This window comes from Glycine soja, chromosome 6, assembly GCF_004193775.1.
Source record: "Glycine soja cultivar W05 chromosome 6, ASM419377v2, whole genome shotgun sequence".
Lineage (NCBI taxonomy): Eukaryota > Viridiplantae > Streptophyta > Magnoliopsida > Fabales > Fabaceae > Glycine > Glycine soja.
This window is the reverse complement of record NC_041007.1, coordinates 41,911,193-41,974,142: the sequence shown is the minus strand read 5'-3', so window position 1 is coordinate 41,974,142 and position 62,950 is coordinate 41,911,193. Positions and strand designations below refer to the sequence as shown.

The following is a 62,950-nucleotide window of genomic DNA, read 5'->3' as shown; positions in this document are numbered from 1 at the left end:
ATTCATGAAATAAAATTGGAATTTATATATCATATATATGTCTATTTCTTTTTCATTTTACATTTCTTAACTATTTTAATATATAATTTTATCAAATATTTATAATTTAATAAATTAGTTTAATAACTTTCAACTAAGAGATACTAGCTAACTACTTTGTAACCTCGAGCTAGTTTTGTCAAATATAACTAAAATCTTTAATAATGTTTGGAGGATCGATAAATATATTGTTATTCCTTTCTTATTTTTCTACTTTTGTTTTCATGTTAGTTTTCTTATTTAGCTTATAAAAGAGGATAGGACTTTGTATTACAAGCACTTTGAACAATAGATATTCAGTTTCCTCAGTTAGGTTAAATTATATTTTTAGTCCTTTTATTTATTTACAAAATTTAACTTTTCTATTTTTAAAATGTTTAATTTCATCTTCTATTTTTTTTTTAAAAAGATTAATGTTACGATTTCATCTAAATTAGACTAAGGACGTACATACGGATATGTGCAATGTAAGGTTTAAAATTTTTGAAGATAACATTAGCCCAATTAAAAATATAACTAATCGCCTTCCACAATTTTGATTTAATTATATTTAATATATAATGCTAAATTTCTAAAAGATGATAATTTATATATATATATATATTAAAAATTATAAATATAAAAATATATAATTTAAATGAATCCATACATCACATATGAATTTAAAATATATAAGTTGAGATGTAAGTACGGTACTTGGAGAGACAATCAAATGATAAATAAGTGATAAAAAAGATTAGTTTAATTGATTAATCATAGTGCATGAATGTTGAAAATCTTTAATATATTATGTTGAGTTCTTACAAATAAATAATAATAAGTAAATGTGCAACAGTTAAAATGTACTTGCTTGTCAGAATAAATGTAGGCATAATCGGCATGACAATGCCACCGTCTCCAGATTTTTTTTTTTTAAACAATATTAACAAGGAAGAGCATCTATCCTTATCTCTTACTATTAGGTTGATCCCAGTGCCTTTACACCACAATTTTATTGATTTTTAATATATATCCACTACCTATGACCACCCAAACTTTGTTAATAAATAGTACTACCTGTGGGAACCCAAACTTCAAATGTTTCTTTCTCAAATGTGTCAAAAGTCCACTGCCGTAGGCTACACGGACAAGCCACGAGAGTCAGAAGCTGTTGAGAAGTTTCACTACTTCATGATTTGCGCTTGCAAGATATATTAAAATTTATGATAAAATATATTTATAATTTTTAATAAATATTTAAATTTTATATTTATTTTTTAATATACTTTTTTCCTTAATAAAAAACCAAAATTTTCGTTTTTTGTCTTTGGTATTTTTTTAAAATCCTTGGTAAATTAGAAATTGTGTTTACTTTTTCATAAATTTTTTAATTATTTATTATTAGTCTTCCTTAAAGGAACTAATAACTAATGAAATCAACTTATAAAAAACAAACACGAAATTATTAATTTACTAGAAATTAAAAAAATATCAAAAACTAAAAATAAAATTATTTTTTTATTAAAAATTAAATATAAATAAGTTTTTATTAGAAAACAAATAACATATAAGAATATTTGCTAAGGATTGAAAAGATATTTTAGCCTAAAATTTAGTATTGCAATCAAACATTACTCTGCGAGAAGTCTTAGCTTACACGATTTGCATTTATAAGAGAAGTAAAGGTTTACCACTCCAATCATACATTGTGACTCGTCTTTATTCATTCTCAAGCATAGTACTCAATGAAGTTTATTCTTACTCTGACGAGTTTCATACTTTATATACTGTTTGTCTCTTCTCTTGTAGTTTCCATAGCAGCAGACACATCATCCATTTCACAATCCCAATCCCTCAGTTTTGGAAGAACCATAGTTTCTCCAAATGGAGTCTTTGAACTTGGATTCTTCAATCTTGGAAATCCAAACAAAAGCTACCTCGGGATTTGGTTCAAGAATATTCCGTCTCAAAACATTGTTTGGGTTGCAAACGGTGGCAACCCAATTAATGATTCCTTTGCCATCTTGAGCCTAAACAGTTCTGGCCATTTGGTCCTTACACACAACAACACTGTTGTTTGGTCCACAAGTTCTCTAAGAGAAACACAGAATCCAGTGGCAAAGCTCTTGGATTCTGGGAATCTTGTGATAAGGGATGAAAATGAAGTGAATCAAGAGGCATATCTGTGGCAAAGTTTTGATTATCCTTCTAATACAGGGTTATCAGGAATGAAGATTGGATGGTACCTCAAAAGAAATCTCAGTATTCACCTTACAGCTTGGAAGAGTGATGATGATCCAACCCCGGGAGACTTCACTTGGGGTATTGTTCTGCACCCTTATCCTGAAATCTATTTGATGAAGGGAACCAAAAAGTACTACAGAGTCGGACCATGGAATGGTTTGAGTTTCGGTAATGGCAGTCCAGAACTTAACAATTCAATTTACTATCACGAGTTTGTCTCTGACGAGGAAGAAGTTTCTTACACGTGGAACCTGAAGAATGCAAGCTTTTTATCCAAAGTGGTAGTTAACCAAACCACAGAAGAACGTCCTCGTTATGTATGGTCAGAGACAGAGTCATGGATGCTTTATTCAACTAGGCCTGAAGACTATTGTGACCATTATGGGGTTTGTGGAGCCAATGCATATTGCAGCACTACTGCATCACCAATCTGTGAGTGTTTAAAAGGGTACACGCCTAAGTCTCCTGAAAAATGGAAATCAATGGACAGGACCCAAGGATGTGTCCTCAAACATCCATTGAGTTGCAAGTATGATGGTTTTGCCCAGGTTGATGACTTGAAAGTGCCTGATACTAAAAGAACACATGTGGATCAGACTCTTGATATAGAGCAATGCAGAACCAAGTGCTTGAATGATTGTTCCTGTATGGCATATACCAATTCTAATATAAGTGGAGCTGGAAGTGGCTGTGTCATGTGGTTTGGTGATTTATTAGACATCAAATTGTATTCTGTTGCAGAAAGTGGGCGGCGTCTACATATAAGGTTGCCTCCTTCTGAATTAGGTAAATACTTAATTGACTTTTTCCAATTAATGCTTTTATTATTCTTCTCACATAGTTCCAATCTTTGAGAATTTAATCTTGATCCTTCAATGTGGACTTTAACCATTTCTGTTTTCTTTGATCAAATTCAACCGTGAAGAATCTATCAAGAGCAAGAAGAGCTCCAAAATAATTATTGGAACCTCCGTTGCTGCACCTTTAGGAGTTGTACTTGCTATTTGTTTCATCTACAGAAGGAACATTGCCGGTAAAATTATTCTTTTCTTCTATAACATTTCACTAAACATATGGCAGTATAGCATGGCTCTGTTCTGTACTTGCTCTCTGTATTTTTTAAATAAAAATTCTGGTATTTGTTAATTCCCTTAACAAGTGCTGTTATTGGTTTTTTAGAGCATCCATTGAAATCTTGGTTATGTGGCTGTATAGCATGGTTCTGTTCTGTGTCCCTTTAACAGAAATTCATATTTATACTGTTTGATAACGTGTAGGTATAAAAAGAAATTTACATTAAACTTATGTTTTCGATCTTTTCCCAGGGAAGTCACTAAAATTAAAGTGTAAATCCACTAGGATCAACTTAGTAGTAAGAGATTAGGATAGATGCATGAGAATCATCATTGTTACTATGGTAAAAAAAAAATGTCTGTGGATGGTGGCTTTTTAACAAGGCCATGAATCTCATATGGCCGGTTTAGTGACTGGAGTTTCAACTTGCTAATCAGGGCCATAATTTACTATAAGAAGTACTGAGAGAAGGGGGGGGGGGGGTTAGTTACTTAGTTATGCAGAGAGAATAAGGAAGAGGGTAGTGTCAGGGGTATTTGAAGCTATTGAGGACAAGGTTAGGAGAGAGGCACAATATAGTGGTAGATGCATATGTATTGTAGTTGGGAGGTGTGAATATCATTCTAGAGGTTAAGTTGTTGGAGACTTTATGCAAGACTACAAAAATTGGAGAAAGAAGAGGACAAGTTTTCAGGATAATGGTTGCAGTACTGTTACACTTAAGGGGTATTAAGTTCTAGATATAAACCAAACTGCAGCTTCGCAACGAGTAATATGAGACACAGAATGGTTGGTGAGAACACCTTGTCATTGTCAATGATATTTCAACCAGGGTTCTTCCTATAGAGGAGAAGAACTAGAGCATATCCTTCATAAGCATCACTCTTTTTCTATAATAGCAAGGGCCAAGGGACTATCACCTTGTAGATCCAACTATCATGCCATCATCGTGCAACATAATAGTAAACCAATAAGTATTAGACCCTATTGTTGTGCTTACCACCAAAAGGATGGGATTAAGAAGCAAGTAGGAAAGTTGCTGGGGCTCAGGGAGAAATCAGACACAATACAAACTCGTTTTCTATTCTAGTGATACCAGCTAAGGTGTTGAATAAGGTCACTCTATTAGACAAATGACCTATTCCTACCATAAACGAGTTGTTGGATTAGTTGCACGGGTCATCTTTTCTCTAAGATCAATTTAAAATCTGGTTTCCATCAAATAAGCGCGAGAGATGAGGATACTCACAGAACTGCTTTTTGCACACATGGGGGGCATTATAAGTACATTGCCATGCCATTTGGACCTCCAGCTTCTAATCCGCCATGAATTCAATATTTAGGCCATTTTACAGATGCATTGGTTAGTTTTCTTTGACAATATATAGGTCTATTGTCCAACTTGACAGTGCCATGTTCATCATTGATATGAAGTTTTATGCTTTTGACACAACATCAATTTGTAGCATATAAGGTACAATATTCCTTTACATATCCAACAATAGAATATGTTGGTCATATTATCTCAACACATAAGGAGTGGAAATGGTACCAAGGGGATTTAACTCAGTTGATTGAGTCAGATGTGTGAGTTATTATAAATCTCTTAATTTGTTTTCGATTCCTACGAATAAAAATAAGTGGAAATTAATCATTCTAGAGTTCAAGCTTTCCTAGAATGGTCGATTTCTTAGGATGTTAAAGGAGTAAGAAGCTTCCTTTGCTTTAATGGATAAAGACTATGGAAAATTGGCTGGAAGCACCTGCTCCACCAAAGAATTACCACAACTAAACGACAATATTGGTTGTCCAAGCTTTTGAGGCACTAGGTCGAAGTCGTGTATAAACCTGGTCCTGAAAAACAAGATCTCGGGAGTCCTTTCAAGAATGGATTATAAATGATAACTCTGAGGGAAGGTTACTCATTAAAAATTCATCCTAGATCCCTATCTTACTACAAGAGTTTTAGTGGTCTACTCCCACAAGGAGATATTCTGAATTCACAAAAACATGCAAGAGGTTAGTTGGAAGTTACTTTTGGAAGGGGATGCAGAAGAGAATTATGGATTTCATTTGGGGTTGTGATGTGTCAAGGACATAAATACCAAAAATTGTCCTCTGCTTGTTTGTTACAGCCAAATCCTCACTACAACAAATATAATCTTTAACAATATTTTTTTTGTCTAACACTGGTTAAAAATGTTATTAAAATATTTTGACAACATTTAAAAAATATTGTCAAATATTAATAAATGTTACTATCTTTTTGTAACTTTTTTTTTTTTATCAAATGTTGTGTATAGTCCACGTCACTAAAGATTTACAAGGATTTTAGCGACATGAACTACACACTACATTTGATAAAATGTCATGAAAATATGTCAGTAACATTTTTTAAATGCTGCTAAAAAATTTTAACAACATTTTTAATAAGTGTTGGGAAAAAACATGTTACTAAAGGTTACATGTGTTTTAGTGTCTATTCTGGAACAAATATAAATTTTCATGGATTTCATCTAAGATATATATATATATATATATATATGATTTTAATCATAAATTTTAACCATTGTTATCATAAAAAATTTAGGGATTAGACGCTTCATACATCTTTGGTTCCAAAACAAAACGTTAGGGGTTTTGGCTATCTTTGTTGAGTTTTGGTATAATACATTATACCACTCAACAACAGTATATGCAGAAAAAAGTAGATTCCCATTGAAGGCATGTAGCTTATGTAGTTGGAGTTTGGGTTTACATTAGATTAAGGCCAGATAGACAACACTGTTGTTCAAAAGATCAATCCAAAGTTGTCACTTTGCAATTTTTGTCTTTCCAAATTATGGTGCCAATAGGAGATGTGGAAAATAAGGTGGACTATCATATAGTTCTAGAATCATCCGATATTCCATGCTTCTCAACTCAAGCATGCTCTCCAAGATAAATCTGCTGAAACAACCATGCCTCCTAAGATGGAAGTTAAAGGTACTAAACCAGTTGTTCTAGGCAAAGTTTTGGCTTGTAAAGAAGGCAAGCATAATGATAAGATAGTAATTGAATAGCTATCCTTTGGAAGACTCAAACAATGGTAGATGCTATTTGGGAGAAAGCAACTTGTGATGTCATCTCATCACTTAACTGACAACAAAGACTTTTTGTTTTGATATATCATAGACTCCAAATAATAAAAAAATTATTAGGGATCAAAAACAAAAATCGATAATTTATCAGAGACCTTAAACATATTTAAGCTAATTTCTATGAAGTTCACTCGATTTTTTTGTTTGTTTCCTTCTCTAATTGAATATTGCAGATTTATCTATTTAAACCAATTCTGATCCTCCCTTATGTTTCATGATATTATTGAATGTTTCATTCCTTTATTCTGGTTCCAGATAAGTCAAAGACAAAAAAGAGCATTGACAGACAACTACAAGACGTGGATGTGCCATTGTTTGATATGCTAACAATCACTGCTGCCACTGACAATTTTTTATTGAACAATAAAATTGGAGAAGGTGGCTTTGGACCTGTTTATAAGGTAATTCATGTTTTAGAACTAAATAAAAAAAGAACAACTTGAATCCAGAGATGCATCAATGTTATAGAAAGCCACTCCTTAAATGAATGCAATTATGCAGGGAAAATTAGTGGGTGGGCAAGAAATTGCTGTGAAGAGGCTTTCAAGTTTGTCTGGACAAGGAATAACCGAATTCATAACAGAAGTAAAACTGATTGCAAAGCTTCAACACAGAAATCTTGTAAAGCTCCTTGGCTGTTGCATAAAAGGACAAGAAAAATTACTAGTATATGAATACGTGGTTAATGGCAGCCTAAACTCCTTCATATTTGGTATGCAATAAATGAAGAATGCTTAAATTAGGTTCACTTGTGTTCTTTCTTTTCTTTGAGTTATACTTAGCAGCTTATTAATCTTGAATATCTAATATTGAACAATACTTTTTAACTCCTTCAGATCAAATAAAAAGTAAATTATTGGATTGGCCACGACGCTTCAACATAATACTTGGAATTGCAAGGGGGCTATTGTATCTTCATCAAGATTCTCGATTAAGGATTATTCATAGAGATCTCAAAGCAAGTAATGTTCTACTAGATGAAAAGTTAAATCCAAAAATATCAGATTTTGGAATGGCAAGAGCTTTTGGAGGAGACCAAACTGAAGGAAACACAAATAGAGTAGTTGGGACTTAGTGAGTGTCTGTCTAATTATAATATACACCACATTTAGTTATTTATCTATTCATTTATATTTGTGTTAATGTGAATTGTTTGCTCTAATGTTTCTTGTAGTGGATACATGGCCCCGGAGTATGCATTTGATGGGAATTTTTCAATCAAGTCTGATGTTTTCAGCTTTGGTATATTGTTGTTGGAGATTGTATGTGGAATAAAAAATAAATCTCTTTGTCACGAAAACCTAACTCTTAACCTTGTTGGTTACGTAAGTACTCAAATAACTTTTTGTCTATCTATGAGAAAGTTTAAACATCAATAACTAACTTTTTGCTTATTTTATGTTTCAGGCATGGGCACTTTGGAAAGAGCAAAATGCTTTACAGCTGATTGACTCAGGCATAAAGGACTCATGTGTTATCCCAGAAGTACTGCGATGCATCCATGTTAGTCTCTTGTGTGTGCAACAATACCCGGAGGATAGGCCAACCATGACTTCAGTAATTCAAATGTTAGGGAGTGAAATGGATATGGTTGAGCCAAAAGAGCCTGGTTTCTTTCCAAGGAGGATTTTGAAAGAAGGAAATCTAAAGGAAATGACTTCAAATGATGAATTAACCATTAGCTTATTTAGTGGTCGGTGAAAATGTAGAAAATATCTTTAATGGCATTATTAGGATATATATATATATATATATATATATATATTTCGTTGAGGGTGAAAAACGAGTTTTGCCTAATGGGATGTTCTGTTTAACCCACTCTTTTTGGCAAGGAGGATCGGGATTTTCAACCCACCGACCTATTTTGGCTAACCAAAAAACGAGCTCATGATAGGTTGAGGCAAGCCAAAAATTTTTTATTTTTTAAATTATATTAAAAAAAATAGTGTTCTGTTTTATATTTTTTGTATTATTTTGATATGGAAGTAGTGTTTTATTTAAGATATAATATTTAAAGTTTAGAGATATAAATAAAAGTATATCTATCTCGAGCAATTTATGTTGTTATTGCTAGTATTGAAGACAAATAAATTAGCAGAATCAGATGAAATAATATATTAAGAAATTAGCTATGATAGTGAAAAGGATAATAATTATTAATAAATTAAATCTATTTTCTTTAGTAATATTTTTAGTTTTATAATTTTTCACTTGTCCTCGCCCCTGCCAACCTGCCTATAAATGGGACAAGCTACATTTTAACCCGTTTGAGTTGAGCAGACCAGCTCACCATGACCCATATTTTACAGGTGGAAAGTGGAGCGCACCAAAATTGGTTCAACAACCCGTTTTTTCATTCCTACATTTCACACACTATCATGCAACAAGCAGAAATGTCACTAACTCAAGGACCTCTTTCTTCCTTAATTTTTTTATCATTAATTTTATCAATCACTTATTTTTTTCCCTCTCTTTTTATTTCTTTCTTGATGTCCACACCCCTTGTGTCAATAAATTTACAACTAGGAAAATTTAATTTAGTGATGACCTTTAGTGACAGAATATAATTCCTCCCTAGTAAAGACCCATATTGTCACGGGTCGCAAATCATATGACCAACAATAACTTACATTGTCTAGTTAAGGGTTTTGTTTTGGAATAATTCCTTCTCAAAACATATTGTCACAAAATGTGTCAGAAGCCAGGGAATTAGTGATAAATTATTATCCTCTTTAATTACTCTTGTCACTAAACCCATCAAAGATTAAACATAATTACTTTTGTGACAGATATAGTGACAATAGTTATCCCTCTTTATAATATCGATCACAAATTCCATAGCCACTGTGATTTTTTTTTTTTTTTTTTGTAAAGAATGATTCCCTCTCTAAATTTTTCCATGACATAATCCAATAAAATTGCAATAAATTATTAGAGATGAATATATCACTAATAAATTTTGGGGAAGATATTCTTTCAAATCTTTTTTTTGAAAGGTAAATATTTTTAGACATTTAAACTATATATGAATTATTACTTTCATTATTAATTAGAGTATATAAAATTGAGATATATTTATATATCGTTTAGAAAAATAATATTAATTATTAGCAATAAATTATTATAAGAAAATACATAGTATTAATTTCAAAATTGAAAATGAAAAAAAAGAAAAATAAAAATTAAGGACATATATATTGGCTTTGAAGAAAAAACCTTATTAAGAATATATCTATATATTTATAATGAAATAATAATGAGTAAATAAATTTATTATATATGGATTGTATTTTCCTAACTTAGTGGAGATCGCATACAAGGTCGATGAAACAAATTACGATGTGGAAACATTAGTTTAAAGTTGTTATCAAAATAGTTACAAGAAATTTTTTGACGAAAATTAATCATCAATAAAGCTAGTGATACTCTACACCAATATTAAAATAGTTTTATGTTTTAAGAGCAAATTCAGATGTTTTAAATTTTGGGACTCAAAGTTAATTTCGGTAAAAGTATTTTTGGGGCCTTAATTAGGTGTGGAGGGTGATGTGAGTTTAAGGTATGCCCAACTCTTAAAATGTAGACTGCTTTCTTTGTCGTTCACATATCTTGGTATGAAGTCTTACAAGCCAATGATCGATAAATTCAAGAGGAAGTTGTCATGTTGGAAGCACAAAGTGTTATCTTTTGTGCAAGAAATTGTGCTTGATTAACTTAATTTTGACCCATCGGCCTCCTTCTTGCACCAGTCGTGGTTCACATCGTTGACCCTCAACCTCTTGCTCTATCCATCATCGACAACAACATTCGCCACCCACCCGCCACCACATCCACCACCACCACCATGGCTGGCATAGGCTGAGCATGAGTGTTACAACCGTCACGATCGTGGTCGTCAACATTGAAGCCAAACCATTTTAACAAAAGGGTAGTCACTCAGTGAAGAAGAACATAAAGCATAACATTAGATTCCAATTGTAGGAGTCTTCATCAACTAGACCAAAACAGGCCCACAAACAAAGTAACTTTACTCACGTACCTCATAATTTTTTTCTAAACCCATCCCGTCCAACTTGTTTTTATTGCCTAACCTTGAGGGCAAGGTTGGTTTTTCAGTGGTGGGTATTGATAGCAATAGCAGCACCACAGGAGACATAACAACTACCCGATCAATAATGAACCCACTAAGCCCACTTACCATAATGACTACGCATAAGAGAGGACAACATTTGTGCTCACCATTCCATTCTGTTAGGGGACAGCCATAGTGTAAGCCTATAAATATCAAGCAATGAATGAGAAGAAGGCACAAAAGAATTATCAAATATCTATTAGTGTAGTTAGCATAATGTAGCTTAGCCTTTGTCCCTAACAAAGGCTTAGGGGTCTAGAATATAGGAATGTTCAATGTGGCTTTGTTGGGTAAATAGAGATGAGAATTGTGCGGAAAGGTGTTAGAGTCAAAAATATGTGGGGGGGGGGGGGGAGGGAAGGGATTGTTCAGTGAACATGTTGACAAGAGGTTCGTGTGTGATATGTGGCATGCATGAGATCTGGAGTTTGCGAAATTCCTGTCTTTAGTGGAGCTAAATTTAACTTGGTTGAGTTATTCTAACTGGTGTTGTTTACAAGTTGGTGTTGGTTGAAGGAGGGCATGTTAGACTAAACCTTTAACCTGTGATATTACAAACTACAAAAGAAACACAGGTTATTAACAAAATGCGGAAAATAAAATCAAAATCATACCTCCAGCCATTGCCATGAAGAATTTCTTGTTTTGGTTCTTCCAAGCTCTCTCTCTTTCTTTCTCTAGATGGTGTATCAGACTGAATTCGAAAGGGATGAGCTCAGGGACCAAATTCATGTGCTTATATAGGCATTCTACCATCAAGAATGCATTTACTAGCCATTACCACTCATTATTGGCTATTACAATTCATTAGTGGTCATTACCACCCATTAACAGCCATTCAATTTGGCTTCCAAAACTGACGAGCGTTACAGATTTTCAAAATGCTAGGACCAAATTATTACATTCTCCCACTTGGTCCAAACATTTTGACTTAATACTCAATCTTCTTAAGAAATGAATATACGAATCATAGCGATAGTTCCTCTTATAACGATTAATATCATCCATGTATTACAATATACTCAATTTCCCAAGCAATATACTCAAAGTGGTAATAAAACTTAATGAATAAACCCAATGTTTATTCTTGGTCCAAAACATAATTTTTCTCAAATAAATCAATGTGCACCCAAATATGAGAAAATATCATAATATAAAAGTTTCAATTTTAACATATAAGTATACAATCATAAAGTGGAACCAAGTCTCATTCTTTCTACATGATCCTTAAATTTAAACGGTGGCATGCCCTTAGTTAAAGGATCAGTGATCATAAACTCAGTGCTTATATGCTCAATGACCACTTTCTTATCTTTTACTCTTTCTCTAATGGCTAAGTACTTAATGTTGATGTGCTTACTTCGACTTCCACTTTTTTTATTCTTAGCCATAAAGACAACAATTGAGTTATCGCAAAAAATTCTTAAAGGCCTTAAAATAGTATCAACTATCTTTAGCCCAGAAATTAAACTTTTAAGCCATACACCATGTGATGTAGCCTCAAAACAAGAGACAAACTCAGCTTCCATGGTAGAAGTAGCAGTCAAAGACTGCTTAACACTCCTCCATGAAATAGCTCCACTAGCCATCATGAAAATGTACCCAGATGTTGATCTACGAGAGTCAACACAACCAGCAAAGTCTGAGTCTAAATAACCAATCACATCTAGATTGTTTGTCTGTCTATACATAAGCATGTAATCTTTGGTCCCTTGAAGGTACCTCAACACTTTCTTAGCAGCTCTCCAGTGGTCAATACCTGGATTACTCTGATATCTTCCTAACATTCCAACTGCAAAATCAATGTCAGGCCTTGTGCATACTTGAGCATACATGAGGCTTCCAACAACTGAAGCATAAGGAATGTTTTTCATTTGTTCCCTCTCAAAGTCATTCTTTGGACATTGGTTCAAATTAAACCTATCACCCTTCACTATGGGAGCAACACTTGGTGAACAATCTTTCATCCGAAATCTCTCTAGAATTTTGTTAAAATAGGTTTCCTGTGATAGACCCAAAATACCTCGAGATCTATCTCTATGAATCTTAATGCCGATGACATAAGATGCATCACCCATATCCTTCATGTCAAAATTCTTAGAGAGAAATTGTTTCACCTCATGTAGCAAACCCCGATCGTTGGCTGCAAGTAAAATATCATCTACATATAAAATAAGAAAACATATTTTAGTCCCACTGACCTTGTGGTATATGCATTGATCCATGGGGTTTTCATCAAAACCAAATGAAGAAATTATCCCATGAAACTTAAGGTACCACTGACGGGAAGCTTGTTTTAAACCATATATAGATTTATTAAGCTTGCAAACCAAATGCTCACCACTATTAGAGGAGAAACCTTCAGGTTGTTTCATATAAACCTCCTCCTCTAAATCACCATTAAGAAAAGCTGTTTTCACATCCATTTGTTGCAACTCAAGGTCAAAATAAGCAACTAATGCCAAGATTATACGAAGAGAATCTTTCTTAGATACTGGAGAAAAAGTCTCTTTGTAATCTATTCCTTCTTTTTGAGTAAATCCCTTAGCAACAAGTCTTGCCTTGTATCTCTCAATGTTGCTTAATGAATCCCTTTTGGTCTTAAAGACCCATTTACATCCAATGGCCTTTTCCCTATTAGGCAACTCTACAAGGTTCCAAACTTTGTTACTTTGCATGGAATTCATCTCATCCTTCATGGCATCATACCATAAATTTGACTCTTTACAACTCATGGCTTGATCAAAAGTTTCAGGATCATTTTCAGCTCCAATATTATAATCAGATTCTTGCAAATATACAATATAATCACTAGGAATAACTGATTTTCTTACTCTAGTAGACCTCCTTAATGTTGCATCAACATTTTCTTGGGGATCATGTTGTTCAACTGGTTGTTCATCATTTTCATAAATTTGATGATCAACTTGATCTACTGGATTATCAACAACAGTTTGTGGAATGCCAATCATGTGTTGTTCATCATCCCTTTGAACTTGAGGGGTATGAATTACAACCAATCTTTCATTTGATGTGGAAGGTTGAGATTCTATATAATCAATTTCAAAACCTAAGTCCCTCAATTGATCACTCCCACTGATCAAATAATCATTTTCAATAAATTTGGCATTTCTTGATTCCACAATCCTAGTAATATGATGTGGACAATAAAACCTATAACCTTTAGACCTTTCAGCATATCCAATGAAATATCCACTAATGGTCCTCGGGTCAAGTTTCTTCTCTTGTGGGTTATATATTCTCACCTCAGACGGATAACCCCAAATGTGCATATGTTTCAAACTCGGTTTCCAACCTTTAAACAACTCAAAAGGTGTCTTTGGGACAACCTTGGTTGTTACATGATTTAATATATACACTGCCATCTTTAGTGCTTCAGCCCACAATGATTTAGGAAGATTGGAGTTGCTAAGCATACTCCGCACCATGTCCAATAATGTCTGGTTCCTTCTTTCTGCCACACCATTCTGATTTGGAGAACCAGACATAGTGTATTGGGCAACAATCCCATGTTCTTGAAGAAACTTTGCAAAGGGACCAGGTGCTTGTCCATTCTCAGTATATCTGCCATAGTATTCTTCACCTCTATCTTATCTCACTATTTTTATTTGCTTGCCACATTGGTTCTCAACTTCAGCCTTAAAGACTTTGAAGGCATCCAATGCTTCATATTTGTTATGAAGCAAATAAACATTCATATATCGTGAATAATCATCTATAAAGGTGATAAAATATTTCTGACCACGTGCATCCATATCTGGACAACAAATATTAGTATGAATTATTTCTAATATGCTTGAACTCCTGTTAGCACCTTTCTTAGACATGTTGGTCTGCTTACCCTTAATGCAGTCCACACAAGTCTTAAAGTCAGCAAAATCTAGAGTATTAAGTACGCCATCTTTCACTAACCTTTTAATCCTTTCAATGGAGATATGTCATAATCTCCGGTGCCATAACATAGAGGAATTCTCATTAATATTACACCTTTTAATACCAGTTTGAACATGCATAGAACTATAAGTGGCACTATTTTGTAAACCAAGAAGATAAAGACCATCACACAAGATACCATTCCCAACACATTCAGAATTATAAAAAAATTCAAATGATGTGTCTTTGAAATTAAAGGAATATCCAAACGGTACAAGTCTTGAAATAGAAATCAAGTTTCGGGAAAAACTTGGTATATAAAAGGTCCTTTCTAATTTTAAAATAAAGCCACTACTTAAAGTCAAAATGCAAGTTCGAATGGCTTCCACATGTGAGCCTAGCTTATTGCCTGATAAAATGCTTTGCTCACTTCCCACTGGTTTCCTTAGGTTTTGCATACTCTGTAAAGAATTTGCAATATGAATAGTAGATCCAGAATCAATCCACCAGGTGTTAATATTAACACTAACCATATTAGATTCATAACATACTAATGAGATTGATTTATCTTTCTTCTCAAGCCATTTCTGAAACCCGGGGCAATTCTTCTTCATGTGTCCCTTCTTCTTGCAAAAGAAACACTTTGTCACCTTCTGAATATTAGCTTGAGGTGGTATTTTACCATTCCCCTTTTGATTAGCTTGAGACTTAATTGATTTGTTCTTCCCATAAGCAGTAGTCAGCAATGCACTCTCACCCATCTCCATTACAAGCCTTTCTTCTTCCTGAACACACATGGTCATTAATTCATTGATAGACCATTTATCTTTATGTGTGTTGTAGGAAATCTTAAATGGCCCATATTCATGAGGAAGGGTGTTCAAAATGAAATGCACTAGGAAGGACTCAGACATATCAACCTCTAGTTTCTTAAGTTGAGCTGAAATATCTCGTATTTTCATGATGTACTCACGCACACCTTTCACACTGGTGAGCCGAAGAGAAGAGAACTTCATGATCAAGGTGCTTGCTAAAGTCTTATCTAAAGTGATGAACTGGTCATCAATGGCCTTAAGCAAGTCTTGGACCTTTTCATGCTGGTCAACAAAACCACGTATCCCAGCCGAGATTTTGGTCTTAATGAACATTACGCTGAGCCGGATGGATCACTCCCACCGCTCATATAGCGCAACGTCAGCTGGGCTACTTTCATCAGTGATTGCAGGTGGTTCGTCTTTCCTTATAGCATAGTCTATGTCCATCCACCCCAATTATAGAAGAATTCTCTCCTTCCATATCTTATAGTTATCTCCTTTGAGTTCGGGAACATCACATTAAATATCAGAAAAACTAATAGTTTGAGAAGCTGCAAAATCCAAAGGCTTATGTCAAAATTTGAGGCATACTAATCTTAATTGTATCTTTTACCAATGTAAACATACCATAAAATTGAATCTTGTGACATAAAAATTGCTTGTGGGCTAAATCTTTAATTCAATAAGAAACAATTAAACCTTATGATAGAATAATCAAATTACTTGCTCAATATTCATGCTTTACGGGTACAACATGAAAATAATTTAATTTCTATCGTAAATATTTACTGTATGATAAAATCGACAAATTATACATACATCATGATGCCTGTGGGTAAATCATGAAAAATAATACGTCATTTTATCCCAATTAATTATACAGATATAATAAAAATTCCTGTGAGATAAAATTCATTATATAAGTATAATTAATTACAATATTATGTCTAATTCCTTATATGATCTTTAACCAACTTAATATATAATTTTAATCAAATATAGATGTTGTGGCTAATCCATAATTCATCAAAATTATAAAGATCACTTAGACATAAAAATTTATTATATAAGAATAAATGGTATTTTGCATTTCGAAATCAAGATACAATATAATTATGAATAAGATTCTAATTTAATTTTATAATTGAAACATAATATTATGCATTTGATTTCATATATATATATATATATGCATAGAATAAAATTTTTCAGAATATATTCATGCATAAATTAAATCAAAATTCCAAAAACTGTATAGCAGAATGAGTATATAACGTATTAAAAATGACTACATATCAGAAAAACTTCACTAGTTTAGTGGTCTGCACATACTATAGCCTTCTTGGAGTCAAGGGTTTGACACCCAACTAGCACAAAACGTAGGAGTTTTTGTTTTTTTTTTTAAAAAAAAACACTATTCATCATCTTCAACCTTTAGCGGGTCAAACCCGACCCATACGCAGACCTGGTCATTTTTAAGTCATTTGGACACCATTTTTCATGATTCAAAAGCCAAAATTAAGGAAATCAAACAAAATACAAATTTATAATCTTATTTTTAAAAAAACAAGGCCCTTCATACCATAAACAAAATCAAATCGGAAAAATACCGAAAACCGAAAATGGATAAGGCAGAGGCAATTGTAGCTCTGATACCAAATGTTAGACTAAACTTTTAACCTGTGATATTACAAACTACAAAAGAAACACAGGTTATTAACAAAATGCGGAAAATAAAATCAAAATCATACCTCCAGCCATTGCCATGAAGAATTTCTTGTTTTGGTTCTTCCAAGTTCTCTCTCTTTCTTTCTCTAGATGGTGTATCAGACTGAATTCGAAAGGGATGAGCTCAGGGACCAAATTCATGTGCTTATATAGGCATTCTACCATCAAGAATGCATTTACTAGCCATTACCACTCATTATTGGCTATTACAATTCATTAGTGGCCATTACAACCCATTAACAGCCATTCAATTTGGCTTCCAAAACTGACGAGCGTTATAGATTTTCAAAATGCTAGGACCAAATTATTACAAGGCACACAAAACTCCAATCACCCTTTCTCTCTCTGGTCCATGAATACTAGTGTTTGCTAGGAATGTTAATTATGATTTTTCTAGCTCTCTGGAGGGTTCAATCGTGGGACGTTCTGAAGATGAGAGAAATGTGTGGCTATTAGAGTGTATTTTTTCAAGTGATTATGGTATTTTTGGTCTAAAATACCCCTTTCTTCCTAATGGGGGTTATCCATTAACAAGAGCAGCAAGCATGATTATTATCCCGAAATTTATGAGGTCGAATCAAATAAAAATTTATGGAAACACCAACCCAAACATACCATGAAAAACCAACGTCGAATCAAATGGGATCATCATTGCACAGACCAGTTACAACCTCACAATGGTTCTTAGAGAAATTTAGACAGAAAAGAAAACAAATTGGAAAAAAGTATAAAAAAATTGAAAACAAGGAAAATGGCACTACCTTTAACATTGATCCATCTAGTGATACAAATAAATACGCACCTCACAACCCAGTGAATAAGGAAATTTGAAAAACAAGAAAAGGCCTCGACAATTTCTACCTCCAGCTTCCAGTCTTCACAACACCGTTCAACAAAAAAAATTACAAACTTGTTTCCAAGTCATAGAAAACACGACTAGATTCAAAAGAGAGAAATAATAAATAAATAGAAAAAGGTTTAGGAAACCTAAGATTGAAAGAGCAACAAAGACCTAGAATCGGAACAAGGTCAAAAAGCACACAGATCTTAGGGAAAGAACAACAAATTCGAGAAGGATTAATCCAAACTCGGCAGTCATCGCACCACAACACCACCGCTGCGACTTCCAACCGCTACTGTTCTTTCAAGTTCAAAGTTAGGAACATTCTAGAGGGGTTAAGGATTTTCAGAAACTAAATAGGCAATTTAGTCCCTGACTTTGTACCCCTTTTGCATATTAGTCCCTAACTTAATGTTAAATTCAAAATAGTCCCTATCTATGCATAACTTTTGCAAAATAGTCCTACCGTTAAATTTTAAAGTAACGCTGTTAGTGAGGTCAATTTTAGTGCCACGTGGACTATCCAACGTGGCACTAAAGGATGACATGGCATAGCACGTGGACGTGTCTCTTAAAAGATGACACGTCATTTGATGATAACAAAACGAGTAAATAGGCAACTTAGTCCCTGACATTGTACCCATTTTGCATATTAGTCCCTATCTTTGCATAAGTGTTGCAAAATAGTCCTTAAGTTAAATTTTAAAGTAACGCTGTTAGTGAGATCAATTTTAGTGCCATGCCATTTGATGATGATAGAATGAGTGACTTCTTCAAATCTGATGGTTCTAAACCAATTGAGACACATATAAGAAAAAGAACCCACACACACTTGCACAAATAAAAAAAACCAAAAATCCACAACAACAATCTTATCTCTACTGTCGTCAACACTAATGGGTCACACATAAAACTTGAATTAGAGATATTGTTTACGAAAATCGAACATATTATCACTTGAATAAATGACTTGTTAATTAATAATTTATAAGTTAAGATTGATAAATTAATTTTAATTTATAAGTAAGTTTTGATTTATTTTTTTGATATTTTCTTTTAATTTATTTTTTAATTTAATTTAGTCCTTTTATTATTTTAAGGTTCTATTAAGTATTGTATTTTTCTTAAAAAATAATTTGATTAGATCCTTTATTTTTAAAACCTTTAATTAGGTTTTTTTTTTAAAATGAGTTCAATTTGATCATATTTAAAATAAACTTTGATCTTATTTTGTTAACAATTTTGGAGCAAATACATAAAATAGGACCAAATGAATTCATTTAAAAGAATAAAGGATTTAATTAAATATTTTAAAAATAAAGTACCTGAAGAAATTTTAAGAAACACAAAACCTAGACGAATCTTAAAATAATAAAAAATCAGATTAAACCTAAAAAAGTTAAAGGAAAAAACCTAATTTTCCAAAAAAATTATCTAAAGTGGGATTTTCTCAATAGATGTACAACCACGTACACACCGACATTGGTTTTTGTCTTTGTGGTACATTATTTTTACACACCAAAATTGACGCAACTATTTTCTTCATGGACTTGATGAATTTAGTTAGCGATTATTAGTTTCATTTTCTGTCGGTCTCTTCTAGGACTTTGAACTTCCTCAGGACCAGCTCAAATGGTGAAACCATGAAATTGACTTTGGTGCAAATAATCATTGTACGTAGTGTTCGAAATCCGAATTCTACGGCAGGCCCATATGAATTGTGACACTACTTGTTTATTGTTGACTATACTATTTAATTTTGCAGATTTTTTCCACGTGCAGATAGATGCAACACTATCCTATCCTTAATTAGCTAGCTACTTGGATCTACGCAATTACTTTGACCCGTTGTATTCGAATATAGTACGTATACTATTAAAAAAAGGTCTTTAACTTCATCATTTTAACATCAATTCTATAAAAATTAATATTAAAAATATCACACTTATAAATAATTTAAGTGTGTTAATATCGATTTTTTTTTTAAAAAAAATGGATGTTGTGTGTTAGTATTGATGAGAAAATCACATGGTTGGTTCAAAGTGGATCTTCTAGGGTGGAATTCACGCACCAAGAACAACAATCCAGAACGAGTTTTTAATTTCGTTCGAATCTCAGTCTACAGAATTCGGATTTGAGTGATTCCAAAACCAAGAAAAAGATGACGCTCTGAACTGCAATTTAGGCTCAAGAAACACTAAAAATAGATTCGTAAAACGTGCAAAATGAACCTAAGAAAATTTGAACTAAAGACCCATCAATGAAGGCTTTTAAAATGACCATCCTTAAGTTGATGGGTACCACAATAGTTTTTACAATGACCATCGTTAAACACAATATACCATGATGGTTTTTAAAGAACCGTCGTTGCCTACATCCATTTATTTATAAAATTGCCACCACATTTTCGTTAATGATGATTTTCTAAAAATTGTCGTTGATGGAGTGTTATTGAAGCCAATTTTTGCAGTAGTGGCCCCAAACCCTTACCCCCAAAGTAAGAAGCAGTACTGAGAAGTATAAGGTACATGTAGACATATACAGACAAATACACAAATATTTGTAAAGCAATGGAATTATGCAACCAACCAATGCCATAGATCCAAATCTAGAAGAAACATGAAACAAACAAGAGGGTGCAATCATTGCTCAAGAACACTCCCACTTTGCCGAATTTGCTCATTCATAACTTTTTCTTCTTCAAATATATAGTGCTTTTTGAGCACTAGGTGCGTAGGCAATATATATAAATATATAGCACTGACAAACAAACCATTCTATTAGTATATGATATACAATGCTTAAATAAATAATTAAATGCTACACACACACATTATATGTGTGTGTGTGTGTGTTAGTCAACACTAAACTTACATATGTAGCATTTGTAGAAATAAAAACACTATCTATTTTCTAGTTACATACAATGTTTGTTTGAAGAAGCGCTATCTATGTATATAAATATTTTTTTTAATAATTTAATTTGGTTCATTTTCATTTTTTGCAAACCCATACACACAATCCAAGCCATCCATACACAAAGACATTTCAAAAAGAGCTTATTTCATTTTGAAATTAACTTATACACAAATAGTTCAAGCTATGCTTTTTATTTGCAAACTTTCATGGTCAGTATAAAACAATGGTTGAATTGCTATACAGTGAAAAAGATGGCTCCTAATTAATCCCAAATAAAGTGGAAAGTATAATCTTTTCTTACATTTTCCACAAGGTATGCTTCCAACATGCCTAACATCCTCCGTAGCTTTGAGAATTGCTCTAACTTGATTGGCTTGGTCATTATATCAACAACTTGAGTCTGTGAGCTACAGTAGCTTAACTTGATCATTCTTTCTTTCACTAAGTCTCTTAAAAAATGAAATTTAATGTTTATATGTTTGCTCCTCCCATGAAACACTAGATTCTTTGATAGTATCGTGGAATTGTTGTCATATAGAATCAGTGTGTTCTTCAAGGCTCAGCTTCTCAAGCACTCTTTGAATCCAAATACGTTGACACACACAAGAGGCAACAACTATATACTTAGCTTCCGTGGTGGATAATGTGGCTACTGGTTGTTTCTTTGAGGACCATGAAACTGCTCCAGAACCAAATAAAAATACAAATCCAGAAGCACTTCTTCTATCATCTATATCCCTAACAAAATCAATGTCAGAATATGCTACAATCTTTGTGTTTTCCCCTTTCTTGTAGTATATGCCTAGTTCAGTTGTTCCATTTAAGTATTTTAGTATTCTTTTGGCTGTAAACCAGTGAGATTTAGTGGAATTGGACATAAACCTGTTGATCAAGCTTACTCCAAACATTAAATCTGGTCGAGTTGCAGTTAAATACATAAGACTGTCAACTACTTGTTTGAACAGAGTTGCATCAACTTTGGTTCCTGCATCATTTTTTGACAATCTTGTGCCTGGAACAATTGGATTCTTGACTGCATTACAATTTTCCAAGCCAAACTATGACAACACTTCTTAAGGATATTTCCTCTAACATATAAAGATTCCACTTGAATTCTGCATAACTTTAATACCAAGAAAACACCTCATTTTGCCTAAATCTGACATATCGAATTCTGTCATCATAGATCTTCTAAACTTATCACACATACTTCCATCATTTCCAGTATATATTAAGTCATCTACATAGAGACTTACAATTAAAATTTTACCTCCCTCCTTTGATTTTGTAAATAGTGTATGTTCATAAAAGCATCTATCAAATCCATTTCGAACAAAATAGGCCTCTATGTTGTTGTACCAAGCTCTTGGTGCTTGTTTAAGGCCAAAAAGTGCCTTTTTTAACTTGTACACTTTCTCTTCTTCACTCTTTTTCACAAAACCATTTGGTTGCTGCACATAGATCTCCTCTTTAAGTTCACTGTGAAGAAAGGCACACTCTTCACATCTAGCTGAAATACATTCCAAATATACCGTGCTGCTATAGCAAGTATTAAGCGAATTGTGTCAAGCCTGGCCACCGGGGCAAATACCTCTATGTAATTCATTCCATATTGTGGCACATACCCTTTAGTTACTAACCTGGCTTAGAACTTATTTATGTCTCCAGTCTCTTTAAATTTGGTTTTGAAGACCCAGTTGACTCCAATTGGCTTGACTCCTCTTGGTAGATCAGTTAGCTCCCAAGCCATGTTTTTCTCTATTGATTCCATCTCTTTCATCATTGCATTTCTCCACTTCTCACTCTTAATAGCTTCCTCAAATGAGACTGGGTCATCCTCGGTGACCATCATTACATTTAGGCCATTATCATCTGATAGACCTTCTCCTCTTTCGTAATCTTTCATCCAAACTGGTTCTCTCCTATTCCTTCTAACCCACCCTTCAACTAGAGCCTCATAATTAATAATATGAAAGTCATTAGGATAACTATCAGTACCTGTAGAATTGTTCTCAGCATCTTCCTTTTGATCCTCGATTTCTTGAGCACCAGTACTTTCCACAACATTTTCTACAGACTGTTCTTCTGCATTTTGCTTTCAATTCCAACCTTTCTATTCCTCAAAAACTACATCTTTGCTGATTAAAACCTTTTTGTTAACAGGATCAAATAATCGATATGCCTTTGATTCATCACTTACTCCTAAGTGAACACATTTCTTGCTTTTATCATCCAGTTTTACTCGGTGTTGATCTGGTATATAAACATGAGCCAAACATCCAAATACTCGAAAGTAATTAATAGTAGGCTTCACTCCACTCCATGCTTCTTCAGGAGTTTTGTTTTGTACAATTCACCAAAATTCACCACTCGGTGTATGCCATGGTTTTTACAAAATTCACCAAATTCATTTGAAGTGAATTCACCTCCTCTATCCGTCCTCAAACATCCAATGCTTACTCCAGCTTCCTTTTCAACCAGCACCTTCAACCTTTTAAAGAGTGAAAAGGTTTTTGATTTTTCATTCAGGAAAGAAAGCCAAATTTTGCGGGATAAATCATCTATGAAACTCATAATATACCTCTTGTTGCTACTTGATATTGGATTGATAGGTCCACATATGTCTGCATGCACAAGTTGGTGTTTGTTTGATGCTCTCCATAGGCTTTTCCTAGGCATAGGCTTTCGGTGCTGCTTCCCAGCCAAACAGTGTGTACATATCTCTCTTGGAATTGTGAGAATAGGTAGTCTATTCACCATTTGTTTGGAGGAAAATGTCTTCAAACTACTGTAGCTTAAGTGACCAAATCGGTTGTGCCAAAGTTGTGACCCTTCCTTTAGTTCCATCTGAAAACATGTTGAATTCAAGGGTTCCTTGGTAGCTGTTAGTACAAACATCCTATTTCCCTTCCTTTCTATTTCCAGAATCTATCCTCTTTCAGGATGAGAGAGTTTACACTTCCCATTCTGAATTAGTATAGACAAGTCTTTCTCTTGGAGTTGTCCTATGCTTAGTAAATTGTTCTTCAGTTCTGGAACGTAGTACACGTGTGAAATTACATGTATGACTCCATTAACATTTAACCAAACACTTCATTTCCCCATTACAACTATTCTAGTGTCATTGCCAAGTTTTACTGCATGTCTAGAGTTCTCATCTAATTCTGAGAACCAATCTTTGTTACCACTCATGTGGTTGCTACACCCGGAGTCGAGAAACCATTCCTCTGTCGTTCCTTGCTTAAAATCAAGATAAGTCATTAGTAAGAGTTCATCCTCTTGATCTACCTTGTTTTCCACCTCAACATAATTTAATTTTTTTCACAGGTAGGGCATTCATATTGAAAATGTCCAAGTTTGTGACACTTGAATCATTCAATTTTAGCTTTGTTGATTGATTGTCTCCCTCTTTCTCTGCCACGGAAAGAACCTTTTCCTCTTGCTCTTCCTCTTCCTCGCCCTCTTCCTCCCCTATCTTCATGTGTAATTTGCAGTGCCTGTTCCTCCTCTTCATGACACACCATCCTTTACTTATGAACTAAAAGACTACTCTACAGTTCATCGATCGTCATAGTGTTCAAATTATTGGATTCTTCAATCGAGCACACAACATAATTAAATTTTGGAATCATGGACCGTAAGATTTTTGTAGCAATAATGTTCTCTCGCATGCTTTCTCCACACGCCTTCATACTTTTAGCAATTTTCAAGTTGCGGGCAAAGTATGAATTCACTGTTTCATCTTCCTTCATTCGCAGCATTTCAAATTCTCGATGCAAAGCTTGCAATTATGCTTTTTTCACCCTTGTAGACCCTTGAAATTTTTGTTTCATAGAGTCTCAAATTTCTTTGGACGTTTCATCATTAAGGATAGTATCTAAAATTTCATGATCGATGGCTTGATATAGATAGTTCTTTATCTTCATGTCTTTCAATTGTTGTTCTTCCATGGCCTTGAGTTACACAGTTGTTTTATTTGTAATAATTGAGACCCCATGCTCTATCAAATGTCAATACTCCTTAGAGCGAAGAAAATTCTCCATGAGTTTCGCCCAATGATCATAATGCCCATCAAATCTAGCGATTGCAGGTTGCACATATTTGCAGTTGTTCAATTCTACCATGTTTCTTCTTCTTTTTCTATAGAGGGGGCTGCTGGTATCTTTTCAATTCTTAGGATCTTTAATTGCTCTTTTTGATAGTTTAGTTGTGAATAAATAAAATTCTCTTAGGATAGCTGATTTAATCAAGTTTTACGTTTATTAGGTTCAATTTTTTATTCTAGGATCAAGAGGAAGTGTTGAGGGATGATAAGAGCAGAAGCAAGGGCAAAATGTCAACATTATTGAGTTAGTGAAGAAGGTAATTGGCGCTTAAGCGTGAGATAAGTAATGCGAGATAAGTAATGCTTAAGCACCAATACCATGATAGGAAGGATAGGAACTCGCAAAGAGGAGGCCTTCAAGTTAGTGTCACTCCATGTGCGCTTCAGCGTCGGTCTATGTTTTTAATTAGCACATGTTGGACCTTATTTAGGCAATTTATGTATACTTATTCTGACACTTTGTAATTTTCATGTTTCTCAAGTACTTTTATCTTGCAAAAAGCTATGAAAGTTACCTCTTAAGCTCTCTCATGGTTTCTTAATAACAAAAATGCCTAATTGCGACCATTCAAAAAGTTGTGGCGGTTATAATTGTTACAAAACAAAAATTTCAGCAGTTAAAACTCCGTTGCAAAGTTGTCTATCGCAAGTCAAAACTGCGACGGTTTAAAAAACTGTCACAAACTATATATATATATATATATATATATATATGAATATATATAAAATTTAATGAGGGTTGTGAACCCAACGCAAAATGTAAAAAAAGCATTACCTATTCATTTCGTGAAGATTATACATCCAACACAGTTTTGGTTTATTTATTTTCATTTTTATTGATTTTTCACCCATTTAAAAGCACCCTAGCTTTTAGCGAATATGTTTATTACTAAATTAAACTCGAATTCCCAAAACATCATATCCACGGTACACTATAAGAACATATTACAACTTCATTGCCAAATCTAATTACTGGCTGACACAACACTATTTCAAATAGAAATTTCAGAAATAATTCTGAAAATTTTCAAGTGGCGAGTCAATAAGAAAATATCTAGAGATGATAATAAAAAGGACTAGGATTTTAAAACTAATAATTATTCTAAAATGATAAGTAATTTCTTTATATTTTTTTTCTAGGTCAGAGATCACGAGTATTCTTTAACCATTGAATAAGAAATTAATCCCGCTTGTGATGTGTGACTGTTGTTGACCTAAGCAAATTTTATACATGATAAAAATTAAATATAAATTTTTCCACTAAATAAATCATTTTTACATATATGAGTAATTTTTTTATATAGAACGTGGAGAAGGGTTTACAAATAACAAAAGTAATAACGATTAATAACTGTTTATAATATGGTACGTATGAAAATAGTTATCTCCTTTATTAAGACTTATCCTGGTTTTATTTCTATTATACCATTTTTCTTGTAATATTAAAAAATTATTAGATATATTTTCTATGTCTTAAGTTTCATTATTTTTTTTCCAATTATATACTTATTTAAAATTGTTCTTGGAATTAATATATATTTAATATTCTTAATATAATGCATATGATTATATATAATTAGAATTTTAATAAAAGAAAAAGGTACTTATTTCATGAATATGATTTAGTCACATATTATTTATTATTATTTTATATAACTTGCATTTAACAAATTTGTTATGTCATATGATATCATCTTAATGATCGTGCCCATAATTTTAGACATATTATACTCTCACAAGTTGAGTAGGTCTTTTTTTTTTTTTTCATTTTCGCTATTATTTCCTTCATTCTATATTTTTTTTATGATTTAGAAGACATTTTTTATTTTATTTTATGGCAAACGTATTTATATATAATTTAAAAATCTCAAATTTCATTAATTATTTTTTCAGTTTTATATATCCTTAATTAAAAATTGCTAAAATTGTAATTTATTTCAAGTAATAAATATTAAATAAAGATTCTTAATCCAAGTATAATAATATTTTTCATTTATTAAATACAGACAGTGTATATATTCTCACGCACAATAAAACTGTGTATATATGTAATGGAGGTAGTACTTAGTTTGTGAATTTTTTAATGAACGCAAGAATCAAGATAATTTCACATTACCACACTAATTTTCTTCGAGCCTTCAGAAACAACATGGCCTCTTTCTACAACCCATATATCAAGAACTGTCTAATTTGATGGTCGGGTTTCACGTGGCAACGAAACCCGACTCTTTTTTTCTTAAACAGAAATCATGTACATGCACCGTTTTTTAATATAGTTTTTGTCATAAAATTTTCTTCTATATAACAATTTCTTTTTTAAAATACAATAGAAGGATTACAAGGTTATTATTGTTTAATTATTAGAAAATCCATTATTTTAGTCAAAGAACGGCTGACTATGGATAATGAGATATTATTAAACAATAATTTTCTAAGATTTGAATTATGAATTCTAATCCAAGATAATCTGGAGTCAAGATGAACGGCGCATGTCGAGGTTGGGTATTGCTCTTGCGACCGTTGGTAGTTGAGAGATGGGGAATCTCAGTTATTAAGGTTGTAGCAACGTGAATAGGGGTCAAAGTTTATACTTTATTTAGAAGAACAGCTAGCATTCAATGTTTGAAATATATAGGCATATATTGGGGGACATTGGATGTGAAATGATGGATACCTAAATAAATCAGTGAATCAGGTAGGTGAATTAAAGAAGTTGAATAATCTCAATTTAGAATCTATAAGCGGAAAAAATGAAACTTGAACCTAACACTTTGATTAATTCCAGTAAAGTCATTTTCTTGGCGGCTTCGTGTTCTTGTGATCTAGAAATTTCTCAAAAAGTAAATCTTTATTAATTTTTATCAATAATTGTCTTCGAGATATTTTTTATTAATTGCAAATTTAGTCTCTCTATTTATCTCAAGTTCACGAATTTGATTTCCATATAATTTAATTCACCCATTGATTTTCCAATTTTTTTATTATTTTAGTCTTTAATCCCAAAATTAGACGTTGTTAACCCTTAATTGTTTACATTAATAGTCACATGTCGTATTTTTATTGGATATTAACTAGGTGCATGAAATTTAAACATTAGGTCAACATACAATGTCTAAATTTGGGATTAGGAATTAAAATTAATGGATTACAAAAAAAAAAGACTCGATTGATGAATTAAATTATAGGGAACCAAATTTACAATTAAGCTTATTTTTTAAAGGCTTTCTAAAAATTGAGAATTGACCTAGAGGGTAAAATTTGCCGGACTAGATAGTTCCATAACGACTTGATAATAGATGATAATTTTGATAGAGCAACCTATAGCAACTATCTCAGAAGATGAGAATTTCTTTCTAGTTAGAAAAATTAATGCTAATAATATATTCATTCGAACATACTCTTCATTATTAATTAAAATTTATTAAGAAAAATACAAATTTTGGTAGGCTCACTTCTTATTCAATAGTCTATCCCTTAATTTTATAGTTTTAATAAATTTTAACTAAGGTAAATTATATTTTTAGACTCTGAAGTTTTTTAAATATATTTTTTAGTTGATGAAATTTTTTTCATCCTTACTTTTAGTTCTTTAACTTTTTTTTCTATCCTTATTTTTAATCTTAAAATAAAATTAAAGAATATGATTCACAAGTTTAGCTAGGAATAAAAAACAGAAATTTTAAAAAGTACTAAAAGATAGTTGACCTTTTCAACTAATAGTGAAGTGTTATATAGAGTGAATTGCTAGCCCTCCATCTTCTACTTGTTTATACTATTTTTGGTCATTTCACTGACATTTCCAACAACTTGCAACCATATGATATTCTTGCCATCATCCAGAAACCCATAAATAAAGTAATAATTGTATACTTCAAAAATATTTTGAAAAGCTTACAAGATTTGTCTTTATAGATGTTACAAATTTCTACTACAAGTCTACAATCACACATTTCTCCAAGCCATCAGCATCACGACAAGATGATTTTCATTGTTCAACACTAACTAATTATCCACTCTGGTGAAATTTGTAACCCATGCATTAACTACTATGTTTTATTGACTTTTTTATATAAATTTTGTTGTCTAGCACTAGCTCCTCTTTCTCTATATATAGTGATTTCAGTTTTCTCTGTCATCAGCGTAGCTGTTTTATGCTGTAACGCTCAATCTTAGTACTTTTTTATCCTGTGGCAATCGAAGACCGTGACAGAAATTTACAACAATTCATGTATCCTTGCTAAATCAATTGAGCAAGACTACCTTGACCTCAATCTTAGTACTCAATGAGGTTCGTTCATTTTCTGATGAATATCATAATTTATACACTGTTTGACACTTTTCTCTTAGTTTTCGAAGCAGCAGGAACATCGTCATTCATAGCACAATACCAGTCCCTCAGTTATGGGAAGAGCATAGTTTCTTCCCCACGTGGAACCTATGAGCTTTGTTTCTTTAACCTTGGAAATCCAAACAAAATCTACCTTGGGATTCGGTACAAGAATATTCCAACTCAAAACGTTGTTTGGGTTGCAAACGGTGGCAACCCAATCAATGATTCCTCTACCATCTTGGAACTAAATAGTTCTGGCAACTTGGTCCTTACACACAACAACATGGTTGTTTGGTCCACAAGTTATCGAAAAGCAGCACAGAATCCCGTGGCGGAGCTCTTGGATTCTGGCAACCTTGTGATAAGAGAGAAAAATGAAGCAAAACCAGAAGAGGAAGAATATCTATGGCAAAGTTTTGACTACCCTTCTAACACAATGTTGGCAGGAATGAAGGTTGGATGGGACCTCAAAAGAAATTTTAGTATTCGCCTCGTAGCTTGGAAGAGTTTTGATGATCCAACACCAGGAGACTTATCTTGGGGTGTTACTCTGCACCCCTATCCTGAGTTCTATATGATGAAAGGAACCAAAAAGTATCACAGACTTGGACCGTGGAATGGTTTGCGTTTTAGTGGCAGACCGGAAATGGCAGGTAGTGATCCCATTTACCATTTTGATTTTGTCTCCAACAAGGAAGAGGTTTATTACACCTGGACCCTCAAGCAGACTAATTTGTTATCGAAATTGGTACTTAACCAAACCACACAAGAACGTCCTCGTTATGTATGGTCAGAGACTGAAAAAGCATGGATGTTTTATACAACGATGCCGGAAGACTACTGTGACCATTATGGGGTTTGTGGAGCTAATTCATATTGCAGCACTTCTGCATATCCAATGTGTGAGTGTTTAAAAGGGTTCAAGCCTAAGTCCCCGGAAAAATGGAACTCAATGGGCTGGACCGAAGGATGTGTCCTCAAACATCCATTGAGTTGCATGAATGATGGGTTTTTCCTCGTGGAAGGCTTGAAAGTGCCGGATACTAAACATACTTTTGTGGATGAGAGTATTGATCTAGAGCAATGCAAAACCAAGTGCTTGAATGATTGTTCTTGCATGGCATATACCAATTCTAATATAAGTGGAGCAGGCAGTGGCTGTGTCATGTGGTTTGGTGATTTAATTGACATCAAATTGTATCCTGTTCCAGAAAAAGGGCAGGATCTATATATAAGGTTGCCTTCTTCAGAATTAGGTAAATACTTTATTAACTTTTCCATTTAATCCTTTTATTATATATTCTTCGCACCAGAGTTTCAATCTTGTCTTTGAGAATTTAAGCTGGGTCCAGCCGTGTGGAATTTAACCATTGTTGTTTTGTTTGATCAAATTCAACCCTGAAGAGTCTATCAGGGACAAGAAGGACTCAAAAATAATAATAATTGCAACCTCCATCGGTGCCACTTTAGGAGTTATACTTGCTATTTATTTCGTCTACAGAAGGAACATTGCTGGTATATTTTTTTCTTCTCTCTAACATTTCACTAAAAAAAATATGGCGGAATAGTTCTGTATGTAATTTTAAATGAAAATACTGCTATTTGTTAATTTCCTTCACAAGAGCTGTTATTGGTTTTTTAGAGTATCCTTTGAAATGTTGGTTAAGTGGCCTTATAGCAAGGTTCTGTTTTGTGTCCCTTGAATAGAATTTCATAGTGATACATTTTAACGAGCGAAGGCAAAAAATGAAATTCACATGATACTTATGTTTTGTTTTCCAGAGATGTCAAATGCAGAAAATAACCATGAAGAGCCTCTGCCACAACATGGACATAACCGATGGAACATTGCTGGTAAATTATTCACCCATAATTTTTCAGTAAAATAATGATAGCTCTTTTTGTATATATCTTTTGAAATTGAAAATTGAAAATGCTTCAAATTATCAGGAAGCACTTGTATTGTAGTCAAAGCTTAACAGGGAATTTGAGGCCAGGTGGCTTTTTAACATGACCTTAAATCTCATATGGGTTTAATGACAGGAGTTTCAACTTGCTACAGATTATAGAATGAGTTCACATAATATATTTACTGTTTCCTTCTCCAATTGATATTGCAGATTTACATTTTTAAACCACTTCCAATCCCTCTTCATGTTTCATAATACTACTGAATGCTTTAATCCTTTTTTTTTCTTCTGTTCCAGATAAGTCAAAGACAAAAGAGAACATTAAAAGGCAGCTAAAAGATCTGGATGTGCCATTGTTTGATCTGCTAACAATTACTACGGCCACTAACAATTTCTCGTCGAATAATAAGATTGGACAAGGTGGTTTTGGACCTGTATATAAGGTAAATTCAATATTTAAGCACTTAACAGAGAAAAAAGCAACTAGGGTCCAAGATGAATTATTGTTATAGAAAGCATTTTCTCAAATGAATGCAATTATGCAGGGAAAACTTGTGGATGGGAGAGACATTGCCGTCAAGAGACTCTCAAGTGGGTCTGGACAAGGAATAGTGGAGTTCATAACAGAAGTAAAACTGATTGCGAAGCTTCAACACCGAAATCTTGTAAAGCTCCTCGGCTGTAGCTTTCCAAAACAAGAAAAATTACTGTTATATGAATACATGGTTAATGGAAGCCTAGACTCCTTCATTTTTGGTATGTAATATGAAGAATGCTTAGCTAGGTGCACTTGTATTTCTTTTATTTCAGTCATATTTTGTGGCTTATTAATCTTGAAAATCTAATATTCAACAACACATTTTCATTGCAATAACAACAGATCAACAAAAAGGTAAATTGTTGGATTGGCCTCAACGCTTCCACATAATTTTTGGAATTGCTAGGGGACTTTTGTATCTTCATGAAGATTCCCGATTAAGGATTATTCATAGAGATCTCAAAGCAAGTAACGTTTTACTTGATGAGAAGTTAAATCCAAAAATATCAGATTTTGGAATGGCTAGAGCTTTTGGAGGAGACCAAACTGAAGGAAACACAAATAGAGTAGTTGGGACTTAGTGAGTTTCTGTCCAACTATACAAAATCACAATTTATTTATTTTTATTTATTTTTCTGTCATTTGAATTTTTACTATAATTATTTCCTGTAGCGGATACATGGCTCCAGAATATGCTGTTGATGGGCTATTTTCAATCAAATCGGATGTTTTCAGTTTTGGTATTTTATTGTTAGAGATTATATGTGGGAACAAAAATAGATCTCTTTGTCATGGAAACCAGACTCTTAACCTTGTTGGCTATGTAAGCACTCGAATAACATATTTTTTTATTATTTAAGCTGGAGCATGAATAACTAACTTCTTTTTTCCTTCTTTTATGTTTCAGGCATGGACTCTTTGGAAAGAGCAAAATACTTCACAGTTGATTGACTCAAACATAAAGGACTCATGTGTCATCCCAGAAGTATTACGATGCATCCATGTCAGTCTCTTGTGTGTGCAACAATACCCAGAGGATAGGCCAACCATGACCTCAGTAATTCAAATGTTAGGGAGTGAAATGGAACTGGTTGAGCCAAAAGAGCCTGGTTTCTTTCCAAGGAGGATTTCGGATGAAAGAAATTTAAGCTCAAATCTAAACCAAACGATTTCAAATGATGAAATAACCATTACCACATTAAAAGGCCGCTGAAATTTAGTTTCAGGTGAACATATTGCATAGGTGCAGATTATGCATTGCAAGTACATTCAAGACCAAAGGATTTTTTTGGTCAAAACTTGTTCCGTTGTTCTGATGCGTTTGTGCAGTTATGTATAAAAATTTAGTCACATAATTTTTAAAACTGGTATTATTGTTAGAATTGAGATTTTTCTAGATAATTTGGAAATAAAATCTGTAGGATATATGTTGTTTTAATATTTTCTGATATGTAATCCGTTAAGTCAACATGTAGTAGGTGAAATTAGGTGACAATCCATGTTTTGAGGGAGGAGTTATGCTTAATCAATGTCACCCACTCTTTTCTTCTTGTAACATTGTATTTTTCCCAAAACAAGTCACTGCACGTATCTTGGAAAATTCAGGTTGAAAATAGAAGTTCTGAACCTGTGTTCTGTTTTCTCTATTCACTTTTTATTTTCTACAATTTTTTTTCCTTGGAAAAAAAAAAGCAGATATTAGTGTACAGAATGTCAATGACATTTTGTTCTATAATAAGAAGTTAAAAAAATGGTACATGTCTTAGTAGTGGCTTCACTCTCTCTGAGGATTCCATCACTACATGGGAGGACTTTAGCTACAAATTCCGTGTAATTCTCTTGTTGGTGCAATAATACCTGGAGGATAGACCTTCCATGATGACCTCAATTGTTCCAATGTTAGGGAGTAGGATAGAATTGGTTAAGCATAAAGAACTTGGCAATTTTTTCAAAGAGGATTTCAGTTGCAGTAAGTTTAAGCTCTGAGAATCCATGTTGAGGTAGATTGAAGCACTTTTCTTTGAGAAGTGTCCTTATCTTAGGAAACAGTATAGACAAGCAGTTGCTCATAACGCAGGAAAATCTTTACCATCAGAGTTTTTCTTTATTGAGGTTAGTGGACCCAATGCCCATGAAATTAACATAATTTTGTTCAAGACAGTGTTTTAATTTACCATCAGAGTTTTTCATAATTTTCTTTGTGAACCCTGCTGTGACATATTTATATAAAGCCTATTTCAGAAATTATTTTTAGAATGTCACTTGATAAATGTGATTGTATCGATGGAGCCTTAAGCTTTAGTTTTCGGCTCCAGAAGTAAATGGAAGTAAGCTCAATGCCCAAACTACGCCTATTCACGACTATTTCCTTGCGAAGAAAAATGCAAAACAATCAATCAAGACAAATATAAAAATTTTCTCCCTCATCTGGAATTTTGGTTTCACTTTGGTCTTGTAAGTTTAACAAATTTCACTTTGCTTCTCTAAAGTGTAATGGTTAGATCAAAATCTTCCTTTCGTTAGTTTTCCTCAGTAATAGTGTTAATTTTGACTTACATGGCAAACATTAAGCTAAGTTTGTCATTTGTCATTAAGTTCATCAAATTAGTGTGGTAAGCTAAGGAACAGAAACTTGGTCTAACAAAGATTTTTGGATAAACTATGTTTTAGCCCCCAATTTTTTTTTTAAAATTTATGGTTTTTGTTCTCAAACTTTTTTATCACTTATACACATTCATGAACCTTTCTTTCGTCCAATGTTTTTGTCATTTTCTTTAATTTTGGCCGTTAAGTAATGAGGTGAAATTGTTTTCATTATTACTAACAAAAACACAAGTGTTATTGGGCTGATGTGTCTACATTTTTATTTCTCTATTCCATTTTTTATAGTAAGATTTAATTTCTATTTCGATTTCCTCGTCATGAAATATACAAACATTTAAAAAGTATGATTTTAAAATTATAAAATGTACTTTTTAAAAATAGGTTTATAATTACGTAGAGTTTCTAAAGTTTTTTCTTCTTTTGATTTTAGTTTTCTAGAATTTATTATAATTTTTAAAAGAAATCAATACTTTAAATTTACTTTTTATTTTAAAAATAGTTTTCATTTAACCAAAATATTGGATTATTCACTTCCATAATTATTGACATGTAGTTTTACAATTTATTTAACTTTAAAAAGAAATGAAATTTCAAAACTTGAAAACTGAATTAGACGAAGAGAAAGTTTTAAAATTAAAATAATAATTTACATTTTTAAAATAAAAATTAAGAAATCCATTCTTGATTTAATCAAAATGGTGGGTTACTTACTTTTATAATTATCGACATGCAGTTTTAAAATCTATTTAACTTAAAAAAAAGAAAGAAAATTTTAAAATTTGAAAAACTAAACCAGATGAAGATGTGGTTTTAGTATCCGGGTTCAATTTTAAAATTAAAATCATAATTTCCACTTTTAAAATAAAAATATCCATTCTTAAAAGTTGGTTTAAAATTAAAAATCTTACCTTATATGGCAACAGTGGATCACGGGAATATTTTTTCTTCTGTGTAAGTTGTGATAGCAGATGAAAGAATGGAAAGAATGGAAAAAAGAAAGAGAGAATGTGGTAGCAAGCAGGGAGAAAAAGTAATTACAGTACCATTTTTGACAAACTTTAAAAGAAAATAAAATAAAATTTAGAAATGGTACAATAGTATGTTAATAGATCATTCACAAACCTATAATTATGAAAAAAAAATACAAAGATAATAGCTTATTACTTGTAAGAGATTCATTAATCATATGGGTACTTAAAACTGAAAGAGGATCGATGGGGAAGAAACATGTTGATTTCTCTTTCTCAATTCAACAGTGTATCTGCAAAATATGAAAGACACAAGATTTAATGTGACTTGTTTTAACTTATTTGAATCCTTGTAGTTACGATAAATATACTCAAACAATTATTATATTTCTGCATTTCTATTTTAACTTATTTGCATTTCAAATCTGCATTTCTATTTTTTAGCAAACGAGGGAAGCGAAAGAGAGAGAAAAGTAAAGCGAATTAAGCAAAACAAAACAATTATTGTTGAAGGGCAAAACAATACCTTCAGAGTCTGAGCACATCATGCAGAGGATGAAGGAGAAAAAGAACCAAGGAAGGCAAAGTGATAAAATGAAAAATATATAAAATTTAAATGTTATTAACATTGAAAGGAGTGAACTTTAAGAAACCACACACCTTATGATAAAGTGAGAGACAAGAAAGAGTGAGTGAAGAGAAATATAGTTCATAAAAGTTGAAATTCAAATTAAGTGTAAATAGATATTAGCACAAGGAGAATTGGAAAGTATATGCCTAAATATTTGAAATTTAGTTTTAAATTTATCGTATAGGATTTTTTCTTAAGTTTCAAAAGAAAAGAACATTATTCGTATCAGTTTAATTTTAAGATTAGGATAAGGTTAGCCTTTTAATTTCATGGTACTCTTGTTCCATATATAGAATTAAAAATAAGTTAAATAAGCTAAACTATTTCACATAATATGTCTGTTTTTTCTTTTTTTTCTTTTTAAATATTCTCTTCATTCCATTATAATTCTCCTCTTAGGTTGTTTTACCAATACTAAGAAGTATTAATAATAAATAGATGAAAGAGAATATTAATTTTATAAAATTATTTTTATTATTATTAATTTTTTAATTTTTGTGGCTTATATCATTAATATTATAAGAGATTTAAGAATAAAAAAAAATTAATGATAAGGTTAAAATAATAATTATTTTAAAATAATTTTTTTCGTTACCCAGAATTATCATGGGACGGAGGGAGTATATTTTCTATGTAAAAAACAATGTGTATGTAACAAATTTCCCGAATGGTATAGTTTCAAGATGGCTGAGGAACCATCGATTGAGTTGCCACCTTCTTCAACCTAAACAACGTTTTCAAGTGGAATATTCTTGTACCAAATCCTGATTTAGATTTATTGGGATTTTCAAGAGATTGAAGAAACCAAGCTTAAAGATTCATCGTGGGAAAGAAACTATGGTCCTTCCATAACTAATTAAGGGACTGGCACCGTGATAATAAACTATAGTCCGCTGCTATGAAAGCTACGAGACAAGAGACAGAAAGAATATAAAGTAATCAAAATAAGAATAAACTTCATTGAGTACTAAGCTTGAGAGTTAGTGCTTAAAACAGCCACGCTGAAGACTAATTACAAAACTGAAACCACTATATATATAGAAAATCCAGTGCAAGACAAAAAATTGATGCCTATGTGAACTGAACTAATTAAGCATGAGAATGATGGACTCAAACTTTTGTACAAATTATAAAATTCACAAGAGTGGATTAGCCAAGTGGCTCGGTGGTGAACAATGACAATTGACAAGTCACTAGTACGTGATGCAGAAGGCAGGGAATATCAGAATAATATGTGATTGAACTAGTAAATTTTAACTTCGTTTATAAATGAAAACTTTCTAAGCTTTTCAGTAGAATTGAATTTTCTGGGTACTCTTTTATTTCAAGGTTAACTTACAGGTTTTGTTAGCTTCTGTCTTTCTAGGGTGTGTCTGGAAGGACCACAGTCTTCAGTAGTATTGTTGTTCTCGGTCACTGTCCACGACTCCACATAAACTAATTGAGACATCTGCAGAAGACTGTAGCATGGAAACTTCAATTTTGGTGTCTATAGGGAAAACTATACTTAATTATGATATAGTGGTCCAGGAAATTTGCATATTATAACCCGATTCTCACGTCTCTTTGAATAGAGTCCACTATCAATAAATTTGCCTTTGCCTTGAGAAAAAAAACTGTCCATCTGTTAATTGGTGTGTTTTGTGCCTTTTTTTGCATTCGTCCTGAATAGTGGTCCTCTCTATATATACTCATTTATTTCATTTTCACCACATTTATTTATAATTTATCTTTCTTTTAATCACATTAATTACTTACCATATTTATCATTATCTCCACTACTTTTCCCCTTCCCAATCCACCAACAAATAACAGGTGGACGAGTACTATGATCCTTTTAAAAATTAGTTTTATATTTTATAAGATACATATTTATTTTTTCCTGATTAAAATTCATAATATATAAGTTATATTATAATTAAAATGTATAATAAAAAACATCTTTAATATATAAATTATTTTTAAATTTAAATTGAACAGATAAAATATATTTTTAATTATTGATAATTTTTTAAGAAATATTTAAAATTTAATTTAGTTATAGATATAAAAGATGGTACATTGAAAGAGGTAGAAAATTAAGCAAATCAATTTATTCTACATATTATAAATGTATTTATTATAAATTTTATTTATATAAAAATATTTGTTCTGTAAAACGTAAAGACTAAAATACTAGTATTTCTAAAAGAAAAATAGTAATCATCCACCTTTTCTTGAGTGGAATGGGATAGAAAAAAAAAAGAAAAAGGTGGAGAGAGATGATTATAGATGTTATAAACTAATTCTAATACCCAATTGAGAGCAATGCACGGGAATTTGGAGTAATTATTAATGCATTTGATATGAAATATTTATTAAATTTTAAGTTTGTATTTAGTCCCTTATCAAGTAATGCATGGGGAAGTTGAATATTTATTAATGTGACCTATTTGGTTGTTTATCTTATTTTTTATTTATTTTGATCATTTATCTTTTAAAAAGTTGATTTTTATCCTTTATCTTTTTAAATTAGTTCAAAATGGTCCTTCTGTCAGATTCAAGTTAACACTTATAATGATATTCAAATATTAACAGTCAAAGCCACCACAAAATGAAAATAAAAAAAAATCACATAATCCCCAAACTATTCTAGTTCATTCTCTCTTTAGAACCGTTAATCTCCCTCAAAGATAAAAATTTTTGGCATCTAATCGCTCCTCATCAACTTCATCTCCTTACATAATCAAAGTTGTCCTCATCATTTCACTTTTCAATCTTTCTGAATTGGAACCCTTTTACACTGCAAATCTCAAAATGCAATGAGAGTGTCAGATTCTGCTCATGATAGACCTAAGCGAATGTGATTATCCCTTCGCCTTCATTGTCACTGCATGTAGTGCTCTCTACATCACACACAACAACAAAATTATCTCGTTTGATGGGATCACCAAATACATTGATCTATGGCGTCGTTCAGTTGAATTTGATTATTATTCATCATTTGCATGTGTAGTTGTAGGATTTTTTATCCAAAAGAAGATCAGGGTTGTGAACGATAAAACTAATTTATTAGCAGTATATTCTGAGTGCTTTTTCTTATTTTTTGTTTTATTATGGCCTTTAGCCGCTGGTATTTAAATAACATTGATGGTGTTAACTTTAAATTAAGGAAAGTATTATTTTGAATCATTTTAAGAAGATAAAGTATCAAAGTGAATTTATTAAAAGATAAAAGATCAAAATGAATAAAAAAATGATCAGATACGTCATTTGACCTAAATTATATTGAGCTCAAATATAAGTAAGTTTTAATTACTTTTATCTTATTTAATGATACTATCTAAAAAAATACTTTCAATTAATTGAGAATTTATTTCTAATATTTTTTTTGTTGTTGATATCAAGTTTCAATTAAAGACGCTTGGGTAAAAGTTTATTTCTTATGTTAATTTTTCTTAAATTTAGGTTTGGAGGAAGTATGTCTAATAGTACGTATATACAATGTCAGATTTCAGATTGAAGGTCTTAGTTTAAAACTGAAAAATAAAACCAGAATTCAGATTTGAAGATGAGGTAACTTTAGCAGGCAAAGGAGGGGCAAGATTTACACATAGGGACGAATTCTTGAGCCTTGGTTCCTTTTCAGTATTGATATCTGATAGGAGGTTGGGTGGGTTAATTTTTAGAATTAATAACAGATGGGCTATTGGGAGAGTGGGCTGGTGTTATTTATTATTGGTGAGTGCTGTTTTGTACTGAAAATTGACATTGTATTTTTAGCTTTTGCCCACCTTTGTGCTTAGGTAAAGACACCGACATGTGATTTTTGACTTGGGGAAAAAATTTTATGATCATGTATCAAAGAATTATTGTGGAAAACTTTGGAGAAAAAAAGGAGTGTGCATGGCTTGTATACAAGCTATACAAAACTTGTATGAAGGGATAATCAATAGTGTAAGAAATTCAAGAGGTGAAATTAAACACTTTTCTATTGGAATAAGATTACATCAAGACTCAGCTTTAAGTTCTTGTTTAATTTAGTATTGGAGGTGCTTATTAAGGCATACAAAAGATTATCTCAAATTGCATAATTTTAGTGGATGATGTAATCTCAATTTAGGAATCAAGAGAAGAAGTTAATATATAATAAGCTTGAACTCTACAGGTATAATTTGGAAACAAAGGGATTATGCTTAAGTAGCAATAAGAAGGAGTATATGCATTGCAACTTTAGCAACATACAAGAGAATTTTGGCTTGGAAGTAAAATTGGGAGATGTCATACCATAAGTTTTTAAGTTTAAATATTTGGGATCAATCATACAAGATGATAGAGAAATAAATGAGGATGTGACACATAGGATAGAAGCAAGATGACTTACACGGAGAAATGCATTGGGAGTTAATTGTGATCGCAAAGTACCTATCAAATACAAATACTAATTCTATTGTACAACTATATGTCTAACTATACTATATGGTGGTGAATGTTGGATTTTAAATGGATAGCATGAAAGAAAAGTGTGGTAGTAAAAATGAGAATGTTAAGATGAATGTGTGGTCATACAAGAAATACAAAATGACTTTATATGAGAAAAGATTGGATTAGCATCCATTAAAGAAAAGATGATAGAAAATCGGTTAATTAAAGTGATTTGAGGATGTACAAAGAAGGTCACAAAAGGGATCAATTAGAAGAGTAAATTAGATGATTTTTGACCCAGAAAAAAGAGAAGAGGGAAGACCAAAAGGGATGTTGAAAAAAATCATCAAAGGAGATCTTAGACAAAATAATATTTTTGCAACTTTAGTTTTTAATCATGTCAAATAAAGTTATGTAATTCTTGTAATTGACCCCACCTAGTGAGATAAGACTTTAATTTTCTGTTGTTGTTGTTGCACAACTAATGCTTAAGCCGATATTCTTATAAAATGAAATATTTTGCCTATCACAAAAAAATCAGATTTGCATTGCCAACGAAATACAATGTCAACTATACCTTGAAAATCATTTTGTGCAGTACCCTATGTTGTAAACTCAGTTTAGCCTATACATGACAAGAAAACTCGTATCCGTGGGTATCCGTCCGAATCCGTCCCGACTTTGACGGGTAATACCCGAGTTGACCGGATATGGGTTCGGGTTCGGGTTTTTCCCGATAACCAAAAGTCGGGTATAGATACGGGTATGAAATTACTAGATTCGTCCCGACCCCGAACCCACCCTGCCACTTAAAATCTTTAAATTTTTTGCATAATTTAATCAAAAGGCATAGAATTTTTATTACTAGTTAATTTTATTTTAAAATTTTTACATAATTTAATATTATTTTAACTATTTTTGTAGACACACGCGCTATAATAAATTTATTGATATATAAGTAGTTAAAAATAAATGTTTAGCAATCAATTTATTATTTTTAAAATCAAATTTTTAATATTTTTTTACAAAAAAAATATTTTTCTAATTTGAATCTTGTATGGGACGGGTCGGGGATACCCGACGGGTACGGGGATGGGATAATAAACTTAAACTCGTCGGGTATCGGATACGGGTATGGGAATATGTTGGAGAGTCGGGGTAAGGGATTGGAGAGAGACAATACCCGTACCCGCCCCACCTCATTGCCATGTCTAGTTTAGCCCGGATATTTTGAAGTCCTAAACATTTACCGTATCTTTCTTCCATAACAGAACCAAATCCATCCTCACTAATGGCTAAACAGAAAAAGCAAAATATGGAAATCTTGGTTCAGTATATGTTTATGATAATCCTTTTAAAAACTAGAAAAGGAAAACCACAATCAAACACTATATATAATTGAGAATGCAACTATTCAAAGAGATGTGCTAACTAAGACCAAAAACTATTTACAGAAACGTGAGAATCTGGTTATAATAGGTAAATTTCCTGGACCACTATCTAAGTAGCTAGCCTTCCCTATAATTAAGCACCGAAGTTGAACATTCCATTCTAAAGTCTTTTGCAGATGTCTCAAGTAGTCTACACAGACAGTGACGGAGAACCGCAATTCTAAAGATTGTGGTCCTTCTAGCCACATGCTAGAATGACAGAAGGAAACAAAACCCATAAACCTCGAAATGAAAATTTCCACTGAAAAGCTTACAAAATTTGGATTTGAAAAAGAATTGAAGTTAAAGTTTACTAGTTTGAAACTTCAATCACGCATTACTCTCTGCCTTGTGCATCCCGTAGTACTAATGAGTTGTCATTGTTCAGCACTTATCCACTGACTAATCAACTCTAGTGAATTTAAGCTTTACACACAAGTTTAACTCCATCATTGCTCATGCATTACTTCAGTTTGTTGTCTTGCTTTAGCTTCTCTCTCTTTCTATTGAGTGGTTTCAGTTTTCTTATTTCTCAGCGTGGCTGTTTTAAGCTCTAACTCTCAGGTAGCTTAATATACCCAATGAAGTTTATTCTTTCCCTGAAGAGTTTCATCTATATACTATTTTTCCCTTCTCTTGTAGTTTCCATAGTACCAGACAGATCATCAATTTCACAGTTCCAATCCCTCAGTTATGGAAAGACCATAGTTTCTTCCCCACATGGAATGTTCGAGCTTGGTTTCTTCAATCTTGGATATCCCAACAGAATCTACCTCGGTATTCGGTACAAGAATATTCCAGTTGACAATGTTGTTTGGGTTGCAAACGGTGGCAACCCAATCAATGATTCCTCTGCCGACTTGAAACTACACAGTTCTGGCAATTTGGTCCTTACACACAACAACATGGTTGCTTGGTGCACAAGGTCTTCAAAAGCAGCACAGAATCCTGTGGCAGAACTCCTGGATTCTGGCAATCTTGTGATAAGAGATCTGAATTCAGCGAATCAAGAGTCATATCTATGGCAAAGCTTTGATTACCCATCTAATACAATGCTATCAGGAATGAAGGTTGGATGGGACCTCAAAAGAAATCTCAACATTCGCCTCATAGCTTGGAAGAGTGGTGATGATCCAACACCAGGAGACTTATCATGGAGTATTGTGCGGCATCCCTATCCTGAGATCTATATGATGAAGGGAAACAAAAAGTATCACAGACTTGGACCATGGAATGGGTTGCGCTTCACCGGCATGCCAGAAATGAAGCCTAATCCAGTTTACCATTACGAGTTTGTCTCCAACAAGGAAGAGGTTTACTACACATGGACCCTCAAGCAGACTAGTTTAATAACAAAAGCTGTACTTAACCAAACGGCCCTAGCGCGTCCTCGTTATGTATGGTCGGAGCTTGATGAATCATGGATGTTTTATTCAACCTTGCCATCAGACTACTGTGATCATTATGGCGTTTGTGGAGCCAACGCATATTGCAGCACGTCTGCGTCACCAATGTGTGAGTGCTTGAAAGGGTTCAAACCTAAGTATCTTGAAAAATGGAACTCAATGGACTGGTCCCAAGGATGTGTCCTGCAACATCCATTGAATTGCAAGCATGATGGGTTTGTCCTTTTGGAAGGATTGAAAGTGCCAGATACAAAAGCTACGTTTGTGAATGATAGTATTGATATAGAGAAATGCAGAACCAAGTGCTTGAATAATTGTTCTTGCATGGCTTATACAAATTCTAATATAAGTGGAGCAGGCAGTGGTTGTGTCATGTGGCTTGGGGATTTATTTGACATCAAACAGTATTCAGTTGCTGAAAATGGGCAGGGTCTATATATCCGGTTGCCTGCTTCAGAATTAGGTAAATGATTCATTAACTTTTCCAGCTAATCCTTTTATTAATTCTTCTGTTCAGAATTAAATCTTGTCTTTGAGAATTTATGCTTGGTCCTCCAATATAGAATTTAACCATTGTTGTTTTGCTTGATCAAATTCAACCGTGAAGAGGCTATCAGGCAGAGGAATTTTAAAATAAAACATGTAACCATAGTCACTGCAGCTTCAGGAATGCTTGTACTTGGTATTTATTTTATCTACAGAATCTGGAGGAACATCAATGGTAAAGTTATTCTCCTTTTCTCTCACTTTTCACTTTAAAAAGGATGAATATAGTGTTGTCTAATGAATTTGTTGGAGTGAGAAAATGTGTAAAATGAGAAAGTAAAAGTGCATCCACCCTTTAAATTAAAATATCTGATAAATTTAACCCTCTTTAAATCAAGGGTGGATCACTCTTGCTTCCGTATATTAAATGTCAATTCTGCTATTTGTGAATTCTCTTGACAAGTACAGCTATTCAAATTACTGTTTTTTTAAGAGTATTTAGACTATATCATTTGAATATTTTGGTTGGTGACCTATTAAAAGGGTCCTGTATGTTAGGAAGTTTCATATTGCTATTTCAATTCTTAGGATGCAGTTTATATATCTGTTGAATAACTTCGCTTAATGTCAATTGGTTTTAAGTTGAAATCTAATATTGTTTGTATCTCTTTACCAACTGGTAGAGCTTAATAATTTGAAAGTGACCAAAAAAAGCATTGGCACGATTCTATTATTTTTTATTTTTCCATCGGAATCAAATATGTTGTCTAATTTAAATTGTTTAATTTTTCAATTCCTAGTTTTGCAATTCATAATGCTATAAATCACTTTTACTCATTGTCAGAAAAGTCAAAAGCAGAAAATAACTACGAAGGGTTTGTGGATGATTTGGATCTTCCATTGCTTGATTTGTCAATAATTTTGGCTGCCACTGATAATTTCTCAGAGGTGAACAAGATTGGAGAAGGTGGTTTTGGACCTGTATATTGGGTAATTCAATATTTGGATACTGATTCAGTAATTCAAGATTAGAGAATTATTGTTATTATAAAGACCCTCTATTCATGAATGTGATTATGCAGGGAAAGCTAGCCAGTGGACTAGAAATTGCTGCAAAGAGACTTTCACAGAACTCGGGACAAGGAATATCCGAGTTTGTAAATGAAGTTAAACTGATAGCAAAACTTCAGCACAGAAATCTTGTAAAGCTTCTAGGCTGTTGTATTCATAAGCAAGAAAAAATATTGGTTTATGAATACATGGCTAACGGCAGCCTAGACTACTTCATTTTTGGTATGGAATATCAAGACATCTTATAATAGGACTCACTAGTATTTTATGACTACAGTGATAGTTAGCAAATTCTTAAGCATGAATATTCAATTTTTAATGATAGATTTGCTGCGAAACACAGATCACACCAAAGGTAAATCACTTGACTGGCCTAAGCGGTTGAGCATAATTTGTGGAATTGCTCGAGGGCTTATGTATCTTCATCAAGATTCTCGACTAAGGATTATTCATAGAGATCTCAAAGGAAGTAATGTTCTACTAGATGAAGATTTCAATCCAAAAATATCAGATTTTGGAATGGCTAAAACTGTTGGAAGAGAGGAGATTGAAGGAAACACAAATAAAATAGTTGGAACATTGTGAGTGTGTTACTGCTCCTAACCTTTTTATGTTTACAGACATGCCAATACTCAATTGTCATGTAAATATCATTTCCCTCCAATACTTTTTTTTTTCTTTCAGTGGGTACATGGCTCCTGAGTATGCTGTTGATGGGCAATTTTCTGTGAAATCTGATGTCTTCAGCTTTGGTATTTTACTCATGGAGATAATATGTGGCAAAAGAAATAGAGGGCGCTATAGTGGAAAGCGATATAACCTTATTGATCATGTAAGCACTTTGTTAGATTTTAATCTATCAACCTTAAAGTTGACATGTTATTTGCATTTTCCTTTTTTCGTAATAGCAATTTCCTTCATTTTTTTTATTTAGGTATGGACACACTGGAAATTGAGCAGGACTTCCGAAATAATTGACTCAAACATTGAAGATTCATGCATTGAATCTGAAATCATACGTTGCATCCATGTTGGGCTGTTGTGCGTGCAACAATACCCAGAGGATAGGCCTACAATGACTTCAGTAGTTCTAATGTTGGGGAGTGAGATGGAATTGGATGAGCCTAAAAAGCCAGGTGTTTTCACGAAGAAGGAATCTATTGAAGCAATCTCAAGTAGTTCAACCAATACACTAACCATAACCTTAAGTGCTCGGTGAAAATAAATGAGATTGCTTCACATGTTGCATTAAATTAAGTATACTTCCTTCGATTTTACAATTACCACCAAAGGACTAGAGTTTCAAAACCTGTTTAGATGTGTTGAAATTGCTACAAATTTTTAGAATATTCTTAAATATAATATGTATGAAAATAGTAGAATATCCTAGAACTATAGAATATGGTAGAACAATCTAGAACTATAATGTGTATGAATATGGTAGAACAATTTAGAACCATAAGTGTATGTATAAGATAGAAGAATCTAGAACTATTATGATACTAATCTATCATGAAAACTCTAGAAAGACCTAAAGTAATGTAGAAACATTCACCACCATTGAGAGGTTGGTGACTTGAGCCTATAAATAGGCAATTGGTATGTTGTAATTGATAATTCAAGAAATCAATGACATAGCCTTCTTTCTAAAACAATTCTCTAAAACTATCAACTATCAACTATCATCTAATCAACTACCAACAGTGGTATCAGAGCTACGTTCGGTCATACATTGGGCGTAGTTATCTTACCTACCTACCATTCCAAAATCCTCCCAACTACTTCAAAAATTTCCTTTGTATTATTAACCCACTCTAATAATATTTTTTTCTAAGCTATGGATAACACTACTCAATCGTCAACTATTTTTGTCCCTATCTTCAATGGTGAAAATTATGATTTCTGGCGTGTTAAAATGGAAACATATTTTTCATCTCAAGATTTATGGGACATAATAGAAGAAGGCTTCACCATTCCCGCGGATACTTCAGTTCTTAATGCATCTCAAGAAAAAGAGTTGAAGAAAAATAAACAGAAAAATTCAAAGGCGTTGTTCACCTTGCAACAAGCGGTGACTGATCTAATTTTCCCAAGAATTATGGGAGCTAAGACTGCCAAAAAAGCGTGGAACACATTGCAGGAGGAGTTTCAAGGAAGTGTTAAGGTACGTGCCGTTAAACTTCAATCTCTAAGAAGAGATTTTGAACTATTGAAGATGAAGCAGTCTGAGACAGTTAAAGATTACTATTCTAAAGTTAAAGATATAGTTAATCAAATGAGAGCTTTTGGGGAAGATATTCTTGACAAGAAAATTGTTGAGAAAATTTTAATTACTATGCCCCAAAAGTTTGACCCAATCGTGACAACGATTGAGGAAACCAAAGATCTGTTCACTCTATCAGAGACAGAACTTGTGGGCTCTCTTGAAGCATATAAGCAAAGACTGTATAGGCATAAAGAAGATACAATTGAAAATGCCTTCCAGACAAAGTTTAAATTTCAGCCCCAAAACAAAGAAAATAGAGGAAAGAAAAATTATGGAGAAACTTCCAGAAGAAGAGAAGGTTCTAGGAATTTCCTTAAGAACAAAACAGATAAAAATCCTCCATGCAATATATGCAAAAGGCAAGGCCACGCAGAGAAAAATTGTTGGTTCCGTAATATGCCACAATGCAACCATTGCAAGAAGTTCGGGCACGTAGAGAAAAATTGTCGCAACAAAAATAGGCATCAAGCCAATATCGCAGAGGAGCATGATCAAGAACAATGTATGTTCTACGCCACTCAAGACTCAATAAAAGAAAAGGGAGGAAGCTGGTACTTGGATAGTGGATGTAGCAATCACATGGACAAGGATGAGACTATTTTCAAAAGTATTGATGAGTCTTTCAAAGTCAAAGTTCGACTGGGGAAATGGAAGTGTGGTTGAATCAAAAGGCAAAGGCACTGTCATGGTGGAGACTGATAAAGGTACGCGACTCATCCATGATGTCTTACTAGTTCCCAGCCCAAAAGAAAATCTTCTAAGCATTGGCCAAATGATGGAGAGAGGCTACACACTTCACTTTGAAGGAGGTGTATGCAAAATCTTAGACAACAAAAATAAAAGGTCTGAGATAGTCCAAGTAAAGATGAATAAGAGCAATAGAAGCTTTCCTCTAAATTTAAAATATGCAACAAACATTGCCATGAAGGTACAATTTGATGATTCATGGCTATGGCATCGAAGATTTGGCCACTTCAATACACATGCCTTGAAGTTGTTACATGAGAAGAACATGATGAGAGATCTTCCAAGCATAAAGGAGAACAATGAAGTGTGTGAAGGATGTCTCCTTGGTAAGCAACACCGATTTCCTTTCTCAACAAGCGGAGCATGGAGAGCAAAAGATCTATTGGAGCTGATACATACGGACGTTTGTGGACCAATGAGGACGTCATCACATGAGAACAACAAGTACTTCATACTCTTCATTGATGACTTCTCTAGAATGACATGGGTATATTTTCTAAAAGAAAAATCAGAAGTCTTTGGAGTATTCAAAAAGTTCAAGGCCCTTGCTGAAAATCAAAGTGGAAAACGGATAAAAGTACTAAGAAGTTATCGCAACAAAGAGTACACCTCTCGCGAGTTTGAAAGATTTTGTGAGGATGAAGGCATTGAGCGACAACTTACAGTCGCATATTCTCCTCAACAAAATGGAGTGTCCGAGAGAAAGAATCGCACAGTTATGGAGATGGCTAGATCGATGCTCAAGGAGAAGGGACTACCTAACACATTCTGGGCTGAAGCAGTCTACACTGCTGTTTACATACTCAACAGATGTCCAACTAAGTCTGTAAAAGACAAGACTCCAATTGAAGCTTGGATCGGGAAGAAGCCATCAACAAAGCACCTAAGGGTCTTTGGATCTATATGCTACATTCATATTCCAGACGTGAAAAGGCACAAGCTTGAAGACAAGACTATACGTGGTATCTTCATTGGGTATAGCAATATCTCTAAAGGCTACCGTGTCTACAACTTGCAAACTAAGAAGCTCATCATCAGTCGAGATGTTGAAGTTGATGAGTACGCTTCTTGGAATTGGGATGAAGAAAAAGTGGAGAAGAACGTTCTTATACCCGCTCAACTACCTCAAGAAGAAGCTGAGGAAGAAGACCCAGGTGAACCACCTTTACCTCCACCACAACAACAAGATCAAGAACTATCGTCACCAGAGTCTACTCCAAGACGAGTAAGATCTTTGGTGGACATATATGAAACCTGTAACTTGGCCATACTTGAACCTGGAAACTTTGAAGAAGCGTCAAAGCAGGAAGTATGGGTCAAGGCAATGGAAGAAGAGATACAGATGATCGAGAAAAACAACACATGGGAGTTAGTAAATCGTCCCCTTGGAAAAGATATCATTAGGGTTAAGTGGGTCTATAAGACAAAGCTCAACCCTGATGGCACCATACAGAAACACAAGGCGAGGCTAGTAGCTAAGGGTTACTCACAGCAACCCGGAATTGACTACAATGAGACATTTGCACCAGTAGCTCGTCTTGATACCATAAGAGCTCTAATAGCTCTTGTGTCACAAAAATCAACTAGATGTCAAATCTGCCTTCCTTAACGGCGTACTTGAAGAAGAGATCTATGTGGAGCAGCCACAAGGATTCGTGTCTGAAGGCAAAAAAAACAAAGTGTTAAGACTAAGAAAAACACTCTATGGTTTGAAGCAAGCACCTCGAGCATGATATAGCAGAATCGATCAGTATTTCATGGATCGAGGATTCAGGAGGAGCAAGAGTGAGCCTACACTTTACATCAAGTCTCAAGGGCAGTACACTCTCTTACTCTCTCTATATGTAGATGATCTTATCTACACGGGAAACAATACTAAGATGATGATGGAGTTTAAAGAAGACATGATGAAGACCTTTGAGATGACCGACCTTGGTTTGATGAGTTACTTCCTCGGCATAGAGGTAAGTCAGAAAAATGAAGGGATATTCATCTCGCAAAAGAAATACACAGAAGGCTTACTTAAGAAATTCAAGATGTATGGTTGCAAACCTGTTGCTACTCCACTCATAACAAATGAGAAACTACAGAAGAATGATGGAGCACCAGAAGTTGATGCATCCAAATACCAAAGTCTAATTGGAAGCCTCCTATATTTGACAGCTACACGGCCTGACATAATGTATGCTACAAGTCTTCTATCAAGATTCATGCAAAGCCCAAGTCAAATACACTTTGGAGTAGGAAAAAGAATTTTGAGGTATATACAAGGAACAAAAGAGTTCGGTATATGGTATACTACCGAAACCAACTCAGAATTACTTGGCTACACCAACAGTGATTGGGCAGGTTCAGCAAATGACATGAAGAGTACCTCTGGCTATGCTTTCTCACTAGGACCGGGAATGTTCTCTTGGGCGTTAAAGAAGCAAGCTACAGTAGCACAATCAACAGCAGAAGCAGAGTACGTGGCAGCTGCTGAAGCAACGAGTCAAGCTATATGGCTTCGTAGGATACTTGAAGACATGGGAGAAAAACAAGATGAGCCTACTAAAATCAATTGTGACAACAAATCAGCAATTGCAATGGCGAAGAATCCAGTTCATCACAGCAGAACAAAACACATAGCAATCAAGTATCACTTTATCAGAGAAGCTGAAGCTAAAGAGATCAAACTCGATTACTGCAGAACAGAAGATCAAATTGCAGACATATTCACGAAGGCTCTGCCGAGACCAAGATTTGAAGAATTACGAGCTATGCTCGGAGTCACAGAAATTTGCATCAAGGAGGAGTGTTGAAATTGCTACAAATTTCTAGAATATTCTTAAATATAATATGTATGAAAATAGTAGAATATCCTAGAACTATAGAATATGGTAGAACAATCTAGAACTATAATGTGTATGAATATGGTAGAACAATTTAGAACTATAAGTGTATGTATAAGATAGAAGAATCTAGAACTATCATGATACTAATCTATCATGAAAACTCTAGAAAGACCTAAAGTAATGTAGAAACATTCACCACCATTGAGAGGTTGGTAACTTGAGCCTATAAATAGGCAATTGGTATGTTGCAATTGATAATTCAAGAAATCAATGACATAGCCTTCTTTCTAAAACAATTCTCTAAAACTATCAACTATCATCTAATCAACTACCAACAAGATGTTTAGATGTTCTAGAATCTACACCTCTGTAACTGAATATTAATTTAAATTTGATTTCATAGATTTTGAATCTTCTATAGTAGGTAAAAATGAAAATGTTCATGAAATATATGTTCAGTCCTCACAAGTCTATCAAGCATGTTTCTGGATACTCATGAGTCATACCAAAAAAAAAATGAATACAAGAGTAATTTTCAATCGGTAAAGGTAAACTCCCCCAAAATATGTTGTCTAAAATTTTAATTGAAAGATATATATATGTGTGCATGTCATGACTTTATTGACAATAATAAAGATCAACAATTTACCAGTAATTCTTCTTCGGACTCTATAACAAAAATGCATAGTGAAAGTATCACACTAATTGCAGCAACTGCGGCAGCAATTTTTATCTTCACGCTTATGATGTGTCCATGCTTACTGAATTCTTTACCTAACTCCGCAGCAGACATTCGAATATATAAATCTTGCCCACCAGTTTCATTCGGTGATCTGATGTCAATTAGATCGCGAAACCAAAGGACACAACCATTACCTGCTCCTCTTATGTCGGAATTAGCAAATGCCATGCAAGAGCAATTATTCAAGCATTTCTGTATTCCTCTAATCCAACATTCTCATCCATCCATGTATGTGCAATATCTTGTACTTCTAAGCCTAGATAATTCACAAACTGATCCATGTAGCTTTCTTTGTAGCTTAATGGTTTAGGTTGGACGCATCCCTGCCTCCAATCAAGTACCTTCCATTGTTGTGGTGACTTTGGACTGAATCCTTCTAAACATTGGCATACATCACACAAATCATGAGGGGAAGTTTCATAAACCTTCCATATTGCGTTGTCCTGTCCCATACTTGGGTTTCGAGTAGGAGTAAGGTTTTTACTTTGACTCTGGCGATGACAGAACTATTCTTGAGGGTAAAAGAGTAGAACATCTCAACCTTATTGGAGGTGTACATGAGATCATTTGTGGTGACGTACTTGAATTCATACACCGGATTTGGACTTTGATTTCATAATCCACTAAAATGAACTCCATTCCATGGTCCAGTGCAGAAGTACTTACATGTTCCTATCATCGCATAAAACTCAGGATAATCATGGAGCATCAGACCCCAAGAGAAATTTCGGGGGGATGGATCATCTGGACTCTTCCAAGAGGTTATTTTCGGTTCCAAACCGGTTCGGAGGTCCCATCCCAACTTCATCTTGGGCAAAAGTGTATCAGATAGATAGTCAAAACTTTGCCACAAGTATGTTGCTGAGTTTGCGTCTCCCACATTCCTTATCACAAGATTGCCATTGTCCAAGAGCTCTGCCACTGGATCCCATACTCGGTTTTGATAGGTTGTAACCAAAACAACAGAGTTATTTTGTTTGAGTTCAAGATTACCTCTGCTGGTGAATGTTAAGATGCCCGAGGAATCACTGATCGGGTTATTCTGGTTTGCAACCCATGCAACTCTTCCAGTGGGAATATTTTTATACAAAATCCCCAGGTAACGCTTTGTGGAATTTCCCGAGCTGAAGAAACCAAGCTCAAACACTCCACAGTGAATGTAGCTGCGGAAATTTTGAGAGATGGAACAACCATGTAAGCAACAATAATACTCACGCAAGAAGAATTTTCCATTGGATACTGATGATACTGGTTCCGTTCAGCTAAGCGTATCATGTGATGAGCTGAGACTGTTCCTTGTTCCCATTTGATAAAAAATATGAAGACTAAATACGCAATTTTTATAATTTAATTTGTCCTTGCAAAGAAGCTTAACCATGGAAAAGACATTATTTTATTGTCTTGATCAACCACGTCAGTTGTGTTCAAGTCAATCAACATATCAGTGCTAAAATGTTTTACTTTTCCTAGCTTTTGTATTCTGAACAGGCATATATAGATTGATTAGGAACGTGGCTGATTTTATAATAACCTGTGATTTAAAATGTATTGCTTGTTTGACAGTACGAATACAATGACAATAATTTTAGTATATGATAGAAATCAAAGTCTTTACATAGTTATATATTCAAACTTCAGGACTTTCTCTATTTTTTTTTAAAAAGAAAATAAGACTCAACCAGGTTATATCAATAGTTGTGGAGCTGTTGAAATTCACGAGTTCAATGCTAATGCTAAAACAGCAAGATATGAGTGGAATGATAGATGACTCTTCTCAAACGTGATTAAAATATTGGATCTTACTAACTAACCAGTGTCTTTGAGACATTAGTTAAGGAATTAAAAGAAAAAAATATTAATTATGAAAATTATAGAAAAACATGAAAAAGGTGATGAATAAAGTAATTTTATGCATTTCAATAAAAATATTTTTTCTTTTAATTTCTTAATCAATGTTTTAAGGACACTAATTAGCATTTGCCTAAAAATTTAACACTGGTCCTATGGTAGTAGCATCAAGAAAAACTTTTCCAGGATGAGATGATTGCATAGTTATTTTCTTCCGGACGTTCATCAATCTTGGAAAACGAAATGAAGTTTAGTTAAATGAGGTTGAGTTTCCTTAATTACTATACTTAGTGTGCCTTGACTCTTAAATTCTCAGGACTGATAAACTGTTTATACTAATTCTTTTTTTTGTCTTGAGGGATGTTTATACTAATTCTAAGATATTTAATTGTCCACTGCTTGAAATAGCTTTGTCCATATGCATGTTACAATTTATTGAAAAATAATCTCAATAGAGAATTGTTATTCCATATGCATGAAACTAATTGTTTGAAGACTGAACTAATACCGTGATAGTGCTTTCATTACCATAATTCAAGCATCAACTGCCATCCTATATATACAGTGATGGAGTGATCAGAATTCTCATGTTCATTGGTACAAAGCCAACTATTGAACTGATATGCCCTTCATTTTATTCCAGCCATCCGCAATTTAAACCTGCGAAAAATAATAAAATACTAGATGATAGTATAGACTTAGTGTTCATTATGTTTAAAGCTCTTAAGCAGCTATATGGAAAATATACCAGCTCAATAATTTCCTAAATATTTCTTCTCCATTTTATTAGCAACAATGTGCAAAGAGCAAAAGAAAACAATTACTGTCCAAAAGTGGTGGCGTCTGAGTTTGGAAATTCGTTCAATTCGGGTAATTCCAAAAACCATTACCTGGGGATTTGGTATAAAAATATTCCTCCTGATAGAATTATTTCAGTCCAAAGTCACCACAAACATGGGATTTATTGGATTGACTCAAGGATGTGACCACTATATAAAATAAAACCCATTAAGCTGTAGAGACGACGATCTATTTGTAAATAATACAAGCCTGAATACCAGATATTACACATACAATTGGTTTGATGACAAAACTGATTTAGATGAATGAAGACTCAAATGATTGAATAATTGCTCTTGCATGGCCTTTACTAATTCAAACATAAAAGGAGCAGGAAGTGGTCGTTGAGTCCTTTGGTTTGGAGATCTAATTGACATGAAACAATTTCAAGCTGGTGGGTAAGATCTATATATCCGGATGTCTGCTTTGGAGCCAGGTAAAGACTTTATTAACCTTTCTTCTTAATATAACACTTAATTTCATCATTTTTATTCTTATTCTTGGCTAAAATATGCTTTAAATATTCTTAATAAATTAAGGAATTTTGTAGAGTGGATGAAACTTTTAAGTGAATCATTATAAGTAGGAATCCCACCTCAGGTGTACATCTTTTTGGACCAAAAAAGAAGCCTTATGCATAAATAGAAATTAATGTGTAAGTTTTTTTTTACTGATTGAACAAGATAAAACACAACACAATGGATGCTGGATTTTTCAATATAGAACGGTATATTCTAAGTCTAACTTGAGAAAATATTGGACTGAATCCATCTTTTGGTTACATTGAGCATATGTCCAATTAAAATAGATTTTGCATCTAAGGTAAGAAATACAATACCAATATCATAATTAGACGCAAAAAAAACCTGTAACACTTAATAAGCCTCATTAGATTGACCATCAAAGTTTAATATTTTCGTTATCATCAAAACTGTGACATTTTGAGGGATTAGGCATCTTCCACGTCTTCAGTTCTAACATTGTTGACACAAACAATGTTTAGTTCCGAAACATCAATGTTTTCCATTCATACAACATCAGAAATGATTTGTTTTTGATACATATATTCTCACACAAAGCATAACAATAAGTTCCTGCTATATCTAACAGGTTAATTACCCACCCATCCAACCTAAATACAAAGCTTAAGACATTATAAAAACAGCATAAAATAAATTACACATCATAACACAGCAGAGTACATCAGAAATTTCAGTGTAGCAATAACAAGAACAACTGAACAGGTTTTGACTGCACTTGCAAAGCAAGTTATGCTTCAGTTCATTATATTCAAATGACTCTAATTTTCACCTGGCATTTAATAAGGTAATGGTTAACTCATTATTTGAAGTCATTTGGTTTAGATTTGCTAGTAACTTTCCTTCATTTGAAATCCTCCTTGGAAAGAAACCCGGCTCTTTTGGTTCAACCAGTTCCATCTCACTCCCTAACATTTGAATTACCGAAGTCATGGTTGGCCTATCCTCTGGGTATTGTTGCACGCACAAGAGACTAACATGAATGCATCGCAATACTTCTTGGATAACACATGAGTCCATTATGTTTGAGTCAATCAACTGTAAAACATTTTGCTCTTTCCAAAGTGTCCATGCCTGAGAATAAAAGAAGAAAAAAGAAAGAGTTAATTATTGATGTTTTAACTTGTTCATAAATAAATAATAACTTGTTGTAGTGCTTACATAGCCAACGAGATTAAGAGTTTGGTTTCCATGACAAAGAGCTCTATTTTTATTTCCGCATATAATCTCTAACAATAAAATACCAAAACTGAAAACATCAGATTTGATTGAAAATAGGCCATCAACTGCGTACTCTGGAGCCATGTAACCGCTACAATAAATAATTTTAAAAAATCAAGACACAAAAATATATAAATATACACACACATAAATGTACTGCAATATAGTTCGACAGATACTCACTAAGTACCAACGACTCTATTTGTGTTTCCTTCAGTTTGGTCTCCTCCAAAAGCTCTAGCCATTCCAAAATCTGATATTTTTGGATTTAACTTTTCATCGAGTAAAATGTTACTTGCCTTGAGATCTCTATGAATAATCCTTAATCGGGAATCTTGATGAAGGTACAAAAGCCCCCTAGCTATTCCAAATATTATGTCGAGCCGTTGAGGCCAGTCCAGAAATTTACCTTTTATTTGGTCTGTTTTTTATTTGCAAAGCAAATAAGTTAATCAAGATTCATAAGCTGGTAAATTAAATGTGACTGAAGTTAAAAAAAAAAAAAAAATAACGCTAGTGCATCTAATCAAAGCATTCTTCAATTACATACCAAAAACAAAGGAGTCAAGGCTGCCATTAACCATGTATTCATATACTAGTATTTTTTCTTGTCCTCTAATGCAACAGCCAAGAAGCTTTACCAGATTTCGATGTTGAAGCTTCGCAATTAGTTTAACTTCTGTCATAAACTCAGTTATTCCTTGTCCAGAACTGCTTGAAAGTCTCTTGACTGCAACATCTCTGCCATCTGCTAATTTTCCCTGCGTAATTGCATTCATTTGAGCAGATGCTTTCTATAACAATAATTCCACTCTGGACTCTAGTCATTTATCGGTTAGGCTCACATTTCTTTTTCTAATAGGTTCACAGTTATTGAATTACCTTATATACAGGTCCAAAACCACCTTGTCCAATCTTGTTATTCAACGAGAAATTGTTTGTGGCAGTAGTGATTGTTAGCAGATCAAATAATCGTAGATCCAGATCTTCTAGCTGTTTTTTTAAATTATCTTTTGTCTTTGACTTATCTGCATAATAGAAGAAAGGGAATGGAACAATTTAATTAATCTGTAGGCCAGTTGAGACTCCGTTTATTAAACCCATGCATGAGACTCATTGCCATGTTAAAATGCCACCTGGCCTCAAATTCCCTCAGCCATACAAGTGCTACCTGATTATTTGAAATATTTCCAATTTCCAATTTAAAGATATATATGTGTGTGTCATAACTTTAGTGACAATAGTATGGGTCAATGATTTAATTACCAGCACTGCTCCTTCGAACTCTGTACATAACAAAAATGCAAAATAAAAGTATCCCACTAATTGCAGCAATTGGGGTTGCAATTTTTATCTTCACGCTTGTGGTGTGTCCATGTTGCTCTTCTTGGTTGACTTCGATAAAAAAAAATGAAATTAATTAAACCTCAGTTGTAAATAATGATATAGTGTTTTCCAAAATAATAAGAATGATGGGAGTATTAAGAAGAAAGATTAATAAAAACTTTATACCTGACTCCAAAGCAGGCATCCGGATATATAGATCTTGCCCTCCAGTTTCAAACTGTCTAATGTCATTTAGTTCGAAATACCAATGGACACAACCCTTACCTCCTCCTCTTATGTCTGAATTAGTATATGCCACACAATAGCAATTATTCAAGCATTTCTCTCTGCATTCCTCTAAATCAATATTCTCATACAGATCAACATGATCAGTTTCTGGTACTTTCAGACCTGGATGTTTGACAAACCGATCACCTTCGCAGCTTGACGATTTATTGACAACACATCCTTGGCTCCAATCCATTGTGCTCCATTCTTGTTGTGACCTTGGTGTGAATCCTTCTAAACACTGGCATACTGGTGACTGTGAAATCCTGCAATTCCCATAGGCTCCACACACCGCATACTCGTCGCATCTGTCACCCGGGATAGTTGTATAAATGCTCCAATATTGTCTTTCCTCTTCCCATACCTGGATTTGCAGACTGGTTTCCGTGATTTTGACTCTCACAATAGCAGCTGCAGAACTATTCTTGACTGTCAAGAAACAGAACTTCTCAACCTCATTCATCACGTACATGGAATCGTTTTTAACTACATACTTGATTTCGTACAACTGGTTTGGGTTTTGATTTGTTGCGCCACTAAAATAAAGTCCATTCCACGGTCCAAGGCGGTGATACTTTACTCTTCCTTTCATCAGATAAAACTCAGGATAATTATAGAGATTTAACCTGAAAGAAAAATCTCCTGGGGATGGATCTTCTGGACTCTTCCAAGCCGTTATTTTCCATTCCAGAGCAGTTCGGAGGTCCCATCCCAGCTTCATCCCGGGCAAAAGCGTATCAGATGGATAGTCAAAACTTTGCCACAAGTAGGCTTCGGGGTCGGTGTCTCCCTCATTTCTTACCACAAGATTGCCATTGTCCAAGAGCTCCGCCACTGGATTCTGTGCTTGTTTTCTGTAGGTAGTAGACCAAGCAACTGAGTCATGTTGTCTGAGTTCAAGATTGCCTGTGCTGCTGAAAGTTAAGATGCCGGCGGAATCATTGATTGGGTTCGCCCAGTTTGCGACCCAAACAACTCTATCAATAGTTATGGTTTTATACCAAATCCCCAGGTAACGGTTTTTCGAATTGCCCGGGCTGAAGAAACCAAGCTCAAACACTCCTCTGTGGGACACTAAAGTCTGGCTCTCAGTGATAAACTGTGACACACTGAGGATAGCTGCTGAAATTTTGAGAGAAGGAACAAGCATGTAAGCTACAATAATCATGAAATGGTATATTGGATTTGGGAGACTAATATTGGTTCTGTTCATCATGATTTTCTTTCCGACTCCTAATACAAGGTTTTTTGGATACCGATAATATGGGTTCAGCATAATATCGGATGATAGCTAGCTCGAGAACATGGTTCTTGTTTGACAAATTTCTGTGTAAATAACCATTTTGATACTTGATGTGTAAATTAGTGAAAATTTAGTCTATAAAAAAAATGAAAATTTAAAATTAGTCTCTAAATTAATAAGAAATGCGACTAATACATCTCGTATATAACTTCATGAAAATATATCACATGAACTTTACAAGGTAATTTCAAATTGGTCTTCCAAAAGTATCACAATATTTTTTATTAACATTTGTAGGAGAGAAGATAAGAATTAAAAACAAAAATTCTCTATAAGCTAAAATTTACTTATGATAAGTTAAAAATAAATTATTAGAAAAGCTAATATAAAAGAGCTATTGTAAATTAGTTTATGCATGGGTAAATTATGATTAAGGTCCCTCTAAAATTGCTAATGTTTAAAAATTTGATCCCCTAAAATTTTCATTATTTTCATCCTTCTAATTTTAAGATGTATTTTTTTTCACTCCTCTAACTTTTGAATGTATCATTTTTTATACTTAAAGTGTTTTAGATAATACTTTATACAAGAGTAAAAGTAATTTAGATAGCACTTAAAACAAAAACAATATATATATATATATATATATAAACTTCAAAATTAGAGAGATCAAAATAATAAAAAAATTAGAAGCTACGACCAAATTCGAACACACTAATAATTTTGGAGGATCTAAAACATAATTTAATTATCCATCTAATTTTAATTTACGAAAATATTTATTTTAATTTTCCTTCCTATTTAATTTTCATACAAGTGTTTACGAAGAAACTTATTTTAATTCGCCTACAACTTTAGCCACACATATGTTCTTTTGTATAATTTAACCTTCTTAACAAGAAGCAAACTCGCGGCTAACCCGCTTCTTCGGAAGAAAAAAGATATTGCATAGTCTTAAACACCATCATGTATATATTCCAGTCAATCACCACTCACTGCATGGCATGTGACAAATTTTTTACACTTTCGTATAACATTTGTCTACTGAGTTGGCTTTTATTCAATATATCATATATAGTTTTATTGAAATCATATCTGATAATAGTACCAAACGATTTAAAAAAAATTCTAGCATGTTTGACAGAATAAATACAATGACATTATTTTTTTATATGATAGAAATTCAAGTCTTTACTCCAGTCGTACTTGTATATTCAAACCTTTTATTATTATTTTTTCAATAAGACCCACCCGATTTTATCAAATAGTTGTGGAGTTGTCGAAATTCCCGAGTTCAGTGCTAATGGTAAAATCCTATATCAATATGATATTAACCAGGTTGCTACTGTGGGGGTAATTATACTGGTGTTTTCTGCAATTGTTAGGTACCACTCGTACCAGTTTTATTAATGAAATTTTTGCCGATTTAAAAAAAATCTAAAAAACCTAGGTATGAGTGGAATGGTAGATGACTCTTCTCAAACGGGGACAAAAAATTCGTTAACTCTTTTCCTGTACGTGTCTTGACTCTTCAATTCCTTTATATACTAACTCCTACTTCCATTAGCTTTGTCCATATGCATGCCTGTTAGAATTTCTTGAAAAATAATCTTAATATAAAGTTTTCGATAACCCTTGGTTTTATATTTGTAATTCTTGATATGCTTGAAACTCTCTTTTTTATGTATTAAGATATTTTATGTGAGATGTCCCAAAATTCACCAAGAACAAGACAGATCTCAAGGCTTAATGATCAAGATAGATCTCAAGGTAATTTCAAATTGGTCTTCCAAAAGTATCATAATATTTTTTATTAACATTTGTAGGAGAGAAGATAAGAATTAAAAATAAAAATTCTCTATAAGCTAAAATTTACTTATGATAAGTTAAAAATAAATTATTAGAAAAGCTAATATAAAAGAACTTTTGTAAATTAGTTTATGCACAATCTAATTTGGGTAAATTATGGTTTAGGTCCCTCTAAAATTTCTAATGTTTAAATTTGATCCCTCTAAAATTTTCATATTATTTTCATCCTTCTAATTTTAAGATGTGTTTTTTTCACTCCTCTAACTTTGGAATGTATCATTTTTTGTACGTTTTAGATAATACTTTATACAAGAGTAAAAATAATTTAGATAGCACTTAAAACAATATATATATATATATATATATATATATATATATATATATGTATATATATATATATATATAAATTTTAAAATTAGAGAGATCAAAATAATACAAAAAAATTAGAAGGACCAAATTCGAACACACTAATAATTTTAGAGGATCTAAAATATAATTTAATTATCCATCTAATTTTAATTTATGAAAATATTTATTTTAATTTTCCTTCCTATTTAATTTTCATATAAGTGTTTACCAAGAAACTTATTTTAATTGGCCTACAACTTTAGCCACACATATGTTCTTTTGTATAATTTAAGGGTGTTGCTAGATGCACCCAGCAGTATTGCTGGTGCACGCAGCATTCCTATAAAATGCCAAAAATGCCCCTGGGTCCTCGCACACCTACGGATCAAGTTGATCCGTAAGTGTGTAGAAGATAATTTTTTAAAAATTGAAGGTCATTTTTTTTACAATTTGAAGCTTTATTTGTATTTTTACAATTTGAAGCTTTATTTATTTGAGTCATGACCAATCTAAAAATATTTACAAACTAAAATCCATTTGAAAAAATAATTAATTTTATTTTATGTCTCTTTTGTTTATGTAAATAAAATACTGTCCTAATAAATGTTTAGTTAAATGTAACATTCATACTATTTCAATGAAATTCAATTGAATTTGGAATCAAGTAATTTAAAAATAACACTTAAACGTTAACACTAATATTATAAACAAAAATAACTTTAAATATACAAAATGTTAAGTAAAAAAACAAAAATGTTTTCAAGTACAAGAAATGTATATACATCGAATATCAATATGAAATGTGTAAAGAAACTACAGCTGAACTATACGGCGCCTACGTCGAGACCTCACGTACACAATGCGGTCTTGGGTGACACTCTTAGCAATCTTAAGGCATTCTTCGATGACTTCATGTGTCGATGTGCCTGGCATGACTACCCCTAGGCTGAGGTGACACTCCAACCTCTCGACCATCGCATCGCAAGCCTCCTATTAAATAGAAAACAAACAAATTAGACAAATTAGTATTAAAAAATTGACGTAAATGACATTTCATACATCTAACCATATAGTAACATTTACCATTGTATGTCTGGGCTCGTCGACATCAGACCTGGCTGGATCATCCGGGACCTGAGGGATATCTGACTCTGGGACTTGGGGGACATGTCTGGGCTGCGCAGTAGGTGCATCTGCCGAAGGATCTGATGGTTGTGCCGTTGTCATGAATGGATGAGAAATACAAAAGAAAGTTTACACATGGATCACCTGCTTCCGCCAAATGGTCTGAGTAGTGCATCCATGTATCGTCTACATCATCATATGACACCCATGGATGGACAGGGTGTGCAGGAATGCACTCGACGTAGCCGAACTGGCGCATAACCCTCTCCAGTCTGTATCTGACAACAACAGGCCCCCAACAGAGTTGTCCTGAGAAGCAGAAAATCGGATGAAAGTCCTGCACAGGTTGGTGCTTTGAATATGGCATCCAACAGACATCTGGGATCCTCAGACGATCCAGGCGCTGCCTGTACGTCGCTATAGATACCTTCTTCACAATCTTCTTTGTTGCAATCCACCGACATGCATGTGATGCCACCTTGTTGTAGTCCGGATCAGCATTGCACTCCGCAACTGACAGAAAGTGCTCATATATCCAACACTACAAGGTTTACACGAATCATACATGTTAACTAAATATACAGTTATTAAAACATTGTTGTAATTAAATTATGAAATACATGTTAATTACCTGTAACAAGGTGATGTAACCAGCAAGCTGTCGGCTGGTGCTGAGACTGGCATCATTAAGCTGATCGTACATATGGACGAGCCCAGCAGCTCCTCATGCATACAGCCCAACAAAAGTGAGGTCACGTAGGGCCTGTAAGTGTACGACATGAACATGGGTTGCACTCTTATTAGCAAAGAGAGTGCAACCCAAAAGATGCAAAAGATAAGTGCGAGCGGCAGCTGTCTAGTGTTGCGTCTGGCATCTGTGCTGGTATATGTCTCACAGTCACTGCAGGCGTACGTATGGTCCACCACATTGGCTTGTCTCGGCCATGGTCACCTCTGGTGAGACCATAAGTAACTCAACCAAGAGCAACACCGCCTTGTCACTGCGTAGAGGCTGAAAGTCATGCAGTACGCCAACGATCGGCAGATGGAGAAGAGTCGCGACGTCGTCTAGCGTGATCGAAATCT

General features: G+C 33.4%; 5 protein-coding genes and 1 pseudogene across 7 annotated transcripts; 3 read left to right on the top strand and 3 right to left on the bottom strand.

Annotated features, from left to right (window-relative positions):
- The first annotated feature begins 1,661 nt into the window (after window positions 1–1,661).
- Window positions 1,662–8,477, top strand: LOC114417000 (G-type lectin S-receptor-like serine/threonine-protein kinase At4g27290). Its single transcript, XM_028382056.1, has 7 exons — window positions 1,662–3,048; window positions 3,188–3,295; window positions 6,732–6,877; window positions 6,978–7,188; window positions 7,313–7,550; window positions 7,651–7,801; window positions 7,884–8,477. Exons 1-7 carry the CDS (start codon window positions 1,764–1,766, stop codon window positions 8,175–8,177), a joined length of 2,433 nt encoding a protein of 810 aa, XP_028237857.1. The 5' UTR covers window positions 1,662–1,763; the 3' UTR covers window positions 8,178–8,477.
- A 20,579-nt stretch (window positions 8,478–29,056) lies between these two features.
- On the top strand, window positions 29,057–33,052 carry LOC114416997 (G-type lectin S-receptor-like serine/threonine-protein kinase At4g27290). Its single transcript, XM_028382050.1, has 8 exons — window positions 29,057–30,496; window positions 30,645–30,755; window positions 31,023–31,094; window positions 31,448–31,593; window positions 31,696–31,906; window positions 32,031–32,268; window positions 32,361–32,511; window positions 32,596–33,052. Exons 1-8 carry the CDS (start codon window positions 29,194–29,196, stop codon window positions 32,899–32,901), a joined length of 2,538 nt encoding a protein of 845 aa, XP_028237851.1. The 5' UTR covers window positions 29,057–29,193; the 3' UTR covers window positions 32,902–33,052.
- An 8,978-nt stretch (window positions 33,053–42,030) lies between these two features.
- LOC114416999 (G-type lectin S-receptor-like serine/threonine-protein kinase At4g27290) lies at window positions 42,031–46,103 on the top strand. 3 transcript variants are annotated; one of them, XM_028382055.1, is made up of 7 exons: window positions 42,031–43,594; window positions 43,739–43,852; window positions 44,462–44,607; window positions 44,700–44,910; window positions 45,014–45,269; window positions 45,436–45,520; window positions 45,623–46,103. In XM_028382055.1, exons 1-7 carry the CDS (start codon window positions 42,307–42,309, stop codon window positions 45,905–45,907), a joined length of 2,385 nt encoding a protein of 794 aa, XP_028237856.1. In that variant the 5' UTR covers window positions 42,031–42,306; the 3' UTR covers window positions 45,908–46,103. The 3 variants fall into 3 exon arrangements, with proteins under 3 accessions (XP_028237856.1, XP_028237854.1, XP_028237855.1); XM_028382053.1 differs by having other exon boundaries at window positions 42,033–43,594; window positions 45,373–45,520; XM_028382054.1 differs by having other exon boundaries at window positions 42,034–43,594; window positions 45,032–45,269; window positions 45,373–45,520.
- Window positions 46,104–51,172: 5,069 nt separating this feature from the next.
- Window positions 51,173–53,105, bottom strand: LOC114416286 (annotated as a pseudogene).
- A 1,858-nt stretch (window positions 53,106–54,963) lies between these two features.
- Window positions 54,964–58,662, bottom strand: LOC114416996 (G-type lectin S-receptor-like serine/threonine-protein kinase At4g27290). The gene is made up of 7 exons (XM_028382049.1): window positions 57,238–58,662; window positions 56,992–57,120; window positions 56,608–56,753; window positions 56,276–56,486; window positions 55,909–56,146; window positions 55,666–55,816; window positions 54,964–55,578 (listed from the first exon to the last, which is right to left on the bottom strand). Exons 1-7 carry the CDS (start codon window positions 58,613–58,615, stop codon window positions 55,273–55,275), a joined length of 2,559 nt encoding a protein of 852 aa, XP_028237850.1. The 5' UTR covers window positions 58,616–58,662; the 3' UTR covers window positions 54,964–55,272.
- A 2,890-nt stretch (window positions 58,663–61,552) lies between these two features.
- LOC114416284 (protein MAINTENANCE OF MERISTEMS-like) lies at window positions 61,553–62,567 on the bottom strand. The gene is made up of 4 exons (XM_028381155.1): window positions 62,496–62,567; window positions 62,009–62,405; window positions 61,823–61,944; window positions 61,553–61,729 (listed from the first exon to the last, which is right to left on the bottom strand). The coding sequence occupies exons 1-4, from the start codon at window positions 62,565–62,567 to the stop codon at window positions 61,553–61,555; spliced, it is 768 nt and encodes a 255-aa protein (XP_028236956.1).
- Between the last annotated feature and the right edge of the window lie 383 nt (window positions 62,568–62,950).

Excerpts from the sequence above, each read along its gene's own strand:
- LOC114417000 (XM_028382056.1), top strand. The coding sequence starts at position 1,764 with ATGAAGTTTATTCTTACTCTGACGAGTTTCATACTTTATATACTGTTT. Across the intron at positions 3,049-3,187 it reads GTTGCCTCCTTCTGAATTAG|AATCTATCAAGAGCAAGAAG; the intron begins GTAAATACTTAA and ends TCAACCGTGAAG. Across the intron at positions 3,296-6,731 it reads CTACAGAAGGAACATTGCCG|ATAAGTCAAAGACAAAAAAG; the intron begins GTAAAATTATTC and ends TTCTGGTTCCAG.
- LOC114416997 (XM_028382050.1), top strand. The coding sequence starts at position 29,194 with ATGAGGTTCGTTCATTTTCTGATGAATATCATAATTTATACACTGTTT. Across the intron at positions 31,095-31,447 it reads TAACCGATGGAACATTGCTG|ATAAGTCAAAGACAAAAGAG; the intron begins GTAAATTATTCA and ends CTTCTGTTCCAG. Across the intron at positions 31,594-31,695 it reads GTTTTGGACCTGTATATAAG|GGAAAACTTGTGGATGGGAG; the intron begins GTAAATTCAATA and ends GCAATTATGCAG.
- LOC114416999 (XM_028382053.1), top strand. The coding sequence starts at position 42,307 with ATGAAGTTTATTCTTTCCCTGAAGAGTTTCATCTATATACTATTTTTC. Across the intron at positions 43,595-43,738 it reads GTTGCCTGCTTCAGAATTAG|AGGCTATCAGGCAGAGGAAT; the intron begins GTAAATGATTCA and ends TCAACCGTGAAG. Across the intron at positions 45,521-45,622 it reads GATATAACCTTATTGATCAT|GTATGGACACACTGGAAATT; the intron begins GTAAGCACTTTG and ends TTTTTTATTTAG.
- LOC114416996 (XM_028382049.1), bottom strand. The coding sequence starts at position 58,615 with ATGCTGAACCCATATTATCGGTATCCAAAAAACCTTGTATTAGGAGTC. Across the intron at positions 56,754-56,991 it reads AGTTCGAAGGAGCAGTGCTG|ATAAGTCAAAGACAAAAGAT; the intron begins GTAATTAAATCA and ends TCTATTATGCAG. Across the intron at positions 55,817-55,908 it reads AATAGAGTCGTTGGTACTTA|CGGTTACATGGCTCCAGAGT; the intron begins GTGAGTATCTGT and ends TATTTATTGTAG.
- LOC114416284 (XM_028381155.1), bottom strand. The coding sequence starts at position 62,567 with ATGTACGATCAGCTTAATGATGCCAGTCTCAGCACCAGCCGACAGCTT. Across the intron at positions 62,406-62,495 it reads GTTACATCACCTTGTTACAG|TGTTGGATATATGAGCACTT; the intron begins GTAATTAACATG and ends TAAACCTTGTAG. Across the intron at positions 61,730-61,822 it reads ACGAGCCCAGACATACAATG|GAGGCTTGCGATGCGATGGT; the intron begins GTAAATGTTACT and ends TCTATTTAATAG.